Source organism: Vidua chalybeata, chromosome 4 (genome assembly GCF_026979565.1).
Source record: "Vidua chalybeata isolate OUT-0048 chromosome 4, bVidCha1 merged haplotype, whole genome shotgun sequence".
Taxonomy (NCBI): domain Eukaryota; kingdom Metazoa; phylum Chordata; class Aves; order Passeriformes; family Viduidae; genus Vidua; species Vidua chalybeata.
The window spans coordinates 45,110,216-45,182,304 of NC_071533.1; the positions used below are offsets into that span (position 1 = coordinate 45,110,216).

The window sequence follows — 72,089 nt, forward strand, 5'->3', positions numbered from 1 at the left end:
AAGTTGCAGTTATTGAACTTTTTTTTTTATTAATTCAATCTCTCTCACTAGAAATGCAAAATTTTAAAGATGGTATGTAAGATTTGTAAATACCTTCTACAAATTGTAAGTAGTATGAAAACATTTTATAAACCAAGTTAAAATAATTTTGCTTATAGAAAAATTTAATAGTTTTTTCAAAGCTTTTGAAAAACACTTGTTACCAAAACATTAAGAAAAATGTAGTTTAGAGGTTTGAACAAGAAAAGTCATGAAGGAAGAATGTAATTTTGAAGTGGAAAACTCCTTGTCATTGTAGATGAAACTGGGATTTGCTAGACCTGGCATCCTGTCTCCAGCATGCTGGGCATTGTTGGACTACCATAATTTACTGAATTTACACATTAGCATATGAGTATTTGAAAGGACTGTGCATAAATTTTATAGGGATATATATATATATATCTTGTATATATAGGATGTATATATCCTGTACATCTATACAGGATATTACTTTGGGAAAAGAACTTTTGTTATCTTTATAATGACTTGATTTTTTTCTCAGGTGTAGTTATAAACAATGTTATTCTCTTCTCTACATAAACCAGATGTAAAATGTAAACTTCTAGTTTAATGTAAAGGATTCAATTACATGTTTTAGTCTTCCTGATATGTACCACTAGAATGCTTCAAAGGACATATGAAGTTATTTTTATGATCTTATTTATCTAGCACATGGTAAATGTTAGCTCTAGGATGCAAGCTCGGATTTCAAAAATATGCAAAAAAGTTATTGAAAGAAGCCTGTCTCTTTCTGTAAGGAAAATCACAACTTTCCTTTAACTTCTGAACATGATTTTAAAGCTCAGCGACAGAAAGAAACATATTTGAAGTGAAATATCCTATTGTGGTTTCATCTCACCCTTTGAAGATAGTGGTAGGAGGAAGTAAGCATAACTTCATTGGCAGACAATGACAAACTACTTTTTAACCTGTTTAATTTTTTGCATCTGAGATTAGTTTTCTACTGGAAGGCTTCATATTCTTTTTTCTGTAAGTCTTCCAGCTTATATTTTCAAGCAAGCTCTCCTGTCAAATTTAGTTTTTGAGGAATCTCAAATACCACACATCTCCCTGCCTTATGCTATTTCTAGCTTTAGTAAGGGAGGAGAAAAAAAGAAAGAAAAACAAGAAAATAAGATATTGAGGAGATATATCTTCATGCTACTTTTTTCATTAGATAGGAAAGTAAAACCCAGAGATCCAGCTATGCTGATACTTTGCCTCTGACAAAGGCCACTATCATATGCAAAGCCAAAGCAGCATCTAATTTTTCCTGCTTTATTGTCCCTGCTTTCAATATAATCATAAGATGGAGACATCATATCCAGCTACAGCTGTTATTTATTACTGTGCTTTCAACTGAGTAGGGCAATTGCCTATGACAACAAAAGATTCTCTCACAAAACTGGTTTGTCCCACTCTGATCCCCTGCTTATTAGCCATGGCAAAATAGCTTGAGCTTTCTTTCTACAGTTGCCATTTTTAACAACCTGCTGATCCACACTCTTTGTACCAAATTAACTGCTGATCATCTCCTTTGCCACTCCTTGCCTTGCCATCTTCCAGGTAACTCCTATCCAATCTAAAAATGTCCCTGGATTAAGCATCTTGTATCAATTGCTGGATACAACCAGCCAGAGTCCATACTGTTCTTTGTGCTCTTGTCTTTCTAGGGAATAAGTTTACAGGGTAGAGAAGATTGTCTCACATTTTTTCTCTAAGGTGAAAATGCATAGTGAAAATGTGCCTTTTGGTGCTGCAACAGTAATAGGAAAAGCTTTGCAGAAGATACACAAAAATACCTTCAGGATATAATTCAGTCTCAACTGACCCAAAATAAAAAAGAGCTAGCATAGTACAGCTAGTGTGGAAGTAGGTTGGAGCAAATTTGACAAATGAAACCTAAATTATAAATTTGTCCCATAATAGGGGAGGGAAAAAAAAAACAACCCAAACTCCAACCCCCTTTAATCTACACCTCCTGCCCTCCTTTAGCCCCCTTACCCCTGCCAATTTCTTAACTCATGTAAGAGAACACAATGTCTTATTAAATAAATGATACAATGGGTATTGGAGATTCTATTCCCAGCATTTTAGACTGGGCAGTAGTCAATGGAGAAGCAGTGAAGTAGGCAGTGTGAATTCATAGTCATAGAGTAGCTCAGGTTAGAAGGGACCTTAAAGGTCATCTAGTTCACACTCCCCTGTCCCATGGTGTAGGATGCTAATTTCACTAGGACCTTTCACTATACCAGGCTGCTCAGAGCTCCATCCAACTTGGTCTTCAACACTTCCAGGGATCAGGCATGTGCTCTGGGCAACCTGTTTCAGTGCCTCACCACCCTCACAGTAAATAATTTCTTCTTAATAGCTAATCTAAACCTACCCTCTTTCAGTTTGAAGCCATTGCCCCTTGTGAAAAGTCTATGCCTTTGTGAAAAGTCCCACCCCACCAAGCCTTCTTGTAGGTGCCCTTTAGGTATTGGATGGCTGCAGTTAGGTCACCATGAAGCCTTCTCTTCTCCAGGCTGAACAATCGCAGTACTCTCAGCCTTTCCTCATAGAAGAGGTGCTCTATCTCTCTAATCAAATTGGTGGCCTCCTCTGGACTCACTACAACAGGTTGATGTACTTCCTGTGTTGGGGAGACCAGAATTGGCTGCAACACTCCAGGTGGAGTCACATGAGAGCATGGGGGAGCTTCCATCTAGCCAAAGCAAAGGATGGGCATTGGCATTTCCATAATTGCCTCAGTTTGGGGTGTGGGAACTTGTGCTTTCTTGTTCCTATTTGGTTTTCTCTTTGATCAGTTTTGACACTAAAAGCAATAGTGTGAGCATCTTTGTTCAGAAAAATGACCTCTAGGCTTTGTGCTTTACTGGTTTAGTCTTTCTACTTCTCTGAATTTGGCATGTGCATAGAAGATGTTTGGTTCAGTTAAGTTCCTTTAGGAAGAGGTGTGTGTTTCCAGCAGATCCTTGGTGACTGAGCAGTCATTTTTATTCCTCTCCTCCCCACCCTGAAGTTATGTACAAACACATCAGCTAGTATTTATCACTTTGTAAACATGATATTAAAATGGAAATAAGAGGGAAAAGCAATTGGGATGGTAATGGCTTCCAGTGGTTGTTGCCTGTGTTTTAAAAAGCAGCTAATGAGAAGCTAAGGAACAAACTGTGGTAAGACATCAAAAGAGCACCAAGTAAAGCTGATAATGGACAACCTTAGAAGCAAATTATGGAAAGTAAAAAAAGTGTGGAAATGGAACAGGAGAATTGGTCAATTTTTGATGTAAAAGGTATTGACATAGCAGATCTTTGAATGTTTATCTTCCTTCTTGGGATATGCGCAGTATGAGTCACTGAATTGCTTCCTACCTAGTGTGATAAGATTAAAACACTGGGGAAATTTAGAAAGGAAATTACAGACATTATACAGAGAATGACCTTTATCAAGGATGCTTTTATTCATTGCATGAGATGTAGCTCCTTACCAGTAGGGAAAAATTAGCATCCTACCCAGAGAAATAGGAACTAAGTGTGGAAAAGATTTTGATGAGTTTTGGAGCTGACTCTTCTTGTCTGATATGGTAAAGAACCTATGTATACTTCATTTCTTATTATATCAAAGAAAGATCACATAGGTTGGAAATCACTGTTGCCTTGCAAGATATGGAAAAATAAACTCCCAAATCATTCAGCTGCTGTGCAAAGCAACTGCCAAAATGCTTCAAAAAATGGATTGATTTTTAATTTTTTTAACAGGGTAGTTTTATTTTTGTATTGAATTAATGCCTTAAACTGTTTCATTTGCAATCCTGTAATCCTGGATTACAGAGAACACCACCATAATAATATGTCTAGATGTGCTTTTTTTTTTTTTCCTTCTGGTTTGAGAACCTATTATTATTGTAACTTGCCAGAAGAAGCCTAAAGCAGAAAAAATATTTGGCAGTCATGGTTATTTATGGACAGCCCTGATGTACAACAGTATGAGTGGACTGTGTAACTTTTTCTTTTTGTTCCCATCAGCACAAATCCAACTATTCTTCTGGTCTGATCAAATGCTCTTTGTTCAGGTAATTATTTAACATAAAAAGGTTGGAAGCTCTTGATGTCAGTTTATTTCATAAAAATACAGCTTGTTCCCAGTCTGCCTTCCTCTACAACTGGCATTTTATCACCTATTACCTGTGCAAATTACCTGTTATAAAATTTGAAAAGTACTGTGAAAGAAGACTGTGGTAGATACCTGGACCTTTGCAGGCAACACTTCTGGGAGAAATGGGATATACAATCCTTGAGCAGGGTATTATGCTATAGCTGACTTCTGACTGGTTGGTTTTAATTGGCTGGGTTATCTGAGCACTTTCTGGTTACTAAATACGCATTTTACAGTCTCCTTAGTAGCATTGCCCATCTTTTTTACCCTTTTCACAAATGGAGGAGGGAATTCACCCCAGGGAAGAGAAGATGCTGGTGGAGAGGAAGGGCATCCATGTTCAAAGTGTCTGAGACACATCCTCTCACCACCAAAAACCTTTTCCTCTTGCTGTTGAGTGACTCCTAATGTTTGAATGGGCAAAAAGAGAATGGAACAATATCAGAAATTTGGAGCTTGTATGGTGGAGAACCAAACTGAGATTTTTGTAGGTAGCTTTTTCAGCAGATTAGGTAAAACATAAGGATTGCACTAAAAGAAGCGATCACTGAGAAGTGTGTGGTTAGCATTGCCAATATAAAAAGAGCTGAAAGGAAATTTCTAGATATGTCAGACTGGAATTTTTAAAGTGCACATAAAAGAAAACTGGTATTCCAGTAGAAGCTAAAATAATTGCCTCTGTATTTCATTTCTGTCATTCTTCAAAGCTGCAAAGTGGTAAGAAATTACAGTATTAATGTTCCCACTAAAGCTGAATGAAAGCTGACTCCGTTTCTAAGGAGACACATCCACTATAGTAATGTTGCTGTAAAGTAAGCACTTGGAATTACACTTGTAGAATTTATAATCCAAATTCAAGCAGCCCCAATCCTTTCAGTGTTTTCTTTCTATGTTCATATTTTAGTATCTCTGATGCTGATATTATTTTTATTTTATGGGCTTAAGGGAATGCCTGCTCTAGTTGGAAAGTTTTCAGAGAATAAAGTTTTATTTTTAGATAAAGTGAATCTGACCCAGATAAAATCTGGACTTTAACTTGGCAATTACACAGTTTCAAGCAATGAATAGCACATCTGAGGAGAGTGATGAGTTGAGCTACGGTGGTTACCTGCTACGACCTCAAGCCGTCGAAAAGCACTGGCTAGTGCTGCCTTTGTAAGGCCGTAGCCGCCACGTGAGCAGGAGCTCTAGGGTTATGGTGTTTGCCTCCCTGATAGTGCGAAATGCCTCAATGTGGGTAATGCAGCTTTGGTAGCTTCACGCTGAGAGGAAGCGAAGGGACGAGAGAAGGACGCTTTGTTTGCTGGTCCGAAGAACTTTTTATTCCCCCATGCGTGAAGGGATGCTAGTGGACTGCATGCAGTGACAAATGTCGACTGAACAAAGAACTTGTAACAGATTAAATAGGGGGTGGACGGACAGGGGTGGAAACCTGCCTTGTCTTATGAGGACAGACGACAGGGGAGTGACATAGATCACAACAACCAATGGCAACATAACAGAGGTGGGTACAGTGTTCTGGGACAAATAGCAATGCTAAGGTGGGGTGATTGATGCAGAACTTTCATGAAGAAGTAGGGAGTGCCTACAAGACTGACACCCCAACAAGAAGTGACAACCCCTGACAAAACCTTGTAAGGAGAAAACTGTGTAAGGTGAGAAGATTGACATGTCTGAGTGACAAGAGCTCCTGTGGTAAACAACTTGGAGCAAACCACTGTGAGGGAAAATAGGGGTACAGAGAACCAACCTAACTAACATTAATAAAATCCCTGACTAAACCAACCCAACCTACAACACTGAGCTTTTTATTTTGATAGTTATTTGATATGCAAGGATGTATCATTATGCACAGTGTATCTTTCTTGTATTGGCATATTAGTTTGTGGAAAACTGCAATATAGAGAAAGCATAAATAGGCAAAATATTAGTGTTTTTTGCTTAACAAGAGCATAACTAATTGCATGTTGGTTTAAGTAACTCAGCAAGATTTTTTTTAGTGGAGGAAAAGGAAGTGGAGACTTGTGCCCTTTATGGGAGGGAGTGTGGTATTTTAGCCATTCTGGACAGCATTTAGTACTAAGCCTTACTGCACCTGGGAGGCACATCTGTTATGTGGTTCCATTGCACTTTTGCCAGTAATTCTGCTTTTCCACAAACTATCTAAAAGTAATGAGGCAAAAAAAAAAGTCTAATTCTCAGCCTTGTAGTTGAATTATTTCTAAACTTGACACATTAATGGAACTCTTGGGACGTGACACGTGATGTTTACTGGGAGAAAGTGGTGGTGTTCTTCTCCACATAATTTGTTCGCTCATGTTTGAGTGTCAGTGTAGAGGTGAGTGGTTATGAGTTACAATGAGCAAAGTGCACAAATGGTTCCGTGGAATGTTGCTAGCTGATGTATTCTATGGCACTGAGGTCTTCTACCAGAGAAAACTCTAGACTTAAATATTATTGGTTTACTTAAAATTTCTGTTTCTAAAGGGATGCCAATAGAGTTAATAATGTTTCTTCCTGCTGAAATATTATTTAGAAGAAACAGTGACTTGTTCACTAATTTCCTTGGTTTAAAATTTGGATTTTCAGGAATTAATGAAATTAAATTTTTTGTTCTTACAATTATTTGTAAGTATATTTTTTAAGGGTACAACACTTGGTATCAACACTCCAATTTCTTGGCTATTAGGCCTTCTATGCGGTGAGATACATTTCTTTTAGTTAATTAATATGCTTCAAGTAATGCTTTATGCTGTGTACTCATAGAAGAAATTTATATTTTTTAATATTAAGAAATTGAGCAATAAAATTTTTTTCCCATTTCCATAAAGAACTAGTTTAATCTTCACAAGATAGTAAAATTACTGCATGCAATGGGCATTCATTTGTTTAGAACAAAATGGCAGCCAAATCAAACCTGTTTTGAGTCTGTAAGACAAGAAATCATGATCTCATTTTGAAAAGGAGACAATTAAACTTAGAAATTAATCTAGCAAGGTTAAAAAAGCTTTCATGAGATCTGATGAAGCTGGTCAGCACCTGTCTCAGTGTTAGCAGTGTAATAGAGTGATAGGACCTTTTCTTCCAGACATGTTACATTCCTGGTGTAGTATCCTGCTATGCTGAAAAATCTGTCTTATCTCCAATGCAGACACTCAGATTTAGAACAGCATGAATGCCTTTGTTTTTAGCCCCTATAAATTAGAAGAAATTCTTACAGTTGTTGGTAGGGATCTTGAAGCAATTTTGTAGCTGCAGTCCAATCAGATAATGCTACTCTCTAAGGGGTACAATGAACACAGAGAAGAAAATATTAATATCACAGCTCACCCCAGAGGTGACTGCATTTCAATTTGATAAATGGCTTTTTATCAACATCATCTTATCTGTCAAGCTTTGAGTGTATTTTGAAGACTTTGGGAAGAATAAATCTCTATGAACATTGCTCATTGCCATTCACAGCAGTATGCCAAATGACGTATGCTCTATTAGACATAGCCCAAAAAAACCTAATTATTGTGTTGTGGGGGGAAAGAAAAATTTTTTTCTTAATTGTTTTGTCTTCATGTACTTGTTTTATTGTGGTGATTCCAGAACAGCAATATGGTATTCCTGCAACAATGCCTCCTATTTACCAGCCTTAGGTGCCTGCATCAGCCTCCACTGTCATCAGAGCAGATTAGTGAACTTGCATTACCTTAAAATGACTGTAATAGCTCAATCAGCCTCAGAGTTTTGTTGCGAAAATTTGATAAACATTCATATTGAACATTAAATGACTGTTTTGTTTTACTGTCACACAATTTTGAGTTAACTTCAGTGTTAATACATAGAATGCTTCAAATACAACCAGGGCTGTGCAAGTTTTCAAGTCCTTAGCAATTATTTGAAAATTATGCCCAAGAAATCTTTAGCCTTGAAAACTGGTAAACTGACATTTGAATGTAGCATAATGCTTTCCTCTAAACTGATTGGGTTTTTTTTTTTTTTTGTCTTCATGCATGTACACACACAAATATGTAAATCTAAACTTTTTTCCTTTTTTTTTTTTTTTTTTTTTGTCTGTTGCTATGATTTGGCAATTATACTGACCAAAAGGGATTTGTTTCAGGAGGTATAATGCTTAGCAATATACTTTCACCCTTCCAGTGAAGTATGCTGCATGAGTGTCAATAAGAAAGAAGATGCTTTGGCACTTGCTTGACTGAAAGTGTTGGTTGATCTAAGTTAATTTAAAAATGAGGCTTTAAACTACATAAGTAAAACATATTCAGCATTTCAAGGCCAGATGTCTTCTGCAGTTTTTCCAAAATGTACATCCTCTAATATAACTAATTTTTGAAATTTTGCCTAAAATCTAGGCAGAAGCTTAAACCTGTGCTACGTAATAGTGATCCATTAAGTTTGTGATTCAGTTTTGTACTGCTCTAAATATAGTTTGGGTCAGTGTTGGTACCTCTGACTTTGCTTTAGACAGTTTGAGGAAAATGGCTGTGTCTACACTTAAGGACGCGTATAGTTGACACAGTAAAGCCTCATTCTCTGGTAAACCTGGAAAGGGAGGATTGCAGGGAGGTGCACAGAAACTTGCAGCTCTTTCACATGTCTGGGTTTTCTGCTGTAGGAAATTAAAGTGCACCTTCATCTCTTATCCTGGCATGCAGTTGGCCTGTGGTCAGGGTATGTGCTCAAGCACTGGGGCTGAGATGGAACTGGTAAAACGCTGGGCTCTAAAATTTTACAAGATCAGTGAAATTGCTTGATAAGACTTAAAAATAATAGTTGTGGCTTATCTCTGAATATTTCTGTCACCCAAAAAATTAAGTGAAACCTTTGAATATCTACCAGATCCTTTACAAAACACTAGAAAAGGTAATATTCTGTTTTATTTGAACATAAGACCACAATACTTCACAAGGGACTCCAATATTAGCCATTTCCTTACCTTTCCAGGTCAAAAGAAAAAAAAAAAGTCCATATGTCATGTTCTTTCTCTTGAAACTACTTCCACTGCTTGCTTTCCTGGTGCCCTTGTCTAAGCTGTTAAATTGTTTTTTAATGAATTGATTGCAGCTCACTTAGTATAAAAGCTCATATAGAAGTTGGCAGATATGGCAGGAACTTCTACACATCTTCTGTTCCTCAAATTTCTCAGGAATTCAAGTCAGTTTCCTTGTCTTGAATAGGGTTGAAAATAAACTGTTGAAAATTATGACAATTCATTTATCATAATCTTTTCCTATTTTTTTTCTGAGCTTTACAGGGGCTTTTGTTTGATATTTGGCAATGACACAATTTTGCCATGCAACACTACCTCCTCTTAAAAAGTAACAAATAAGTTCCTTACCTATGCAGGATGGTAATGTTAGGACATAATGAAAGGTATCTGGAATTAAGGCCTTTCTCATATATAGTAACAAACTGCTTGGCAGGTAGCAGAGCTGTTGTGAATAACACAGAGGTATAAAGCCTCTTTCTGGAAGAGTTGTTTTGGTTTTTTTAGAATCTGTCTCTCTAGTGTATCATAGGCTGGTTGGGCTTTGCCTCTTTGGTCTGATGTAAGAGAGAAGGAAATGCATACCCACTTGGAATATGTCTCATTCTGATGACATTGGACTACTGTCTTTTACACTAAATTGCTAAAGCTGCTTGCTTGTGCAATTTGTTGTAACCTGGAATCTTGAATTACGTGCATCCTGGTAACCGCTTCATAGTAGATCAGTTTCTGGCAGATAAATATTTTACCTGTCTTGGAAGAAAATTTTAACCTTTTTTTTTGTCCCTGCTCTTTTTATTCTGTTAAATTTGTTGGGAACAGCTTTTTACTTCCTGATGATTTCTCGTCACAGAAGCCATAGCAAGATATTTGGATGAAAATAGCAGAACAAGTAAATAGCTTTTACTACTAGCTTATTTCAATAGCTTTTTGTAGTACTCTAAAAACTGGCCTGCCACCTCTTCCCGATTTGTAGTAAGATTGGTTCAGTATAACTGATTTGAAGAAGTTTGGAAAGTCTCTGAATTTTAAATGTTTCTGATGAATGTATACGTGATGTGTTTCAAGCTGTAATCCAACTCCCATTGAAGTCAATGGCAACGCTGCCATCAATTCCTATGGTGCAGAAGTGGACTTATAATGAGCTATTTAATGTTTCACTTATCCAAATTGTCACAGCTTGAAAGCCATAGCAAAAGACTGGTGGGGTTGTGGAATGACTGGAGGATCTGTAAATGTAATCAAAAAGACCAGATTGTGTGTGAGAAGCTGTTTCATCTCAATCTCTTTCATCTACAGAAACCTGATAGAATTTGTTTAGTACATTCTGGCACACAGAAATGCACAGTCAAGTGCAGTATTTAGAATTGCTCTTCAGAACAAAAGCAGATAGATGAATCATTTTACAGTTAAGCAGCTATAATTCAGCAGTTTTAAGTTCCTCACATTCTGTCACAAAACTCCTGATGCAAAAGTCTTGTTTGTAAACCATATCTAACTGGTTTTCTTATCTCTACAATTTTAGAAGCATATATTTGTTTCTTGGAGGAGACTGAAAATACATGCTCTAATATTTATGGAGTGTTATAAATGAATGAAGATTATATCTTATGATATCTAGTTTAATATAAAAATATTTTTCATATATCTAATCTTAATTTGTTGTTCAGAATTCGCAATAATTATATAATAACTGATCTCAAATGGTGGCTGTTATGAGGGGGTTTTTTTGTTTGTGTTTCTTTTTTGTTTTTGTTTTTCCATGAGTTTCTCTCAGCTGTTAAAATCCATTGGGATTAAAAGCAATGAAAGGTTCACTAAACCAAATGAAGAAATAAATGGATATTCTTTAAAAAATTCTGACAAAATATGAATGAATTGTAATAATATTAGGTATATTTGCTAGTCCAGTAAATTAAGTATGAAGAAAAGTGCATCATCTTCTTTTGAAAGACTTACAGACTTTAATGATGAAAGGGCTAATATGTGTACTGTGCATGTTACCACAAGCTGTCAGCAAATCATCTGCAGCAAGATGGGAAGAGGTGCAGTGTATATGATGTAGAACTGATTTCATGATTGCCTGGTGTTGTAAGCAAAAGACAGCTTTGAGTTCACAGGTAAGCTTATATAATGTTTTCTTTGAATTTTGCCATTCTAAAAAACCAGTGTGGAACCTGTGCAACAGTAATGATCAAATCACAGCATGGGCAGGTCACAGCATGCCTCTTCAACCACAGTGAACTGAATTGTGGCGAACTTAAAAGTTGGTGCTGCTAGAGAATTTTTTAAAATTTAATAATAAATGAGGTATCAATGAATGAATTATCCAGAATATTCTTCAGTATCTTCAGGCTTTGCCATATTTTCCTTTCTGTTACTGAGTCAAATGCATTGCATGTGATTGTGTTGACTTACAGCATTTGCCATATGTTTGTAATAACAGTTTTGTAAAACAATGAATGAATTATCCCTCTCCCCCTTTTTCCTTAGCTCCGAGATATTAACCTAAATTTCCTTCACACTTAGTGTCCTTCACTCAGGCATGATTTTGCACAGTTATTCTAGCAGCAGTTCTCTTCTCAGACTACCTTTCCTTTCACCATCCTGCCCGCTGTTGATTTAAAATGTTAACTGACAAAATTAGGTTTTTGAATTAGGGTTGCCTTGTGTAGAAAAAATTTCCTAGTAAAATTCTGCTATTGAAAAGTTAAAATTTAGGGGTAGTATGTATTTTAGGGGTTTTGTTTTTTAGCATTGATGATTTGGTTGCAAAATGAAAAGAGTACATGGAATGATAACTATTAAATTTGAGTCATATATTTATGCCTGTAGTAGAGGATAATAAACAAAATCTATTTGCTCATCTTACTGTGTAACGTTGGTCCTATGAGCTAAGTTCCTGTATCTAAGCAATAAAGAGGAAGAAAAAATATTTCTCCTGAATTTTTCAACTTTCCACCAGCCCTAATAAATGCTAATCGTAGTTTCTAGGAAAAAAATGTGTGAAAAATCCTGAATGTATTTTTTTTTATTATTCAGGTGTTTTTTCATATGTGAAAGAAAACCCAATGCTTCTGAAGACCATTCTGAGTAAACTATTTGGTAGGATATGGAATGATGTAGGAATAATCTAGAAAAGCAGTAACTTGAGCTTCTAACTGCCCTTGAAGCTACAGAGGGAAGTAACTGGTAAGAATTAGACTTTAAAATAAATTACCAAGAAATTGTGATATCATGGGACAGTATATATCAGAATCAGCTAACATGCTACGAGAAAGGTCATATAATGAAACTGTATTTTATCAGGTTGAAAAGTTTGAATGTTAGAGTGATTTATTTATGACACTGATAAAGGATAAGCAAGAGGAAATATGGGCCTCAAATTTATATCAGCCAGCTGAAGGAAAATTGGCATGGATTCCTTAAAGGATGGAATCTGTAAGGTTGTCCTTAAGGCAATGCTTTACAAATTTCTTGTCACTGGGTGAAAAAAATGCCAGAAAACAATGTCAACAAATCCCCCAAAGGGAAACTGTTGACATCATCAGCATGTTCTTATCTTGTGTTCTTAATGGCAGCATCTGGTGCACCTGAGCATAGAATATGACTTATAAAGTTACTTACAAGTAGCCTTTTTTTGTTTGCTTGTTTACAACTGAGTCATGAAGCAGTTCTAAGCACAGTGAGTGGCATGTAGTCTGAATTTGGATGACTGCAATCCTGTTATGGGACAAAGCCCAGGCAGTAGGATTAACCTAAAGTTTTGGAACAATTAGATGTAGATGGATACTTTATTCTAGATAATAACAAAGGAACAAACTTTAGCAATAGTGCATCTAGATAGCTTTTTCCTTTTTTTTTCTTTGCCGAAGATGTCTCCATATTCTTAATGTTTGACAGCATTGGAAGCTCACTTGTTATGTGTAACTGTAAAATCCAGGAAAGCACAATTCTATGGCAGAATTAAAGAAGAAAATGAATTATAGGGAACATAGGGACCAACTCCTTCAGGATGATTTTACCATTAGTAATGTTGAACTAGGCAAATGCAACAGTAAAACATTAATGAGGTAATTGATACTTTGTAACAATGTTCATGCACACATATGTATGTAAAAATATGTGTAGATATATAGCTCTCAGCTCCTGGACACTTGCATGTCTGTATGTAATAAATTTTCTAGCTCTTTTTGCATGATAGTGCTACTCAAAATATCTTCTAATATATCTGCTAAGTTATGAATGTAGTGTATCAATGACTCTTATGGGCTATTTAATCTGTTTTAACAGACCCAAATCATTTGAATATTTGTCTGAGAGGAAAACCAAGTGTATCTTAAAACTTTCATTTCCAATTGTTAATCAAAACTGTAATCGGTCCCAAAGGCTGTTGAAGTGAATATAAGTTTGGGGTTTTTTCCCCAAATTTAATTTTAAGTCTGACCTGTATGGACTCTACACTTTAGCGTGAGATATCTATTTGTGCAAACAAGGTGAGGGAAGGTAAAAACAGCTTGCCTCTGAGTCATGGGATTTTGACTTTCAGAAGTAAAATGCAATGTTATTAACCTGGTGCAAGAAAACAAGAGGTGAAAACTTGAAATCATTTATTGAGTAGAATAAAAGTGTCCTCATTGTCAGTTCAGAAGTTCACAAATAAGTTGTATTTTGTGCTAACACAATTCTAAAAAAACCCAACAAACCTATCATCACTCTGTCTCCATGAGCAAGTTGATTCCTTACAGCAATTTCCAGTTAAAAGTACACATTCCCTGACTGAGGCTTGCAGTATTTGCAGATAGTGTGACTCTAGCCACTCTACTGTTAAGAATGACATGACTTTTAAATTTTGTTTAACAACTAAATCTTAAATTTACTGTATCCTTTCAATTTTAATTTTATTACTTCTGTTTAACTAAAAATAGTCATTTCAACACACCCAATTATATAAAACAGCAGCAGAGAACCTAGCCTTTCGAAACCTGTTTTGTGTGTACACAAACATTTCTATGTTGTGTGTATAAGTATGTTTTGTATATGATCCATATACATGTATTCATGTGTGTTATATTTTAAATTAACACAGTATTTTCATAGCATTTATTTTTGTATGCAGCAAAGTTTTCCCCTAGTGATCAGCTGCTATGCTAACTAAAACTGGTTATCTAATTAAAGAGATCTCAAATTTGAAGTAGAGTTTTTCTTGAGAATATTTATAAATATCTGGGTCTTAAATATAGAGAAATGTTTTTCCCTGTAGCAAGTGCTCCACATTGATAATCAGTCTAGTGGAAGGAAGAAGATAGTTTTCTGGGGGTGTTTTGGTGCCTTTCTGCAGGGTTTTTTTGATAATTGTTTGCAGTTGAGTGTTTTGGGTTTGGCCAACAACCAATCTCTGAGCAACAGCTATTTTGGAAGAAAAATTCCCCATTTTTACTGTTGAACAGGATGATATATGGCATGAACTCCTTTGGCCAGTTTGAGCCAGCTGCACTGGATGTGTTCCCTTCCAAATGCTTGACCACCCCTAGCCTACTTGCTGGCAGAGACCAACAAAGGAACTGAAAAAATTTTGGGTCATGCAACTACTTCTCAACAGCCAGAACTTCAGTGTTACTCTGTTTAGCCACAAGTCCAAAACATTGTACCACCAGAGCTCCTATGAAGAAAATGAACTCCATCCCAGACAGACCTAGCGCAACCCTCTGCTTTTCTTACCCACCATGGGTATGTGTAATGATAATTTCTTCTTAGCAGCATTTCCATATTAATTATTTTCTCTCAAATAGTTTTTCATATCTAGAAGTATATTTTGAATGTTGTCTTTCTCTCTGAATGATTTTTTTCTTGTAAAATTCATTCTCAAATAGTCTGACCAGAATAATGCTCCACCCAAATGCATGTAAAAACATGTTCTTCTCCAGGCTGAACAGACCAAGTGACCCCAGCTGCTCCTCATTCAGCTTCCACTCAAGGTTCTTCACCATCTTTGTTACCCTCCTTTGGACACTCTCTAATTGCTTTATATTTTTCTTGTATTGTGGTACCCCAAACTGCACACAGCACTCAAGGCCACCCCAGTGCAGAGCAGAGAGGGACAATCCCCTCCCTTGCCCAGCTGGCAGTGTTCCCCAGGACACGTGTGGCCCTCCTGGCTACCAGGGCACCATGACTCATGTTCACTTTGCCATCAACCAGGAACCCCAGCTCCCTTTCCACAGTGCTGCTTTCCAGCATCTCATTCCCCAGTATGTACATACATCCAGGGTGGCTCAGAATGGTGCTAGTGGTGGTGGCCCCGGTGGTGCAGAATCCAGCACTTTTCCCCTGTTAAATTTCATGTGGTTGGTGATTGCCCAGCCCTCTAATTTATCAAGGCTCCTCTGTGGAGCTTCCCTGCCTTTGAGGAGTCAACAACTCCTCCCAGTTTTGCACCATCTCCGAGCTTGCTTAGTATCCTCTCTTTAGCTTTGAAAGCTCCTCCTTCTGAGGACCTAGCTTTGTGCTTTAAGGTGTGCTATGCAGTAGCTTAGAGTTTCTGCTAATTGGTTTTTTCCTGCAATTCTTCATAGGGTAGATAGAAGTCCAAAGGTATTATAGTGCAGGTGTAATACAGATGTATTTATTTGAAAAACTACAACTGATTTTTCTTTAAGTTCTTAATTTCTGGATGGGAAAAAAAATCACTTCAATTTTTACCCCCAAGATTTTTTTTTCTTTTTTCACCTACATCTGCTTACTGTTGATATGTTATACCAACTCCTGACTGAGAAAAAAATTATGTATATACAGACTTAAATTTAAGCAGTTACTGAAAGTCAAAAGATATTAAAGCATGTGTTTGTAACTCTGAACTGAACTGCGTCAGCAAGACCTTAGATAGTAATATTCCTATGTTACTGGTCAGAGGTCACATCACTTCTTATATGTCCTTTGTCATTTTTAGTTATGAGGTTTGCTGATGCAAAAGGACTTAGTATTCATAAACTATATACTCTATACTACATGAACAACTCTGCCTTTGGCACTTTTAATATTCTGGATGTTCTGCTATGGTATATTTGGTGCCCTGTTACAGCAGTGACCTCAAATGAACAGCACACATCTCAAATCACGTTATTTTCTTTTCTCAGTTATTCAGTGTTTCTTCACCTCAAAATCTCACTCTGGCTTTGATCATCTGTAGTGCTTTCTATGGCACACAAAGGTGAAATATACACTTACTAAGCAGCAGTCACTGTTGCAAAACACTCTCACATCCTCCAACAGAGGGCTTCAAGTTACTGTGGTGTAAATTCACAAATGAGATGCTGTAGGCCAGATGTGGCCCATGAAGTATTTTATGTAGCATCACAGGTAAATTTTCTTTCCAGTCTCCCACACGTAGAAGACAGTGGCGTTGCAAATTTAGTTGCGGATGATTTATCAGGCTTGCTCCTCACAAGCATTCATTCTGATGATGTGTGGCCATCACTGCAACGTCTGGAAGAAAAAAATATCACTAACTCCCTCTCATGACACTTCTGAAGATCACAAACAAGAGGATGATTTCTGAAACATTAAAAAGGGTTTGATGCAGAACATTGTGGTCTTTTTCATAGGGCCTATAAACCAAGCTGGAATGCAAGTCTGTTTGACTGATGTGGTTGAAATTCTCTTTTGCCATTAGTCACAGACAGCAGGTTGATAGTGGGATGTGTTTAGACTACATTTTTGCACATGCATAGTATTGTTTCCTTCATATACCAAAAAAATGACGCAGCAATTCTGGCTATTTTTTTGCAAATAAGTTTACGGGAAGATGAATAAAAACCAATTACTAGTATGCTGTTCTTAAGTTGGTTCTTGTTTGAAGGCTTTGCCAGCTCTGTAATTGCTCTCAGACTAATCAATTATACAAATTTTCTTTTTACAAATTAGAGCAAACTGCTTACCTAACTTCCTGATTATTGTGCTTTTATGTTTTCTTAAAGCTTTTAGATTAATTAATTCTTAGAGGAACATAATTTAACAATTAATTTTTCAGTGAATGTTTTCTGGAAAACAGTTATTAATCATAGCAATGTATGACCTCAATCATACCTTGTCTCTATCTTATGCTTTTATATTAATCAGTAATTAGCTTTGCCTTTTATTATGGTCTGCATTTAAGAAGCTAGCTTTGGTACTTGTTTGTAAATAAATAAAATACTTAGGAACTTCTTATGGTACCTTTCTCCAAAGGTGTTAAATGTCAGAAATAAATGAAGGAAACTTGAAGATACCATCTATGATTAATTAATTGTATGGGAAATGGTGTGTTAGGCATAATGTTCCTCCTGTGTCAGCATTGACATAGGTGGAGCATGGTATGCACTGCATCAGCCTGCAAATTTTAGTGTCAGACTGCCTCTGTTGGGTGGTTTGTGAGCTTCTACTGAGTCCTTAAAGCCCAGCATTCAAACCCAGTTTGTTCATCAGCCTTAAAACTGCTTATTTCTTTTTAACATTACAGCTGAAAATATGGAATTGTTCTGGAATTAAAGGAAATATAAGGTATTTTGAAAACATGCACAGATATATGGATATGTATGTAAGCAAGTTTATAAAGTTTGTAAATAGACAAAATATTGTCTATTTTTCAGGGTTGGAAGAATCTACTGGCAGGGTCTTCCTGACTTTGTGTGACCTTGAGAAAGTCTCCTAAGATATCTCCTCTCAGCTTCCTTAATTTTTAATTGAGAGACTGATACACCCCTGCCTTACATTATGTGTAAGTTGCATCTTCTCTTGTCATGTCTTTTAAGGACTTCTGGATTAATAAGTTTAATTGGAGAGGAAAAGCAACTAGCATCTTCTGTCTTCCATTTTGACTAAAATCCTCTCAATGTCAGATAAAAAAATAAAGTAGAATAATACAGATCAGAACTAGGAGCACAGACCTTCTATTTGTTCTACATTTCCAGATTTGTTTTGACTTAAGAGTCAAAAGAGAATCATGCGTGTGTGTTTGTGGCTACAGAGCAATGAAAATTTTTTTGGTAGTCCAATTTTTAAATGCAACCAAAACTATTAAAAAGTATAGTTTTTCAAAAAAGATCATGAAAAAAATCTGTATTTTAACAAATCTAATGCACATGTGGAAAAAATTCTAAGAAATAAATATGAAATATCTCCTAGTGAAATGCTTTTATTTTGATTCAAAATGAATGTGTGGAATTTTGGTCAGTCTCTTCTATGAAGGCCGAGCTACTTAAACAGATGTAACTTGAGTGAAAGTAGCTCGCATTTCAGCCCTTCAGCTGTGATTGGCATGCTAAGGTATTTCCTACCATCAGATGTACTTCTAGCTTAGGTACAGTGGGAGTGATTTGTTTCTGAAATATTTTAATGGAAAGCAGTTGCAGTCTGTAGAAAAAGTCACTTTTTAGCGTTTGTGTTGCATGTGTTGTTCATTCATAGGTTCCCAGATAAACAAAATCTTGCTGGAAGAAATATATTTCATTCTGGTATAAAAACTAGGTGTCTCATAAAAATGGTATTAGGTATGAAAATTGTTATCCCCTCAGTGGATTTTTGTCTTGTATGAAACTCAGCATCCGTGACCTCACAGCACATCACTGCATTACCTTTCAAGAAGCCATTATGATGTTGGACTAAGGGTGTTTCATGAAAGTGACATCAGCAGGCATGAAATATTACTACTGTTATAACAAACCAATTTGGTGTCACTTCTAGAACTGAAATGTTAGGTTTTGAATGAGCTGTTTCAGTAACTAGATACAATTATTTAATCTAGTAAATAAAATTAAACTATTTACTATGGATATGAACCTAGCTCTTCTGGCATCTTTAATATAGTACACTTTTACAAATATATAATTAAACTGAGAAGACCAGTTCAGGAGTTTAAAATAACAAAACCAGCTACCATGGATTTTTGATCAAGTGACAAGCATAGATATCTCAGCCTAGGGATCAAACTTGTTTCCTAAAAACATGAAAACATTTCCCATGATTGTTCATCTAGACTGGGATATAAAATGTTATCTTAAGAGCTCACAATTTTGGAATAGAATAAGCAGACAGTACTATTGGATGGAGGCTGATGTGAGACACAAGACAATCTTCACTTGTTTGAACTTCCTACTGCTGTTATGATATAATTGTATCATATTTCATCTCTGAAACTGGACTTATTTTTCAATGGCTGAAACATCTTCTGTGATATTCATTTAGGAATGTTCTTTTAGAAAACAAACTTGTTAGCACAGAAAACAGCTTACTGAAATGAATCCAGAGGGCTTTTCCTGAACTAGATGTTACACGTGTGCCACAATGGTACATCTTAAGAACCCCTTCCTTATGTTCATTAATACATATTCAGCACTCATCAGTCTTAATTCTAAATTGTATTTTAAACTTTACAGCATTGTAAAAATACCAATGAGATTGATGAATGTGTTTCAAGACACAGGGAATCTGAATCATAAAGTGTAACTACAAAGATGTGTTCTTGTTTCTGGACCCACATTATTGTTCATAATAAATTAATTTCTGTTGTATTACACAGTTTATATTTCCATTACAGTAAAAAAAAATGCATATAGTCACAGAATAGCTCCAGAAAGCTGCAAGTATTTTTAGTTTTAGCATTTTATGTCCTCTTTGCCATTGAGGATACCCGATCATTCTGGAGGAGGGAGTGAAAGATAAATAATTTAGTAATGAAACTATAGATTGAAAAATGACCTGCTGCTTCCCTCTTTTATTACATTTTTCCTGCAACACATACTGTTTATGAAGTTATGTGAGTGGAAACATGAAGTGTGAATCCTCTCTCCTTGTCCATCAGTTTTGGCTCATAATTCTCTTGGCTTAGATAATTCTTTCCTTTTAAAAAATTGCCTTTCTGTTGTCCAATAGCATGGGTGGCCATTTTATCTCAGGCATGGCTGTACTCCCTCATTTCTGTAATGTTCTGTTTGTTCTTTTCTTTAAGGTTTTTGTTTTATCATTAGTTATTGCTCAGATAGTTTCATTATTTTTGTCAAACTATTTTTACAGTTAGGTCTCTGGAGTATGCATCATTTTGTGTTATTTTATGTAATGTAACTTTCAGTGGCCTAATTTTATGGGACTTTCATTGTTTATGCTGTTTCATAGGTTGGGTGGGGCTGAAATGCTATGGAGGTGGTTAAAAACGTGTCCTTCAATCAGCTTAGTAAATGTAAAGAAAATATTTGGTACAATGCTTGTAAATGGAAATTAAATCTTTGAGAAAGCTGAAAAAAAAGAAAAGAGAGGATACACATATGATGTTAGAGGAGATTGCATGTAGGAATATGCTTGAAAGAGTTTTCCCCCTAAAGTTCCATTCTTTCATTCCTTTGGAACTCAGTAAAACAGGATCTTTACTTTTCCAGTCCTACGTGGGAATTTGCTTTCTGAAGTGAAAATACAATTGAGCTGCAACTGCTGGTCACCTTGAAGGCACTCAGGAGGAGACACCTGTATGCTTGGGCTGTGCTTCACTCCTGCTTTCCTCAGCATCTGCAGCTGTGAAAAACAGGTTGCAGGTCAAGACAGGACTTTAGAAATGAAGTTCTTTGGAATTAATTTGAAACTTCTTGATGCTCCACATTTTTAAAATTAGGCTAGCTGTTTGGCTGTCTAAAGAGAGATAACAGTGCTCACATTTGGAATGTTGAAAATCCTCATCAGTTTCTTCTGATTAATGGCTTCTATATATAATTCAAGAAGCCTTAGCAGGAAAATGCAAAAAAAAAAATTCAATAAGAACATAGAAACAAAAGCTTTTTTAATTAATTAGAAATGCTTTCTGAATTTTCAGAAAGCTTTCCCCTGGGGACCTTCCAAATATGCATAAAACTCTAGAATGCACAGACTAAAATCTCGCAACAAATCAATGAGTTTTCTCTGTAGACTCAGTGCAGCACAAAAGAGAGTTCTGAAGGAGTTAGCTTGCTGCCAAAATAATTTGTCAACGCTCTTTCTTCATGTCTTCTCATTTCATTGGTTCACTAGCTTAAAAACAAAATTTTTTGTTTTATGTTTCTGTGTTATGAAAAAGGGCAAAAGGTTGGAAGCATTATGATAAGTTCCCTGAGGGCTCTTGTTTCAAGAATGAAGCCTGTTTTTTTTTTTTTTTCCAGTTGAGGTTAGAATTTTTTTCTTTTTTCTGACTACATGTCTGTCTTCCCTGACTACAGTGATAAAAGATTTACACAGAAGTGTTGTCCACAACATTTATTTGGGGATTCTGCTCTGGGTCTGCATTTCTTGAAATCCCAGCATTGCAGTTTACAGATTAAGCACATGCTCTTGTTGAGGAATGCCTCAAAACTGTTTTTCATGCACTTCAGGGTGAGCTGACCTGTACCTTGAAACAAAAAAAAGCAGATTTATCTCCCACATGTACAGTGGATAGCATATGTAGGATACTGCTTTAAAAAACCCAGAGTGAACATTAGGGCTAAATGAGAAGAGTGTGTCCCTGCTGTCCTCATGGGTATGCTCTGGCAGAGCTGTAGGTGGGGTTTTCTTTATTGCATGCCAGATGTTGCACCTGTGGAAGGTAACATTTTGATAGACCTGTGACCTTCCACAGACTGAAAGCATCAGGGTCTCAGTATTTTTGAGGAAACTGAGAGCAGACAAAAAACACATAAAAGAGCAAATGGGGCTCTACAGCATATTGGCTTCCTACGCATCCCGCACCTGTCTTTCAGAAGAGTGCTGGTGTTAAACAGACATCCAGGATGCTGTTGCTGCTTTATATTGGGCATACATTTCTGCAAGTCTAAAGGCCTAATGGGTACCAATTAGGAATGAGTAATTTGAGCAACAGTAACCACTGTAGCAGTATTTCTCCTGGGCTGAGGAACCCATGTAAAATGCCAAAGTAACAGATCTATGCAGGGCTGAAATTTGGCTCTTTTTGTAGGATTATATTTTGTGTTATGTTGAAATCTCTTTACAGATTAAATTACCATGTGAATGGCTTTACCATATCCACATAAAGGAGTGAAATGACTCCAAAAAAAAAAAAAAAAAAAGGCAGGGGTAATTTTATACTGAAGGAGCATCTAATATGTATTAAATTTATCTAATGTTTTGTAGTGACATTCTGATTGTCCTTTTACAAGAATACCTGTGGTTGTAAACAACCTATTGACACAGTAGCTTATGCAACAATCCATATTGTTTGAACTTTTAGAGATTAAGGCATCATTAAACTTCTATAAACTCTTTACGAATGCTTCCTCAAAACAAAGTATGGGCAAACATGACAAGTTGCTCTGTTTTGTGGTTCTGCCTCTTTCTGTCTGCCATGAGATAAGGAAAAGTACAAGTAGCATCAACCGAGTGTACATTATGAAAGCCACTCAATGGATTATTTAACTATATACCTAATTTCAAGTCTGAGTTGCATCAATGTTGAATATCAATAAGGACAGAGAAATAATACCTGTGAAAAACTGTAAAGGACTTCTTATATGATACATAATCAGGCATTTTCCACTGTTTGTCTTCAGTATTTGTATTGGACTATTAGAGTTTTAAATTAATTTTTTACGTTATGTCAAAGGGGGGAACATGTGTAAGGCCACGTGTGCAAGATTAGAATGTGCTATTTATGATTACATCATAGCTTCTTTTTGCCCATACACTTCTAATTAGGTAACAGAGAAAGAAAATATGCTCAAAAGTACTCTTTCAGAAATAGATAGAAGCTAGCAGGTCTAAAAGTAAATAATTTGCCTTTTGCCTGGAAATATGCTGTGCATGCAATAAATCTCTATAAAAGTTCTATTAAATATTTTTAGAAAGGTGTTCATACTTAAAACCAGTAAGCTCATATGTATCAACAAAGCTCATTTGACCACCAGACTGAGAGATAATGATTGTTATTATGCAAAAATGGCAATAACTTCTCAAAGTGGCAAGGAAAATTGTTTCTCCTCCCCTCTCAATTTCTGAAGAGGCAAATGAAAAATGGGTTAATATTTCCTCTCTACTTTTTTTTATTTAAATTATGATATTCTGTAACTGAAAAAGAAGCAAAATAAAATTAACTGCTTTCTGTGAAATTTAACATTTGCTATTTACCAAATGTATGGATCATTTTGGAAATGCCCATATTTTCTTGACAAGCTCTTTTTCTGCAATGATTTGTGCCAGAGATGCTTCTTAAAACAATGAGCCCTTTCAAAACCTTTTGTTTAAGAAATATTTTGAAGAAAATTATAGTGTTGAGGAATGAACCCCTTGTCATACCATAAACAGCCATGCTGTTTCTGTTGAGAAATTATAATTTTATTTTGTTAGCATTAAATTCCTAAATGGGAAAACTTAGAGATAACCTTTTAAACTGAAAATTCTCCTACTCCACAGTGTTTTCAAATAAATTTTCTATCAATTTATTGAAAGCAGCTATAAACCCAGCAATTTATAACTACCTGCTAAAGTTCTTTTTATGAACCAAACTTCCTGACTGAAGTAATTTATAAGATTAATGTAAAATTTTGCATTTTACCTTCACCTAAAGGGTGTTCTTTATCTGGACATTGTAAATTTGCCTTCCTTCATCAATGGCACACTGCTGCATGTGTCACCATGCCTGTCATACTCTGAATTTGAAACATCTCTCCTGATAATGCACCTTCTCTGAAGCACATCCTTAATGATGAGATACTAATTTTTCTGAAAACTGTCCAAGAAGGTATAGGAAGTTTATAATAGAAAGTTTTGGGCTGGATTGCCCTCATCATCACTTGACTGAAAATGGTGTCTGATACCTCTTCACTCATGAACTCATATGTATGCCCCTCTGTAAAGTCAATATCCTTTTGACTAAATGAGATTTCGCTGTATATGAACTATGCAATTCAAAAAAGTATGAAGCAGAATTCTTTTTGTGTTGCAGATCTTGATTATACCATTAAAATAAATCTATTATTGTTACCCTTGTTATTTTTCAACAATTCAGATACAGTAGATTCAGTCTTGTGAATTCAAACAGTTTATTAAAATGAAGAACAGGCTTTTAAAGTGTACCTTGGTGGAAACAAAGAAGGCTCGAATCAGAAACATAGGTCATTTTGTAATTAACTTTTTTTTCCCCTTTATGTTGTATTGCTGTAATTACACTAATGAAATGTTGTCATTAAAGAAATACACAAGGTATTGGAATGTCAACTCCATTTAGTTCACTGGTACACTTGAAGAGGGAAGCCTTTTATACCAAAGCAATCATCAAATGTGCTTCTATAATTATTGTACTATGAAAGACAAAAATTAGTTTTCAGTATAATCCCTGGAAATGGGTGGCACCATAAAGCATAACAAGTTAATGCTGCTGACCATTATTATAACTTTTTGAAAATTAAAGCTTTTTTTCTTTTTCTGGATGATTGCTTGTGAGAACAATTCTGGTTTAATGCATGAGCTCTGTGTGCTTCAAATTGTTCAGGAATCTCTTTTTTTTACCCTAGTCTTTAAACTTCTTTTGAAAATTAAAATTTCACTGAGGTGCAAAAATCACTTAAGTACCTCTGAAATAAACCTCTTCTACTCTGGTTATCATGGAGATGTTCGCAAAGCATGCCACTGCAATAGGTGAAAGCTTTATAAGCTGACTAAAAGGATGCAGAATAATACCTTAGAAAGTAATGTATTCAAGAAAATCCATAAAGTAAAGACCGTGTTTAAACTGTTTTTTTCAGAGCTATGATAATGAAGAGTTAGTAAATAGTTTTGAACATAGCTAGAAGTTGGGGAGACTTATATCATTCTAGTCTACAATTATTAAATTCGTAATAATGTAATTTGCCACCATGGCAAATTTTCCTCCAATGCAAGTACAAAATAACTGTCATCTGAGAATAGAAAAAGATGTGAACGGTGTTTGAGGTTTTTTTGTTCTCCAGATTAATAGAATTCACAGATATTTACTAGAACAGATCTAATACAGTGGGCTAAGTACTTAGGAGACATGACACTTATTTTTTTAAACTTCTTGTGGGCCTAGAACAAGATTATGATGCAATTTCACAAACTGATTGTCCTGTGATGCTGGTAATATGTCTTTGTTTAGAACTTTCTCTATTTCTTTCAGATATTTTCTGTTTTTTTTCTTTTTTTTTCTGAGACTGTGTAAAATCTAGACAACACTAGTGAAAAGATTTTATTTTGCAAAATCAGGAAATAAACACAGAAAGGCTGTTGGTTATGCTCTTTTTTTCTTCTTTCTGTTTTTTTTTTTTTGTTTCTTTTCCCTTTATGTGGACATAGAAATGAGCACCACATATTCTATTTTTTTTCTTATTCATTTTTTTACCTACTCATTAATTTCCCTCTTTTCCTTACATTCTTGTTTTGATTTAATTTCTCTCTTGTTAATGACCACATAAGACCAATAGGGAAGGTACACTCTTTAGCAGCTGTTATATCACTAGAGGACATCACTTATAAATTCCTTACAGTTTTTCTGCATCTTAAGATACGTAATTTTATATTTTATTTTAGCAAAAAAGTGTATCTTTGTCATTCCTTAAATACTGTATAAATTAATTCAGTATTAGCTGGTTAAGTATTAGAAATGTCATAGCAATTTTTATGGTGTGAACACCAAGAAATTTAGGATGGGAGTCCCACCATGCTAGCACTGTAAAAGCACACGCTGACACAGTTCTTCCTTCACACTAGATGCCATGGTATTTGAGTGTTTTGTACACCTTCTTAAATTTGGGGTTAATCCTATTGAATTTTGAGTCATAGAATCATATAATAGTTTGGGTTGGAAAGGACCTTAAAGATAGTCTAGTTCCTAAACCCCCTTCCGTGGGCAAGGACACCTCCTACTAGACCAGGTTGCTCAGGGGCTCCATCCAACCTCTCCTTGTTACCTATATGCATAAGTTTGCATATAAGACCAGGACCTAGCAAACAGTTGGGTGTTTGCGGAACACATTTGAGATAAAACCTCGCTAGCTTGGCTAGCTTGCTTTGGCTTGGATACCAAAGGAGTCTGAAAGTCCCAAGAAGCCTTGTCCATGTCTCTTCTTGCATAATGTACCACATCCTCTTGTCTTTTTACCCTTCTGTTTCTAAAAAAAAAAAAAAAAAGCGAAAGTGTGGCATATCCCCTACAGTGTAACACTTCACTTCTGGTAAAGGCTGATAAGAGGAAATTTTCTCTACTCTTTTAAGAAACTAGAGTTGCAATAAAATGTGTCAGCAATAACAGAAACCATTGTCTTAATCTGGCTTTCAGCAAAATAGTTTAACTTTGCATACTAAGTATGTAATGAGAAATTCTGTTTATCTCAAGAGATGTGTGTGTGTTCAGATATCCTACCACATTTTTGAGTGCTTGAATATAGAAATAATGATAATTTCTTTTATTTACTTGTTGTTTCTAAATTAACAGAAAGAGGATGTTAAGAATGCATAAATTAGAGAACGTAAGTTGAAGTTTCTGCAGTAACTTCAACTCAAAGTACTTGTTATTGTTAATATTCCACACTTATTTTTGGATTAAAAGGTATGTAATGAAATAACTGAAATACGAGATAAAAAAGCATCTTTAAAACAGGGAAGTGATAATTAAATGGCAGTATTAAAAAGAGGTAAACATCACTCTCTGTTTATCATTGGCCAAAAAAATTAACTGAAAGTCTGTGATCAATCATTTATTATTTTTCCTAGAAAGATGAATAAGATGAGCTTAGCGTAGATGAATATATCAACAAAGAGAGATATCAAATACCAACAAAGTATTAGTACCATTTTTTTTTCCTTCACTGTTAGAGGTTGAAGGATATAAAATGGTTGATGAAAGATAGACATCATTTGCTTTAAAGAAATCAGGATATCACCTAAGATGTTTGGTAGGACAGGTTACACTAAAGGAGCCTTCCTGCTATAGTTCCAGATGGTAAAAGCACGGTATGCTTTGCTCAGTGCTGTGATTTTTTTACACACAAAGAGACTCACAGACAAATGAGACGCAGCAAATGACCTGATGTGCTACTAAAAGAGTATTTATAACAATGTACTGTTTCATACTGAATGGCAATTATAGTTATTGTGGTCTCACCCCTTCAAGAATAATTTCTACGTTTGTGCCCAGTCTTCTATCAGAGCAAAACATTAGCAGATACAATTTCTGTGTAATTTCTTGGGTCTCTGCACAGGAGTACTTTAGAAAGCTTTAGCAGAGGCAAAAGAGTTGGAGAAATGCTTGCTGATAGCTAGAAAAGTGAACTGGAGTTCAAGAAATTCGAATCATATTCCCAGTTCTGCTTCTGTCTTCTTTCAAAATTTTTTAAAATTTGCCTCTCCTGGGACACCTGCAATGTTGTGCAGGGTAAAGAATATGTCTGCAATTTAAAAATCTGGTACTGTCTGACTGTGTTTATCTGCTGGACTGTTTGGTGAGCACCCTCAGCACATGGAAGGATGTTTCTTCCTCTCTTTGGTTTATAGGCTACACATTAGGAGCTGCTGAATCAGGGAGTCAGCCAAAAATCCAAATTGGCTTTTCATCACCAGTTTGTAAAAGAAGTCATCCAAAGCATAGACAGAGGCAAGGGTTGAAATAATATCATTCCGTTTTTGGTGTATTAGAAGATGCTAAATGGGAAGGTGTAACAAGCTCTGGAGGAGAATTCTCTGACAGCAAATGGATACTTGCACTTAACAGGAAATGGAGATTAGCTGTCAGAAAAGCAATAATACCAGAATTTAAAGGAGGAATCAAAACTGAGAACAAAGAGTTCTGTGCAAAGAATTTCTGACAGAAAAACTGATAAGAGGCTGTCAACAGAAACAAAAGAAATTGCAAAAATTCTTAGCTACCAGGTTAATGGATGTACTTTTTGCCAAGCTCAGCACTGCAGGGGAAGGTGTGATTTGCAATCAACTACACTTGGGAAAAACTGGACAAATGAGAGCATGTTGACAAGATGGGGTAAATTTTTAAGTGCAGAGAAATTTGAGGCCCTGGAAAAAATTAGTAGTGTTTTTTTCAAGTAAACAAGCAAATGAAAGTAAAACAGCAATGAGTATTTTACCTTGTATGATTAAATAATTTTCTTTTAGAAATCATTTACCCACCAAGAATGTTTAATATCTGTCTCTTTCTTTAGTTAGCTAAATTTAAACTATGTATTTCTTTAAGAAACTTGAAATGCATTTATAGAGCTTAAAAGCATGCTGCTTTGGGAAAATTACAGTCTTCTATAGTAGAACAGCAATACAATCCCAAATTCTGGTGAGATGCAGCCACATAGACAGTTTATGATACTCCATAATAATTGCTACAAAATGTATTAACTCATAATGCTGAAGCTACAGAGAAATTTGTGAACTAGCCTGAGCAACAAAATGCAATCTCCTGTGCATCTGTTTGGCTGGCAGGGTTGCCTCCCCAATTCCTGTGCAGAGGAGAGGTAGGCAAACAGCAGAACATGGATCTGAACAGATTTCTTAACAAAATGAAAGGAATAATTGGCTCTGTAGTTGTAGTGCTAAGTAACGAAGGCAGAGTGAACAACCTATGGTTTTGAGTATGTGAGGAGCACACTGGAAAACAGATGAAGCTGTGATTTGCATAGGGCAGCCCACAACTTTCACAAGCCATTGCTAAAGGATTGGTTGGAGAACAACTTACAGAGATGCAAAATTGCAAGACTGGTCATGGAAGTATTTACCTTTATTTGCAGTCTACTTGGGTTCTTCTTCCTGAGCTATACTTTTGTTGTTAAAGATGTCTCTCAAAATAATTTTTTTTTAATGGTTGCTGATTTTTCAAGTTTGATTTCTGTATTTTATTATAGTTTGTATGCCACCTTTTCAGGACAAAATGCCCTAGATTGGAAAAAGTTACAATTACTGAATATTTTGACTACCCCTTTGGTGATAGCAGTTGCGTTTTACCCAGAAAAAAATCAGGTATTCTTTCTTTTCCTTCCAAGACTTTGCAAGTTTATGAAGAATACATGTATTCAGCTGGGTTAAATGGAAATATTGCTCAGCACCTCTACAAATAGATCACATTTATCCCAGTGGAAAAGTGAATTTCTGCTGACCTACATTGCTCATCATACATTTAAGATATTTTTTAAACCACTGCTGACTTTATGAGAAAATGATTTAATGAACTTTATTAATGTTTTCCAAATACCTCCATACCAGTGGAAAACTAATGTATGATAAAATTAGAACAGTTTTAATATATGCATATTTCTCTGTAATCTTTTTCCCAAAAGACAGAGCTCTCAGTTTGGCTCTTTATTATCTCTGTAAGTTTCTTTCTTTACTGTATATCTACTTACAGCAGTAGGTAATCTTCATTCTGAGACTTAATGTAGAAGTGAGAACTGTTCCTGGTGGTGGGATTGTTGAACAATATCTAGACATGTTGTTGGAGAAGATATGTGTTTGCAGAAAAGGATCTGGTCTCCATTACCTGGAGTGAATCACAACTCCTGGTAATCCAAGTAGAACCTTGATCTCAGTCTTCAGGATATTTACATCACTTCTTCCTGCCATTGGTAACCCCCCAAAGATCTTCAGACTACTGGTCAGGACTAATGTATGGTTAACATGCTCTTTTAGCACAACGTGTAGCTTGATTACAGAGAAAGTTGTGTTTCTGGTGTAGTATCATTCTTTTGGTTCTGTGAGTTTTTTAAGTAACTGTGTGAATTTTTTGAAGGGCTCTTTTCTTTGGCTACTTTTATGGTGTTCTCTGTGGGTTAAAGTTTGACCATGAACACTGGGCATCTCAATTCTTATAACCGTAACCAAGGAATTTTCATTCTTTATTCACTATGAACCAATAATACATTTCCAAACTGTCTTAGTCAGAAGGAATAAACTGAATAGCAGCTAAGTAGACATTTACACTGACCACATTGTCAACATGGGTAATTGTAAAGACTCAGAAAAGTATTGATTATGAAGCTTTACAGCTTTGTCTGCATGTTTTGAAGCGTAGTAATTGGCTCATTCTTCTATTGTGCAACTCTGGTGTTTGCATGTATTTCAAAGCAGCAATTATTTATCCCAATAACTGTTTGGGATAATGTTTTTTTAAAGTCATGGTAATATTACTGCCAAATTTAGAGTAAAAGAAAACATTCTTTGAATCAAAAATTACCATGTATTTACATGATTAAAACATTCCAAGATGGAGCAGCTTGTTCTAGTAATATGGAGGCAAACGGATAGTACTACTTTATCCTTCTGGCTTACATCTTCAGCAGTATTGCGGAAGGGAGTGGGTTTCTTTAACAATATGCTTTGATATTTAGTGTTTGTAAAATTATTATGGCTACATAATAGCAGGCTCAATGGAACAAATGATCTTTGATGGAATCAATTCTGCTAAGCAGAAATAGCAGATGTTACTTTGCACTACAACAGAAAAACATCACCTCCATTATTTCAGGTCTGCAATGCTACTACTATTACTATTATTACTATCATCATCTTTACTAGAATTCTTCAAGTTGTGTGATCAGTAGTTATGAAGGCCATTAAACTAACTATTGATTCTATTGATTATTTTTAAAAGATTTTAAGCTGAGTGCGGTACATGTTATTGCAGTTTTATTTTATCTTATGTTTCCTGTTCTTTTTTTTTTTTTTTTCCTTTTACTGGAGCACATTTATTTTCCTTGTCACTTTCTTCTTCCCTTATGAGGCTGTGCAGAAAAAGTCGTCTTAAAGAGAAACACTTTCTTTGGGTTGCTGGAATGTTTTGTCACAACCAGCATGCTAGCTGCATTCACCCTCACTCTCCTCTTTAATGCTTGCCTCCCTTCTCTGCCACTGACAACAAATTGCTTATCTGGCTGCCACATTCCTTTGTATTATGACCTCCTTTGTTCTACTCCCAGTTCTTCCCTGTTTCTCTTTTCTTAATTCTGTGACTTCCTGCTTTTTATATTAGAGAGTTTATGAAGCTTTGCTTTTCACAGCAAAACTGTTCTGAATCTCTCTGCTTGTCTGTCTGCATTACCACCTCTACAATCCTCCAGTGTGTACAGGGAGAGAGGCTTGTTCTCTTTTCCATCTTGGTTAGGGCTGTGTTGACTTATGATATAATTTTACACTGTTCTCTCAGTCTAGACTAAAATGTCAGCTTCGCTGGTTGAGGGTCATTACATCACTTGCACCTCCAGGAAGAACTTCTTTAAGAGGCTTTGTTTTACAGCTCTCCTAATGGTGCCACTCAATTCTGAATCAAGAAAAGAAAGCCTAACAAGGGGATGTGCTATAAACTTTCATTTTCAGCCTTTGTTTCATGGAAAATGAGCTTAACTCAGTTTTCAAATATAACAAGCACTATTTCTGAAAGTTACCCTCTCTTAAATTTCATATTTCAGCAATAATTTCTTGTCCTTTTCATTCTTGTCCTATTCATGTTATAATCAAAGCATATTACCTGTTTAATGATAATTGCTTTCCCTGATAATGTTTGAAATGCAGGTATTTCTAAATCTAGGCTATAAAGAAAGTGACTTTTTTCTTTAGCTTTCTAAAGAAATATCTCTTCCTCTTGTACACTGTGTAAAGCAATGCTGTCACTTTTTTATTGTCAGGTCCTTGGTTTACGTGCAAAATTATTTCTAAAACCCATCTCCGGGGCAACCCATTTTCAGATTTATAGCCTGTCCTTATCAACATTCTATTTTAATGAGTGCAATTCATATCCCTCCTCACTAACGATCAAAGGCCCACCACTTTCACATCAGTCTATCCTCCTTTTAATTAAGGCATGTCTTCTTCTTGTACATCTCAATGAAAGATGGGAATTCAGTGTTAAATAAATACTTGTTTAAGTGTTGATATAAGGATAAATGGTATTGTAAAAAGAACAGAAATAACAAAATCTTCCTCTTAGTTACTAAACCAGAACTTCTCTGATTGTGTAATGTGAAATCATCAGCCTTCTCCATCACAAAAATAAATCAGAACCTTTGAAGATTACTGGACATTTTGCAAAATTTCAAGTAGTTGTACAAAGTGAAATCTCTAAAGCAACATCCTAAATCTCCAAAAATGCATTCACAAAATCCACAGAATTCTGTGGTTTTCATGGACTGTATTATTTAGCACATGAGCACTGCAGACACTCAGTCCAGAGTATCATATTGTATTTTAGTTTCTGGTTTTTCTCTGCTTTATTTTATTTTTTTTATCTTTATTATCTTTTTGTTGTGTGGTGGTGTTCAGCTGTGCTCCTTTGGTTTTTTGGGTTTCAGTGCTACTACCAGAATTAAAGGCGGAAGAGCTGTGCCATTAAGTAATCCTCCAGCTAAAAAAGAGAAAAGTCTTATCAAGTGTCTAAGTCACTTTGTGAAATCACAATCATCATCTACTGAAATATGGGGAAACATTCATGAACTTGGTTATCTTCACATTAATGGGAAGTGAAGTCTAAACTTTGGTCTGGTCTTCAAACTAGGTTGTCCTTAATTCTAAGATTGAGAGGAAAAAGATTAATTTTTTTTACATAATTTGTTTTACATAATTTGTCCTCATATCTCTAAATAGGTAGGCTGGAATAAGTGACAACTGTGGGACTGAACCATCATGTGAAGATAGATACAGAGGAAAAAAAAAAGATTGTAATGGCTCTCGGTTAACATGTGAAAATGGCTCTGAACCTATATGGAACTTACCTTTAGCAAGAAAAACAGCATGGTATCTAAATAATGAAAAACAATTCAGTGAACTACTTTCTGCAATTAAAAGCTGCCGTGCAAAAAAGGCAGCGTTTAGGCATGAACTCTTGCATTGAGGGATGAGCGTGCATTATTTTGTTCATGATTGTGACTGTCTTCAGAAAATTAATTTGTGAACAGAGGTTTAAAAGTCTCTATGGCTAATATAATCTGTTGCAAACAGATTTCACAGCATATTTCAGAAAAATATCAGGAAAGCAATTTTTTATCTGAAGCCTTGAAAATATTACTACTGAATACAGAGAGCTGTAGTCAAGAGATCACAAAGGGATAGCAGAAAGAGTTTAGTTTTCTTTAAGAAATCTGAGCTTTAAAATATGCACAGATTACAGGATGTGACAAAAATAGTCTTTTAGAACTGGTTTATTATTTTATGGTGTTACTGTAACTACTTTAGGCATAATGTATAATGTTGCAGCCATATTGTGGCTGAGATCAAATTAGCTGTATGCACAGATGAAGTCCCCAATTATTTTTCATGTATTTATTTCTGAATCTTTGTAGCAAAGAATGTAATTTCACAGAGGTGCTGTGAACCATGGGAGGGCCAAGCCCTGAAAAACACTGCCAAAGAGGCTGTGGACAAAACTTTACCTGGGCAGACTGATTAAGTGCTGAGTTGCTCAGTTTACATTCTCCAGAGATCTGTCCTAAGTTTTTGTGTGGTTCTTTTCTCTGAAGTGGAATAGCTGAGGTGTTCGTGTGCACATTGACTAAGTCTACACACGTGTTTTCTATAGTGCTGCGGTTCAGGGAGAAGCATGTATTTGCGCCGCCCATACCTGATGCTCTTCAAATCCTCAAGGAATATACAGACTCACAGAATCACTTAGGTTGGAAAAGACCCTTAAGATCAACAAGTCCAACCATTAACCCAGCACTGCCAAGTCCACTACTAAACTATGTAGGTAAGTGCCCCATTTACAGGTCTTTTAAATACCTCAAGGGATGGTGACTCAACCTCTTCCCTAAGCAGCCTGTTCCAGCGCTTGACAACCCTTTTGGCAAAGTGAATTTTCCTAATATGCACTTCAAACCTCTGCTTGTGAAACTGGATGCTGTTTCCTCTCATCCTATTACTTGGTACCTGGGAAAAGAGACAGCAACATTTTCATTATGACCATATTCCACGAAGCAATAAGGTCTCCCTTCAGGCTCCTTTTCTTCAAGCTAAACAGCCCCAGCTCCTTCAACTGTTCCTCGTAAGACTTGTACTCTGGGCCCTAAACACCATACACATCATGCTTCTCCTTTGCCTCAATACAAACAGTCTGGGGGGCAGGTGAAGGAGTGGGTGGTAAATGTTGAAGAGTTAGTGATAAGCAAAGATGAGTTAATATTTTTTTCAACCGGTCCTTGTTTGCAGTTTCATGTTATAGACAATGCTAAGCAGATATTCTGCTTTAGTTTGCTCAGGTGTGATTTTGCAGGCATAGAGCAATTCACTGTCGTGAATCTGGCATCATTATGCCTGCGATGCGAAATGGGATAATATCTGTAACGAGTATGATCAGAACTCCAGCAGACTGCCCTTTGTATGGGAATGAGGTGCTTCTTGAAAAGGCAGAGATGCATCTTGAGCTGTGGTAGAGTATTTACATATCAAACATATCTGCCCTGCTGATTCCATATTGTATTCTCAGCATGCACATTGGCATGCCATTGAACAGCTTTTAATATTAACAGCAGTTAAACTATTTCGTCTAGTCTAAGTGGAAGTTAGAGAACCATCATGATGACCACTGAAGGGATGCAAAGGAGAAAGAAGTTAGACAACTCTCAGGGATAATCTGACCAAAAGTCTTTTCTGCAAATGTTTCTCTCATGCCTACCTATAGCATTAAGTCCCTTGGGTTGCAGTTGGGAAGCCAAAACCTAGAGCCCTAGTGACTGCACTGGTCCCTAGTGCCTTGAGATATGTCCTGAAAATGAGGCTAGTGATGAGCCTTTTAGTTCTTACTGGTCTAAATGAATAGACTTTTATTCTTGGAGAGAATATAAAACTTTCATATGCTAGACATCAACCAGCTAATTTGTTTAGTATGGCAAGAAGGGGAAATTAAGTTTCAGACACTACAGTTGAAACCACAGAAACTAGAAGGAGAAGTATTTGTCATTAGTTTGATTCTGACAAAAAAAAAACAACCTCCAAAACAACCAAAAATAAAACCTCAAAGGAAACTTAAAGAAATAAACTAATGGCCTTAATCCATTGACTGCAAAACTTTTGAGGGAAAGACTTTCCTCAGAGACAGGACAGAGGTGTTAAGTCCATCACAAATGATAGAGGGTCTCTTTAGATGGAAAAAGCATTTTCTTCCTTACAGTATGAATCAGGCTGAGGTGATGAATAAAAAGAAATGTAAATAAAAAGAGATAATCCTTTAGAAAGGTTGTTGTTTCAGAAGATGTTTAGTATCATAATGCAGCAAAGCCAGGCAGGTAGATATATCTACCTATTTAAAATGAAAACTTTTTAAAAAAATAACTTTATGGGCTATATTTGGCCACCTTTAGATAATACAATTTTATTCCAGAGGTAGAAACCCTGACACCTTGTTAAGTCAATGATTAAGCAAGGACAGTGTACATTAAAAAAGTCAAGTTTAACCTGTATGGAAATCCAAAATGGCTCCATCATCTGCTGTCAACACCAGATTACCCCTGCTAATAGGCAGCATAAACCAAATCCAAAGTGACTGAAATACCAAAGCTCATGCCTAAGTGCCAGTTAACACTCAAACATGATTGAGACCAGGTTTGGACTGGATCAGACTTGTACTGAACAAGCATATATAATTTTATTCAAAAATCTGATACTTAGGTATTCACTTAAGAAGCAAAAGTTGTGTGATTCCACTGGCTTTATCTTATAAAATTAAAACCTCAAATCCAGATTTTACACACCTAGTACTATTTCCAAGCAACAGGTTATTGATGTTTGCAATATATTCTGTATGTGTAGAGGCTAAATTGCATGATATTTAGCAGTCTGAACAAAATTATTCCACAGAGAGGTTTTCCATGAAGCGTCAGGCATTTCATTCTATTAGGAGATGACATTTAGTGTGGAAAAAATAAGCATTTCTTGCAAACACTTTTTAAGGAATTTTCCATCCTCAGTAGTGTCTACACAGTTTGACTAACAGTTCTTAACATTGCTTTCCCTACCAACACTTTCTACATTCTAGATCTGTTCACTCACATCACTCAGTGACTATTGCAAGGTTTCCCAATTTTTTTAAAAGCTAGGTCTTCTAGAAGACTACTTCAGTTTCAGCAACCTGGTCTTTATCAGACCTTGTAGCCTCACACACAGCTCTCTTGTATGCGTTTTTTAGTAGTCCTTTATCTGCAACAGTGAAATATGTGAAAAAACATTGTGCTGACCTTCATAATATGGTAATCTCTCTCTTTTATTGCATCCATGACTATGCAGTGAGATTTTAGGGTGTGCTGGTGTTTGAGTTATCACTAAAATGAATGTATTTTTTCCTCAGAACTACTGAGACTCATTGCTGCCCTCCTCCTGTTAGGTAGAAGAGAGGGAATGAACTCTGTCCTTTCTTAGAGATCCATTAAGTATTCTTTTATTAGCCCTCCTTTAAGCTGGCCTAGAAGATAGTGATTTGAAGAAGAATGATCCTCTGTAGTAACAATTCCAGCTAGATGGGCCAGAGTTGGCCAACTTGGCTCTTTAAATAGCATCAGGATAAAAACCATACTCTTTTGTGGCTATCACTGCTCGCCTGAAGTGGAGGGGTAAGGAGGTGAGGTCCAGTGTCAGCAGAAGTAAAATAAAAGACGTCAAGCCTTTCATCAGTGCACCAGGACTTGCCTCTCAGGACGTTTCTGCATGGGTTAGCTTTGTATAAAGGATAGACCTTTGATCCTAGGGGAAAAAACTCCTATCTCTTGGCACAACACTTAAGCTGAGTGGACAAAAAGATTTTGGTTTCACCCCTTCTCCTTAGCTGTGTTATCCTGTAAACCTAACTTGGATTCAGTTTAGGCCTGGTAGGATTACAGTACTGAGCCTCTGTGCTAAAGACTGTGGCAGTTTGCCATTTTAATCTATGCTGTGTGTCTAAGTAATTCTTGCCTGCTCATCTGAGCAACTTTTCACTATATTTGAGCTGGGGAATAAGAAGGAAACAACAGATATGGAAAACGCAGCTGAACAGAAATTTCTGCTTTTTAATAATCGGTTCCCTTTCCCTAATTTTCCTATCTCAGCTTTGTAACATTACTTACTCAAGTGTAGCAAAACTTATATTTAATTTCGTTCATATGAACTCCAGCAAAACACTGGAGATTCAGCCCTCAGGAGAGAAAAATCCAGGGCTAAATTTTCATGTTTTCTCTCAACATCTGAACACAAACCTCTTCTGTCTCTTCAAGGACTGCTTTGTTTATGTATGACATTTTCTATTGTTTTAGATAAGTACTTGGCTTCTGAAATGGGCTCTTTTAGTGTTTGTGGCCTCCAAACAGACAAAGGCAGCACAACTTTTTATCCTTTTGACTACTCAGTCTTTGTATTCTCATACATTTGTGAGATGGAACTTCCAAGAAAGGACCAAAAATAGTTACGTTGCCTTCAAGCATGAATTGCCTGCACCTGGGGATGTACTCATAGGGTACTTCTATTCTGCTTCCCAAGGCTTGTGTATTAACACTTTTCCTCTCTTCTTTCACATAACTTAAAAAATATAAAGTTAAGGGTCAAAAAGAATGCCAGCAACAAGCACATTGTTTTTTACTCTGAAGTTTAGGCATGACAGAAAGGAGTCTTAAGGATCTTCTGAAACTTTGCCAGGAAAGTTACATGCAGCATTCAAGCATAAAACTTACAGTAAATGATTGATTGACCTTTCTGAAAATATGTTTACTCTTCTCTTTACTTCTAGGACTATTATAATACCTTGACATCTTCATACTTTTTATAAAAGCTTAAACCAAAGCTGAGATGGCTGTACAAATATCTAGAGGATGGTGCTCTGTTGCAGAAAGTCATAACTCTCCTTATTTCCATGTAGGGTAAAAAGTAATAACGACTAACACCACACCTGCATAAATGGTGAGACCTTTTGCCCTTGTTGTTGATGGGGCTCCAATACTTCCTAAATTGCATATTTGCAACCCTCTCCCAAAAGTTTTGTTGTTTTTTTTTTCATTTAAGATGCAGTAAACCCAAGTTTTTATTACTACTTCCTTCTTACCTGGACCCTGATGCCACAGTCAATGACACAGACAGAAGCTTGTGCTAAATAACCAAATTATGGAAGCATGACATCATTCCACTTTCAGAGCCATGGAACCCAAAGAAAGAGATCACAGAACAAATTAAATGATAGTCATCTTGAGATAATTCAAAGATCATGTTTTAACTCAGGAAGCGGTTTCTTTGCACACATTCACTCTCAGTTTGTTCTTCATACATTTTTCCTTCAAGTGCTTCAAATAACTGTTTATTGTACACAGCTTCCAGTTTTATTTAAAATTACAAGCTGTTTGATCTTTTTTGTGTTAGCCATAAAGCAGGTGATTTGCAGCAATCGGGCTTGGTGTGCATTCCTGGGTGTACTGTGCCCAAGGAAAAAGGGTGGAGAACCCAGGAATTCCCACTCCTTCCTTGACAAGAGGTGCTAGCGTAACTCCATGTGAATGTGGGAAAGTTTCTGGTTCAGTCATCTAAATTCCTGAATTAAAATCCTCTGTCTGTGGTAATCTTCCAGAGCAAGGTGCTGAAGCAATTAATGATCACAGACCACTCATACCCTGTTGTACCAGAAGATTTTTTTACTTCAGAGGATTCCATTATGTTGGACCAATAAGCTAAAAAAAAAAAGATATATACATCTTTTTGCATTTTATATTCAGGCAAAATATAACGTGATTTTTTTCTGAGAGCCTTTTTTGGTGAAATGATGGATTATAGATCCTGCTTGAAAACCCATACCTGCAACTTCGGCTTTTTAGCTTAGAGAGTGTACATCTGTTTAATGGGATTGTAATGTGATGCATTAAGAAAAACAGCTTCACAGGTGATTGAGAAGTAATTAACATATGGTTATTCCATAAGCTCAAGTAAATAGAAGTTTGCTTAGCAGCATATCGAAAAGTAAGCAGGACAACTATCGATGCTAAGTGAGCTTCTCTGGCATGTCATAGCACATTAAGAGGCAATAAATACAGTTTGTAATGTCTTACTTGTTTTAATATTGATGCAATTAACTTACAGAGTACTATTTTACAATACTTAGTATCAAATCTCATATCAATATGAAGCAGCAAAGTCTGAAAATTACAAAATACAAGCAGCTGTGAGACACATAATAAAGATGACACAAAAGGATGTGAAACAAATAAAATTTTAGAGTAGAACTACCCAGTTTGCTACAGCTACTACTAGAAAAACTTCCTCTGCATTGATTATTCTCAACCCAGATATTTCATAGTATAAATCATGTTACATAACATAACGTGTTTTCCAAACCAAAGACCTTCTTGTACTTCTAGACTGTTTCTTGGAAGATATTCCTTTAAGCATTGATTTTAAACAAGGAGATAAACCTGTTATTAACCACTTGAAAGAATTGCAATGGGGAATACTCAATGTCCTTTCAGGGTTCTTCTTTTTTTTTCCTATTCAGATGGGTGAAAGTTTACGAAGATTTTTCCATTATCGCAAATAAAACCTCCACAAATTTTCCCTGCCCTTCCTGTCAAGAAAATTCAAACAAAAACTGAAATAAATATTATTTATAACAGAAATAGGAAAGAAGGATTTTAAGCAGAACAGAAATTCAAGAATTTGACAATTTTATGTGTGAAAGAGGGTTGAATGAGAGTTATAAAGACTTAACTAGAATATAGTTATCTGTATGAGTAGTGGTATTTTAATTTACCAGCAGTCTTGAAATGATTGTCAGTCCTGACAGTCTGACAGTATTTATGAATATAGTTCATTCAATTCCATTTTTCTATGGTTATGCCTCCATAAAACCTTCGTAATCAGTGGAAATTTAATTTCTGCAGTGTTGCATTAAGTTGTTGAAATTATCTGTTCTATAAAGGCATTCCCCATAAGCCTTTTTTTTTTTTTTTTTTGAAAGAAAGAAAACACACTTTTTGGCATAATGTATCTAGTATTTATTTGTATTTATTTATTTGTATTTACCATGCTATGTGACTGGGACTAAATTTATAGCATGTTACACTCCACAGGTGTCATTCAGACTCATGTTGGTTCTTTTATGGTTCTAGATCTTGCTGGATCACTTTTGTGGTGGCTGTTTCTACCTGAAGATATCTGTAGTTCTTCAGCTTGTTCTACTTTTTTGGCTTGTTCCACTTGTTTCAGCTTTTGCATACTAAATAGTTCCAGAAGCTAGGGCAAAGGAACAAATTACACCTCATCAGGATGAAGTGCGGTTGAGTTTTCTTCATAATGTAGATGCTTTTTGTTAAAAGCTAGGATTCTTCCTACAATGTTCCCCTTCTTCAACCATGGAAACAAGACAGTGCATATAAAAAGTACAGAAAGTGCTTAGGCAGCTGAAAATCTAGTTACTCTGGTTATACTTCTAATTTGGCTTTTGATTTTCTTCACAAGCAGATTTATATCTCAGATGAGGAAAATACAATGGGGATATTAGAAAGCAACCTAAATCTGAGAAAATCAAAAAACATGATAAGCTTGTTTTCCTAAAATCTACATGCATGCATTTCTGATGTTAACATGGTTCTTTTTAGCCTGCAGGAGTTGAGTCTCATGAAATAAAATTGTTCTGTGACATAGAAATATTTTCAAAATGTTACATTCTTATGCAGCAGTAGATAAAGTGCTTTTGGTAGCATTATTTTATAAAGATACCTTACTAGCATTTCATACTCAGTTTCTCAGAGTGGTAAAATGTTACTTTATTCAGCTGATAACTCTTGATTTTTTTTTTACATTTTTTTTAAGCAAAGCTTATAGAAAAATAACAGAAAAAAATTCTGATACAACATGAATTGCTGAATATAAGATAACCAAATTCTTCTACTCCAGCAGCAGCTGCCAGACCTGAGAGCTGTCTCGTCCCCTCAGTTAGATTGAGGCTGTATTGATGCCTTATTATTGCTGTTTAAGCATTTTGAAAGTTTCACAGGGGTTGGAACTTCTGACTACAAATGAATGAAAATGTGCATGGTTCACTGTGCCCTAACAATACTGTGGACAGATATTACTAACTCTTTACATTATCAATTCATATTAGGCAATCTCCTGAAGAGCTGCTGGTATTTTTTTATATATGCCTCATTAATATCATTGCAAATTAAATCACAGGCAATGATAGTAAGTGCTGAGTAAATAAATAAAAGAGCAACATTACTATTTAGCTATCTTTTTTGGTTACATTCCTATCTGAATGTGTCTTGCTCAGCTAGTAGATGAAAAACCCATATAATATTCCTTATTATTTACAATTTTAAATATGTAAAAAAAAATAGTTTATTTGCAAGTGAAGTAGCCTCCAAACATTCAACAGTAAATTATTAATTCAGCATTCTCTCTATTAAAAAAAAACCCAAAAAACCAACAAAAATAAAAATTCATGTGAGATTTTCTGTAACACAACTTCTGGGAAAGAAGCCCTCTCTGTATTGCATTGAAGCTGTTATTTGATTGCACAGTGTGTCAGTTCATGGTGCTCTCTTGCAGTCTCATGTATGTGTTTAACAAGAAATATTAAAATAAGCTCAGTGGGATACTGTGTGTCTCAAAGATGATCAAACACCGAAAGCAAACCTCTACTGTCTTTGCCAAGACAAAGAGAAGGAGCTAGCTTAGAATGACTCCTCTCATCCCTTCTAGAAGTTATACCAGAGATATAAGGGCCTTATAATCAACAATGGAAGAACGAGAGGGTGTTAGATGTTTGCTGAGTAGCCTGATCTCTTATCCACAGTGCTGAGCATGACCATTTCTTCTACAGGCACTGGCACAGCCATCTTCATTGTGTTCAGTGTGTCCACCTGGGACAGTGTGAGCAGCGAGCAGTGGTAAGTCTCTACAGCTCGTGTCCTTAAGTGTAGGGCCCTTAAGTGAGGGCCCTCTGGCCATTGCAGTGGGTCCCTGTCCTAGCCTGCATTGTTGTTCATCAGTTTGAACATAAAGCTGCAATGGGAAACCATGGGAAGATTTAGATCACAGCTTGGAGTCAGTCATAGTTTGGTGAAACCAACTATTGTGAATTCAATTATCTTTAAACACTTTGCTGTGTGATGTTACAAGTATTCTGAATAAGAGTGCATGCTGTCAACTGCTTTAATGCCTGTTAGGTATAAGTCAAATCTTGGTATATAATTAACCAGACTGTCTTTGGAGCAGGCAGAAATCAGATCAGTGTCTTTGATTGTACTCCTACCACCGCAAATTAGCAGCCTCTAGTTTGCGAATGTACTGAAGCAGCTCTTTTAATTGATTAGCATAATATGCTTGATTTAATAATATTTGCAAACAGTATAGTTTTCTATCAGCCTCTAACGTAGAGGCCAGTGTGCCTAGTATCTTTTGCCTAAAAATCTGATCCTCTTGTTTATTAATGTCATATTTCATGTTTCTGCATTGTCATACTCTGCTGCTCAACAGCAATGAGTAATCAGAGAGTTTTACTCTTAGATTTCTCCTGGCCATGAAGAAGCAGTACATGGGGAATGGTAAATGTCTTTAAATACATCCCACCTGAATGCAAGTGGCAGCTGTTTTGTAATCTGATTGAATTTGACAGTGGTGGAGCCACTGGGGCTGCTGTTAGCAGTGACTAGAGATATATTCTGTGCATACTCCCTGTGCTTTTCTGCTCCCCTGGATACCTAGCTGAGATAATAAGAAGTAATCTCTGGGCAATTGCCAGATAGGATATAGTTTGTTTCCTGGAGATCAATATCCTAGGATGGAGGGACTGTGCTAGTGGTTCAGCACTTCTGCATGAACACAATTAATTATATAGGTGAGCCCTGTGTTTAGACATTTTCATCTTTGATCTGCCTAACAGCCTCTCTGCTAGGGATTATCCTCCATCCTTACTGACTAATTTGACAATAGACTTTATCTGTGTCCTTTGAGATAAAGATGAGAGGCAGAGCTGTCTATCAGTGCTGTGAATTTTGTAGTGTTCAAAAAAAAAAAGAAAGTCTTTACAACGTAAACTCCATTATGAAGGATACAAAGGAAGTCCCCACCGCAAGTATTCTAATGAAAGAGAAGTCCCCTGGTGCTACTGAGGACAGAAATTGTGATGAGTTCTGTTCTGCTCTAAATTACTAATTGACTTTTTTCTAAAGAACACCTACTAGGAATCTTGAAGTTTTATGGCAAATGCTAAACAGCAGCTGTTTTCTAATTGTGCTTCCCATTCTACAGTCCTCACAAATATCTCTTTAGAATAATAAGCTGGAGACACTTTCAATTAAAAGCAAAACTGATCAGAAGGCAACTGTGTTAATGTAAGAGGATAGATCACAAGCTCAGAATAGCCATGAAAATTATGGATGAGTTTTAATAAATCTCTCTTTAAGGTTCTTTATTACATTGGTATTTTCATAGCTTGTTTTATGGCATGAGAAGCTGACATGATGCTGTGAGCATTCCTGATGAATATCTGCTTATCAGCACACAGTGAAAGAAGTAATTACAGCATTAATACTGAGTTTTATGTCATTAAATCACCATTTGGATCTAGGCAAAATTTACATTTAAAAGTATGATCATCATTGATGATCATCTTGATAAGTTAAGAAAATTACTGGTAACAAGATGTTCTTCTGGGCAGAGTCTGGACCTTTGTGCCAAGCTTTCAGGTTGACAATGGCTGCTGTGTATGCATACACACTTCTTTGCCTAGATTTTTATTTTCTTTCATTTTACTTAGCCAATTCACTGACTTGTGTGGACCAATGTAGAAATGAATATATATTTCTTACTCTAGAGCACACATTTTATATATAATTGATACCAACATTTTTTTATTATTCTAGGGTAAATGCATGGTGCAATTATTTGCTATTAATACTGGATGTTTGAAAAACATAAAGACAGAAAAGAAGCCAAAATGGTAGTGGGAGGAATACTTAAAAAGAGAAGATAGGAAAGAAGAAATAGGTTATAATTTTTCAGATGTTCTCTCTGAATAATATATTTTACACTTCAAATAGGTGGCCTGATTTTCAGCTCTGTCAAGCAGATTTAGGTACATGATATAGGTTTAGAAATGTAATTAAAAGTTTCATTAATATTTTTGTATAGCTCAAAAGAATATTTTTTTGGTAGACAAAAGTGATGGCAGGGGCAAGTACTCCTAAATCCTACGTTTGAATCAAGGTAGGATTTTTAGTCAAGAATCAGACTATTAACTAATATTAACTAAATTATAAATAATCTATTAGTTTTTAAATTAGTTTAGACTCAGACATGACATTCTATATCAAGTTTGCTCCACAAATGTGCTATATCAAAAACCTGGGTCTGGGTTTTGAACTGCAAAAATGGAACATTTAACCCAAGAAAATCTTGATGTCATTAGTTATGCATGGGCAAAACCTCCACTTGCCTGAGATGGCTGGCTCCAGCAGTGATGGGCAGATGGGAGCACTAGGGAGACTGAGCTGCACTCTTTATGGACAGCCTGAATCCACTGTGCCTGCGAGCCTGTTCTGCATTTGCCTTGGACAGCAACAGGAGCCTTTGTTAAGGAGACTGTTCTGTGATGTTACCTCAGTGGTCTGTCCTGTGCTTTGCCAGATGGGATCGAGTGGTTGACGTGTGGAGTGGATGGATAGCTCTGTCAGGGCATTCCCTGTGGTGCATCAGCTACTGCATCACCCTGCACTTAAACAGTGAGGAATGCTTCAGGAAGTAAGCTGCACAGACAGCTGGCCAGTTAGCTTTGGGACTGCTCTGGCATTGTCTGATTATATTGTATTGGATTATAATTGTATTTGATTAGAACTGCAAACCGTCTCCGTTGAACCATGTCTGATGGGAGGCTCAGTGAACCCAGTGTGATAAATTGCTGCTGGGTTAAAGGTCTGGCATCTTTGACATTTATCCACCTTGGTGCAAATGACTATGAAAATCTCAAGGCAACAAGAGGTCTGGGTTCAAAGGGGACTGCCTGCATGAACAAGGCATGCAGAGCCTGTCTCTGTGTGAACTTCTGAGCAAGGAAGCATTTTATATTATTGTCTTTTCCATCATCTAATTTTTTGCCTTGGGAACTTAGTTGTGAACTGGCCCCAGTCCATCGTGCTATCCATAAATTACTAACAGAACTTTGAAGTTCTTCACACATTTAAAGAGGATGTTCAGAGGAATATCCTGAAGGGATTCTAGAGAGAGATGTTTTGAAAATTAAAGGGAAAAAGCAGGTAAGAGATTCAATATCCAAGCGAGTCTTGTATCAAGGAGAACAATATTAACATTGATTCAGAATATCAGTCATGTCAAAATGTGCTAATAGGCAAATCAACCTCCTTGCACATATAAAGAGATATTTTTATTTATAGTCACATATGTGCACTTTTGCAAGCATGCAGACAAGTATATAAACAAAACGTGTTCTTTTTTGTTATGGTAACATTAATATTTGCATTTTTTCTTGCTTGTAAGTATATGAACTTTGCAAAGCAGCTGATTTTCCTGTGTGGGTAATGGCTTTCATTTATGCTATCCTAACAATGATCCCCCATCAGGTTTTGCATAAACAAGTCATCACACATTTTGTAACAATTTTTAAAATGTAAATTATTTACACAGAGAGTGCTTATTGCTTGGGTAGGTGACTCCCATGGCTTATAAATAAGTTAATAACAAATAAATAATTCAGATACATTTATTTTTGAATCTGTTGCTATGAAATCCTTTAATATTCAGAGCAAATCTATTTGAAAGATTGTTGGCATCTTGAGCATATGTAGGATTAATTATTGCAGTGTCTATTTCCATAGTTTGCAAACTACTTGCAAGCAGAGGACCCCCAAACTAAACAAAACCATTTTACAACAATCGAGGCCTTGTTTCAGTGATGTGCTTCAACCAAATTTTAGCACATTCTGAATACCACCCAGTTCAATAAAGGCTCAGCACAACTTAAGAACTGCTGAATTCAGTAAGAGTTAGCATGAACTCAAGTGCTTTCCTGCACAAAAGCCTAAATTCTTGCTAGGCTTCTACAGACTCTAAAAATCGTTCCTGAAAGCAAATGTTATGCTGCTAGATAGAACATACTGCAAGTGTTATTGCAGACTCTCATCTTTGCTGGAAGCTGCTTGCAATTGCTGTGAAATCTTCCTGCTTTCAGGGAGTTTCAAGGAGGAGGGGGTTATGTGGAATCACTATCAGGTTTCCCTCTTCCCAGCTTTTTTCTGTATAAAGCCCTGTGCTCTCATAGGGACAGAAATCATCAGATGTTAGCAGATGTGACAGAGAACTCGCTCTACATCTAAGCAGACCTGAATGAACTAGCTCTCTCTCCTTCTTGCACAGTTCCAGGTGTTCTAAATCAATAAGAAAGACATTCAGGCCGTGTTGTGTTTCAATGATAGTTACTATCCTTTTGCTCTGTTCTTCAAGCAGAGGAATCCAAGCTGGATTTTCACTACTAAGTGGGAATTTACCTTGATTTGATGATTGAAAACTTGGCTGTTGACCTTTTGTCAGTGAATGCTAGTTTTTCAGCCTGGATCTTTCCTACCTTAACATCCATATTCTATGTGAGGTTTTCATCTTTCCTTTTTTATTTTGTGCTTATCTCAGCTTTTGCATAATTTTCTCTTTTTGTACTTTACATCTCTTCTAAATACTTCTTTATACTCTTCGCTTTCCAACACTGTAAGAAACTGCAAAATTTAACATAGAATACATCAAATGTATTTAAAAGGTAATAAAAAGCAACATCTCTCCACCCCTCCAAAAAAACTTCACGCCACCTTCTCCAGAGAAACACCAAACCCAGCAACACAAAGCCACTTTCCTATGTTGTGCCCCCCTCCACTCTGATTTTTTTTCTCCAGTGATTTGTTTTCTGACTCCACTATATTTAACACAGTATTTGGCTGAATTTGATTCTTATTCTGAAACAAAAGAAAATACAGATTTATCTTTCTTTAGAGTGATTGGACTCATTTTCATCAAAACCCAATGCTGGAAATAGAAAGTCAAAGAAATACAGTAACAGCTGGTTTGTATTCACCTCCTCAGCCTTATGAACAGTCAAAATAAGCAAATTACCTATCCACTGATGCCTTGGCACATGTTGGCACCCAGATATTTAGAAAGTTATTTTACAAGAGAAGGTCACTGTGTTTAAATAGGCTGAATATGCCAGATGTTGGGACTGCCAGTGATTTAGCTAAAGACAGAGACAGTGATCTGGTGGATGAGAGGATTAATCATTATTATGAATTTGACAGTAAATCTGATGAGCTGTTAGGACAATTAGGGTGATGATCTGCTGTTTCATGAATGTGCAGAGGAATCATTATCGAGAAGGGAAATTGATGAAATCATCAAAGTGAATGTAAACTTGAACTGGATTTGTAAATCAGAGAGGAATTTCCCATGCAGCACTCTCTATTACGTAACACATCACTCATAAATGCTTAGTACTTTTTTATTATGAGTACATCAACCCAACTAATTTTACACATTGTTTAGGTTTATTTGTTATTTATTTTACTTGACTTTTCCCCTGAAATTGCTTAACATGCATCAGAAAAAAAATCATGAAAGTTTGAAGGCACAGTAAGTTTTCATGGTAGTTTCCTACCTGACTGTAGGAAGACTGTTTCTTTTACAGACTATATTATAAAAAAGAATGAAAGACACACAAATAAAAGTTAGTAGAAATATATGTAATATACTAAGTAAATAAATAAATGTCTCAAATATAAATTGAAATCTTTCATATAGATATAATTTTGTTGCAGAATGTGTAAAACATGTTACAGTTAATTCCTGTCTTGTTTCAGAGTATTATTAAAATAGTCTAGATTTTATTTCCATCTAAAGAAAGATTCACTTGTAATATGAATGCAAAATATAACAGCATCTCCAAAAAAAAGAAGAAAAGAATGTTGACTAAAACTAGAAGAATAAATTTACTTCTTAGTTACAGAGTGAAGCAAAAAAAAAGGAGTATTTAGCAATAGGTCATCTGATTTGATATACTCTTGGAAAAGTCCTTTGTTAACTGAATTGCTCATGGACATTCATTTTGAGTATGTTAGCTGAATTTTAAGATTCTGTTTGAATAAAGTAAGGGACTCTAGGGGCTATACTGATCTTCTGGATAGTTCAAGGGACAGTGATGATCTATGCATGGTTTATGTGTGTTGCTGATTTATTTGCTGGCTTGTTTTTATCTTTGTTTATGCTTAGCTTAGCTGAGTCTTGGCTTATGGAGGGTAAGTTCCATAATATGTGAGTAATATTAATTTACAGTTAAAAATTTCACCCATATTGTTGTCAAATAACTCTTGAGGTGTTGTTGTGGTTTTCTGTCTGCTATGAGAAACAATGTGTCACTGAAATTATCTGTTTAAAAGTGCTCCTGTTTTTTTAGAGAAGTTTGGTAAGAAAGTTTCCTACTCAAGGGACAAATGAAATAACTAAGTGTCCTGTATCCATGGTCAGGAAACAATAGCCCTTCTGTAATTAGCTCAGACATTTCAAGAAGTATCTTCTAACTGTCATGTTTAAACACAGACAGTTTTTTTCTTTGATTTGTAGAGTAAAAAATACTTTCCTAGCCTATGACACTGAACACTGCACTAAAGTATGGGAGATAACCATTAGGAATTGCTTAAGAAATAAAAATATAGCCTGTGCATTTCAAAGCTTATGTCAAAAACATTCCCCTTGGTCCAGCCACAATTAATCTGTCTTTCAAATACTACATAGAGTATTGCCATTGAATTCATGAATGAAAACTGCTATTGTGACAGATATGGGATTGGTAACTTTTCCTAAACCTTATGCTTTTTTAATGGTATTTATATTTTTGTTCATCACAGCTGCCTAGTTTTCACCTCAAAATACATGGTGGTACATCTGTTGGTTAATGGGCCATCTCAAAAATGAAAACATTTAGAGATACTATGAAGAAAGTTAAGAAACTTCACTTCATTTTCTATAGTCTTCCTCAGATAAGCTATGAAAAGAAATCTTTTCTTCCAGTATTACAGTTTGCATTGATGATGATTTTATCTAGTTATGACCTTGCAAAGAAAAGTATATTTCCTATTGATTATGGTGACAGTTCCCTGTAGATCCATCTTTTTTGTTCATTATAGCAGATGCAAACTTCAGTTTCTGACTCAGAACAGTTGTGGCCATGATATTGTTTGTCCTGTAATAGTTCTTTATAAAGTAATTGAATATATGATGGAGAACTGATGGATTTTTTGGAAGTCCTTGATAAAGAGGAGAGATTATATTTTAAACTCTCTTTATGGAAGTTCTGCTTCATACTTGTGCTTTTACTTGCCTTTCAGAAAAGCATTCAGTGAGTCAGTCAAAACTCTAGAAATAAGCAGCAGAGGTTGATGAAAGTGGAGATGGATATTAGCAGAGTTATAGCAAAACTCTGTGAATTTTTTTTTCTTTAACTGTGCTTGCCGGTAAGATTTGCTTGAGGAAGGATATCTGGGAGATCACCCAACGTGAACAGTAAGTCACAGGTATGGTTAGAGTGATGGCTGAGACAAAGCTACTGGCACAAGAATATTGATAAAATAAACTTCTTCTTGTGGGTCATACAGGGACACTTTCTGCCCCCATCGCTGGGCAGTAGCCATAGCATGTAGAGGATTATCTCAGGTGGGGAAATCCTCTAGGACAGGAGCCAGAAAAGCCCAGATTCCTTCTCCTCAGACAGGGAAGCAGGGCAGCCTGAGCAGAGATCTGTCAGACTCTGCACGTCTCCTCCCCTGGACTCTTTTCCTTCTTTGGACAGTGAGCTCACTGCATTCAGGGCAGTGTTTGATACAGAGGTGTCTGTCATTGCTTGCAGTAACACGGGACTGAGTGTGTATGCCTTTGTTCCTAGATTGTGCTGGAGTTTTGCTAAGCTGTAAGGAGACCGTTGTGATGGAGTCAGGGATAAAATGAGAAGGTATAAAGCATGCTAGGTTTATAACAAAGAAATGTGCAACTTACTGACACAACAGGGAATGATTAGGGTTAAGGATTAAATTACTCTGCTCCTTGGAAGGAGAGTAGCAAGGTGTGCTGTCATTGTCAACACAATGACAAGACTAACTAGGGAGGGAAGTGGGGGAGGGAAGGATGCCAGGATAATTTGTAAACCTGATCTAAAGACTTGGTTTAAATCCACCAATAATGATTTTTAGGGATGTATAAGATTAGCATTTAACACCTCTGTTCATTTTAAGAATTTTACATTTTTTTCCTCCTTTTTCTGAAAGGTTAGCTTTATTAGTGCATTCATTAGTATGTTAAATTGATCCAAGTTGTCCAGTCCCACAGTACTATATTAGTACATTGAGAGTATTATTTTTGATATTTTATTTTACTTATATCAAGCCAGCGTAGACCTCAGGATGCTGTTATAATTCTGTGATATTTCAAAATATTGTGCTTGGATTTTAGTCTATGTATACGTGATCAATTATTTCCCTTTGACAGTTGTTATTACATACATATTCCACTAGTCATGTGTGCTAAATTTGTTATTGATCTTTAGAGTAGCGTAAACATTGTGCATTTATTTACATGTATATACATGCATGAGGAAGTAGTTCATTTACTTGCTATTGATTTGTTTTCTTTTTGATTCTGGCAGGCTGTTCAGCATTACACTTTGTAATTTATGCAATAATGTTCTGATAGAAGTTGTAAAGCAGAACATTAGTAAGCTTATTTTTGCTGTCTTAGTAAATCTGTTCAGAAGGTAGATTATATAAATGGTAGTCTTTGCACCTGTCTTTTTACAGAGGATTATAAAGTAAAAAGTTTTTCTGAAGATAAAAGCATAAAAGTACTAAGCTTACCTCAGCATTCTTGACATCATAAAAGCCTGAGTGATAGATCAAGATTCAAAGTGAGGAGGTATCAATCTGCTAAGTTTAATCAATGAGGAGTCCCAATGGTACTATTTAAATTTTCAAAAATGCAAATTTGCTGTTATACTGATGTGTATGACTCTTCTTTTCTACCTGGATTATCCAGCCAAACCAAGATAAATTCTCTCAAGTTCAAAGCCAAACTCCTCAAATTAGCAATTAGTATATGCTAACCTCTGAGTGGTTTGAGTCACAGAGGCTGCTAAACTATGAGGAGTATCAAAATTAATTATGTGTTTATGCTGCCTCATAGCCCATATGTATGCCTGTATTTAGTGTTGGACATGCATTTAGATGTATTTTTCACTGATGAGCAAAGTTCTGCATGAGTGAAATAGAACTTCTCTGCCCTATTCCTCCTGATAGCTCGTCAGGTGGCAGGAGGGACAAACCTGTGCTGTGCACAAGGGTTTTGTTTATAGCTTGTCATTTCATATTACAGCACCACACAAAGCAGACAGAAGGTTAATTTTTAATAATTTTCTTGTATAATATATACAAGATAAAATAATTATTTATAATTAATTATAAATAACTTTTCTTTTAAAAGTTGACCTTTTAAAATTCTCTTTTCTGTTATTATTTTTACTCATATATTCCACTGAATGAAACTCAAAAATGTGTAATATCTCTGGCATAGTTTTGAGAGGGTATTGACAGAAATAACAGTCTGATTCATAACACAGAAGAAACACAGATTAGTTTTCACAGAGAGCTAGAAATGATGTACAAAAATGAATCACCATGTACAACTATCAAAATGCAATAAATTACTTGTAAAGTAAGAGTGTGTATGTTCAGAAATTCATTTAGGACATGGGTGATTGTGCCATGATTTATAGAGCAGCATGTGTAATGGCTGTGATGCCTCTTGCAGTGATTGTCTACATTGCTTTTAAGTTGCAACGTCTATTTTGTGCTTACCTGAATATCTACTGCCAGTAAAATTTGCATTTTCTTAAGTGCAGTAGTACTCTTCCACTCTTCCCAATATTGGTTTCAAGCATCAAAAAAGGGAATACTGTTCCTCTTATTTTTATATCAATTTTACAACAATATTTCAATTAGGAATAGAAGCACCTCTCTGAAGTTCTGGATTTAAACTCTGAAAATAGCACTTTTGTTTCTGAAATCATTATTCCAATGTCCAATATTTGTTTTTACTTGAATTAATAATTTCAAAGCAGAAGGTAAATAAAAGTGAATAGTTAGGTAAATATATGCACTTCGGTGTTAGTATAAGAGGATATACACTCAAGGAATGTGGTATAAATTTGGTAGATGAGAAATGTAAGTAATCATATGACATTTAGGTGTGATTATTTAATTTTAAAGCATTTACAGTGCAATTTGCAACAATTGCATTAAATTGCATTTGAAATTCATTTTTTAATTATAAAGTATTGTGAAGGAAAGCACATGAAACTAGCATTTTTCTTTCATTTTCATTCCTGTTGCAAAAAAGGAAAAAAAAGACTCTGTAGAAAGTGACATGTTATAATGAATTTTTATGTATTCAGAATAATAATTTTGCTGCCTTTTGATAAAGAAGTATTATATAATTTAATAGCTATTCTTCTGTAACTGAGTGCTACGTGAGAACAGTGCTTGGCAGCTCTGTTGAGCTGCTTACCAGTCATGCATAAGGATCCAGCTTTGCCCTCCCCTGCATGCAGAACATCAGTATTGGTGAGAGACACAATTCCTCTCCCTGCTGCTGATAGTTTTGGGAGCTCGACCTGGATGCAAAGGCTGAAAGATGCATCCCTTCAAAACCCCAGAGTCTTAGGAGCTAAGGACAAATCGGTGGCTCACACTGGGCAAGACACTGGGATTGCAATGCACCATTCCTGTGAAGCAGGCAGAAGGGATGCTTGAAGCACAGCTACTCCCTGACTTCTCTCAGGACTCGGTCTTCTGTGCTCTCTCTGCTCTTACTGTGTGCTCTTCTGCAGGAATTAGCACGTTGCTTCCAGGTGGATCCTCTGGTGGGCCCTGTCAGCTTGTTCTTCATCACTCAGGCTCCCCCTTTCCTCCTGCAAGGCAACTCTACCTTAATGACGGACAGTGGGGCCTGTCCCTAAAGCAAGGCAGAACTGCCTCTTACCTCCCAGGAAACAAATTCTGTGTACCTTTAATACCTAGATTCTCTCTGCTTATATACCTTCATTGGTGCCTCAGAAAACTATTCTTCCTTGGGAAGTTCAAGTTTCAACTTCCTTTGGCTCTCCATTATCCCTAGGCCCGGGCAGAGGACAGTGTGAATTGTCACAGCTTTTGTGAATATGCATGTTCTAAGCAGGGCTGTAGAAAAGCGTGGGACAATCACTCCCCTGGGGGGCAGCGGTCCCAGGCAGTGTTGGGCCGAGCCTCCCTTCCCACCTGTGTCAGCCCCCGCTGCGGGATCCGCTTCGGCACAGCTCACTGCCACGGCAGTCAGCCGTGTCTCAATCCCTGCGTGAGTTTCCTTGGGACAGAGCTGACAGCTGAGTGGATTGCATCTGACAGCTCCTGTGCTTCAGGCTGCCCTGGATCCCTGCCCACCTCAGCCTGAGCTTTAGGGAGCCTGAGAAAACAAAAGCAGGCCCTCAGGCCAAACACGAAGCGCTCAATAGCAGATGTTTGCTCGGAACAGCAGCATCAGTGACATTTACCTTCTTCAGCAAGTTCTTCTCTGAGCTTAGATGCTGTATTCATCTATCCTCTGACAATTACCCCTCTGTTATGCAGGTTTCACCTCAGTTTACTTGAAAAATAAACCCAAATAACATAGTCATTCCTACTAATGAGTAATGACTTGTAATATGCCTTCGCTATTCATGCTTTATGACTTAACTCCCACATTTGCTAAGCTGTAGCTGGGGTTGGTTTTTTTTTTGTCTGTTTTTTTTTGGTTTTTTTTTGGTTTTTTTCCTCCTTTCTTCCTGCCTTCTTTCACTGTGAGAAGGTTGAGGCTAACAAGCAAGTCATTACCCGTGCTCAGGTATGTGCCACGATTCAGAATGACAAATGAAGAATCTTAAAAGCCCCATAGATGGGCAAAGTAGCTTGTGCTTCCAGGATGAAAAACCAAGGGCTGACTGACCCACTTGACAACACCCTGCAAACAGCTCATGACTGCTGCTGTGGGAAGCAGAAAACTTACTTTCTTTACATCCTGACCATAGTAATCCAGGTAATTCTCTTTCTTCCTCTTTTCCTGCAGCCCTCTCTCCGTCCTTCCATTTAAGATGAAGAGCACCTCCCCTGCTGATTTTCTTTCTCCTTTGTGATCTGGACCAAAATGAGGGCAGATCAAGAGCCCATGACCACTTTTGACCGTATTTTGTCCTTACATCAAATGTGATGCTGGAATCATTTTGCTGATGAGGAAGGGGTAACTTCAGCCTTTTTTTCTTGGATATCACTAAGTTACCCACTAGTTCAGAATGTGTGTATTTGTATGACTTAAGTGATTTATCTTTGATTGATAATATTGTCTGCGACAATGAGTTATTTTTCCCAGCCCTGGTCAGCTCCAGAGTGCCCAGCGTGAGCGCCTCTGCTTCTCAGTGGGACCGGTGCTTGTCATGATTCCCGGGCGCTTCTGCTGCCGCGCACTGGGGCGGGCTGGCCGCGTTCTGCCGTCGGCGCTAGGGAGGAAATAAAGAGGTGAAGGAATTGTCCAATTCATCCATGTGTACGGTTAGAAAGCTTTAATGGCCACGGGAGCTGTGGTGGAGAAGCTGCAAACCGCCCCCAACTCTGCGTGGACGAAAATGGTGCTGGGACCAGGGAGGCACGGGATTTTATAGGGGGCGGGGCAAGGAGGGCAGAAGCCGTCCCGCCCAATGGGGACAGGCACCGTGGTGGTGACATGGACCACGGCGACCAACGGGAATGTAACAGGGGCGGACACGGGGCTCTGGGTCGGGAACGGGGTGACAGGCACAGCAGAGTGGACAGGAGAGTGATTACAGGACTTGCAGGGTGGGCTCCAATGGTAAGAGCCCGGAGTGGACCACTGCGGGGGGGGAAACGCAGGGGGTGCATGGGGGTACACAGGACCAGCTAGCTAACATAGATCAGAACCCCTAATCTGAACCCAAACCCGGGATGCAACAATTGTCTTCCTGTTTTTCTTCTACATTGTTCTCAACTACCTTTTTTTTCCCCTTTTACATCTGAAATTATTTCTATTTGAAGATTAGATTCCAAACCTAAATTGTTTTGCTCTCTTCACAAGTAAAAATATATAATGAAGATTATATGCTTAAAAGTCTTCTGATCTCTACACATTATATTGCCATGTTGATCACCGTGTAAGATTTCTGTAAGATCCAGTATTGATCTGTATTCTCATACTTTCTGTAGATGATTACTGTAATGCTACAGCGCAAGCATTAGAATCTCAGCCTGCTGGGTCAGCCAGGGATGCTCTCTGGAAGGTGTGTGTAATGGGATCCTGTAGGCATCTTGTGGAAGATAATAGGGATTAGCAAACTAAAGCAAACTGTTGGACTGTTAAATAGCATAGCTAGTGAGCTCTTAGCATGGACAACCATAGGAGAAACCTGTTTGAATAACATGAAGGATGTGTGTAAAATTTGTGCTGTTCTGACTTCCTGTATTAGTACCAGACTCTTCTCTTGTAGGAAAAAAAAAAAAAAAAAAAAAAAAAAAAGAGTAGGGATAGAGAAAAATGGTGAGGCCTGTGAACACATGCAGCAGTTGGACTGTTCTGACACTGCTCTGTGACTGTGTTATTGTGAAATAGTGTTGGCAATTCCAAGTATAGGTGTCTGAACAACTTTTATAAATTCTCTGAAACAAAATAGGAATACTTAGTTCCATTTGCTCTGATGATGTGTTTTCTTTTACTAGCAATTCACTTTGTTTTTTTCAGTGTATAACGTTTTGAGAGGGAGAGGTGCATATGAAGTGTATATACAAAAAGACATGGAATATAGCCAAATTTCTGTAAATTATACAGAATATGTGGGGAGAAATTCCGGCAATTTTGAACTTAATAGAAGAGGCATTTTTGCTAGAAGGGCAGTAACATTTAATCACAGAATGCAAACTAAAAATTGGAAAAGGACATGCAGCTAACCAGATTGCTCAAATTTTATATAAATTGAGGCATATTTTATTTACATACCTTAGAGGATGAGGTCAAGTGATAAACATGGCTAAATTGTTGCCACACTTATGAACAGTTTCATTTAAGACTGTACATGTGTGGCTTTTTAAAACGTTTACAGTTTGTCCTTCGTTTGCAGTTGGTCCTTCACCTTTCTATTGAGCACTCACAAATGATTTAAAGACCAAGTTTGAAAGACCAAGTTAAGTGAAGACTGTAGTGAACTATAGATTTATAATTCATAAGGTATACTTTGTGTCCATCCTTCTTCCCCTGAACATATATTTCCTGGTGGTGATGAGTTCTGAGCAGGGGCTGTGAGGACAGTGGGTATATATTTCTCTGAATCTATCTCCAGTTGCTTCCATGAAAGCTTGGTGATGACACAGCATGAGAAGATTCCTTCACTGCAGGGACATAGATACAAGTGTAATCATAACTGACAAAAGCTGCTTTCTTTGGAAGTTGAGAGTTGCCTGATTTAAATGAAACTCTGTTGTAAAGCAAAGTTCATAATCTCTCTGGCCATCCTCTGAAAGGGAAGGTGTGACCTAGAGGTCACTTGCTACTCCTATAGCTAAAAAATTTTAAACACAATTACTGATCTTTTTACATTCTGAAGATTTAGGAGATTAATGATGCTTGGTGGTGATTATGGTGAAGTTTTTGACATTGTAATAATTCCTTCATGTTGTGGGTGTTATGTGTAGTAGGTATAATTCGCACCTATAAAGTGATATATGGGTAGAAGTTATATATGATTAAAATATAGACATAAAGCAAGCGAGCCAGGGCAAGGGGGTTGCCTCACATATGTTGAAACCATTGCTGATAAGGCCTCATTTGCAAGTTAATACATGTGGCTCGCTTGGAGATGGGCCGTTTTCTCGAGATAATCTAGGAACTCCCAAGCGATGATCGTCCCAACAACTACCTGAGATTGGGATCACTGGAACCTCCAGAAGATGCATCTCAATGCCAGGTTCCCGTAACTCAATCACCGATGTACATCGCTTGCCAGACCTTGAATTGTTCAACCCTGTGCAGAGAAAAGAGACTTCATGAATATGTGGGACTTTGAATGGAAAGAAAAGGCTGATTACTGAAATCCTGGCCTCAAGCAAAATAAACTGTATAAAAACTGCTTATGCAGAATGGATGGTGTGAAGCATAGGAGACCCTCTGCTAGAGTGGTCAGACCTGTGTCTCACCCAGCATCGATCCTGGGCTCGGCACTGTCCTTTTCTTTGTGGCTCGCTCAGATAGAATTTGATTGCTATAATAAAAATTGGGGGTTTTTTTTATTTTAATTTGGCTGGGTCAATTTTTACCTATAACATGGGGCTGTGCATTGTTAACTGATAAAAATTCAAAACCAAGTTATTAATTTCCAAGTAAAAAGAAATCATTGGCTTTCTAGTGCTAAGTGGTTGCAGCTTATTGATGATGAGTGTTTTTTATCATTTAAAGGACTGTCCTGGGAAGCATAATCATTTTTAAGAGGGGTTAAATAATTTGCAGACCCAGAATTTTCCATGGTGGATCAGCTGTTCAGAATATTCCTGCTTATCCCATGAAATGAACAGGGCTAATGCCTTTATTAATGTTCAGCTCTTTATTGAAAAGATCAGCTGGGCAGGGGGCCCAACACAGAGCTCACCCCCACTGTTGTAGCTTTCCTAGGTAGCTGAAAGGGAAGGAGGCATACAGAGTCTGTTGCTGAAGTCCAGAGCAACAGCTATCCCCTCTTCTTTCCTGTGGCACACCTGTAGTCAAAGGGTGAGGAGGCGTGCAGAGTCTGTTGCTGAAGTTCAGAACAACAGCTGTCCCCTCTCCTTCCCTTGTGGCAGCACCAGAAAGTTCTGTCTCGCCATCTCTGCTTCCCCCAGCCTACTCTAGTCTAGTCTTTTGTAGGTGATGGTGACGGGCGAAAGTCGATCAGGGGATGTGTTTCCCTCTTCCTCAGCTAGGGCATTTGTCTAGCCCCCTCTACTGTGTTTAGGTCTTTATTTAGGGGTGTCTTTATTCCCTAAAAACACTCCCATGATCCCAAGGGTTTTTTTTTTAATTTGCATTTTAGTCCCAGAATGGCAGCATGGGGGATGGGAGGCCGTTTATCTCTAGGTAGTTTAGAGAAAACAAACAGAGCAAGAGTTAGTAGTTGTTTCAGTGTTGCCATGGGAACTAGGAGGGCCATGCCCGGGAGTATCGGGAACTTTGTTCATTACATCCCATATACTACTTTATATCTTTGATTTGGTTGAGATGTGCACACACACACGCAAAAAAAAGGACAAATAGACTATTTTAGCAGGCAAAACACAGTGCAGTTCCCTCAAGCTGACTGCTCAAGCTGGCTGTTCCTCACAACACATTCCATCATGGAATCTGTCAGTACTCAGACACAGTCTCTCACTAAAAGACTCTCATACCTTGCCATCTGTCATGTTCTGCCTGTTCCCATGGTAAAAATGTCTCCCCCAGTTTTTTCAGATTTGACAATCATTTCCATTGAGATTGGTGATGGAGCAAGCTTTAGAAATGTGTTCCTTTTCCCACTTTTTCCCACTTTTTCCCTTGGATTGATCACATCTCACTTTAGGACTCACTAAGTGACTTTGGTGGGTCTTCTAAAGGATGAAGATTGATGCACAGAAAAGGTTGTGCCTGCACATTTGTTGCATCCTGGGTTGGTTCAGTTAGGGGTTTTAATAATGTTAGTTAGCTGGTTCTATGTACCCCCATTTCCCCCCCACAATGGTTCGCTCCAGGTTGTCTGCCATTGGAGCTTTCCCATGTCAGTATTGCAGTCACCCCCTGTTTGTTCCTGAAACTTCTATGTCAGTTACCCTATCCCTGCAATCCTATTTGTCCCAGAACCCTGTATCCACCCCTGGTATGTTCCCGTTGGCTGCCATGGTCCATGTCACTCCCCTGTTGCCTGTCCCCATTGGGCGAGGGGGGCTTCCGCCCCTGTCTGCCTGCCCCCTATATAACCCCACGCTTCCTTTGTTTTGTCGCCGTCTCGACCACATGCACGCTAGGAGCGGATGTTCCTCTCCACCGTGGCAGCCACACAGGAATAAACTCTCTCCCGCCACGCAGGACAAGGTGTGCCTCCTTTGTCCCTTTACCTCCTCCCAGTGTTGGCCACAGAACACAGCAAACCCACGTGGAGGCTCGGCGCTACAGCCTCCGAACCAGCGGCAGCCCTGGTCCAGCTGGAGGGGCAGAGCCTAGCCGGGCTCCCCAACCGTCTGAGACCGGGGAGAAGAGCACAGCGCTGCACACTTGGTCAGTAGGTAACAGGGTAGAAAGGCTGTGCTTTAAATTTTCTACATTCTTTCAAACTTTCAGTAGAGTTACTCACCTTCAGTAGAAAACCATACATATTAATTAGACACTGTTTGTATGGCTTTTCAAAAATATGTAGCAGTGGTGGTGGAGATGGAGGCAGTGAGAGGGCAAGAAATAAAGAGCCGTCTGCAAATACAATAAATAGCAGGGATGTACTGTATATGGACAAAATGGACTTTCATGAGGAACAAAGAAATGACAACACTGTCATAAACATATTTCACCTTTAGCTATCCACCACAATGTATAAATACTAATCTGACAGCTCATACTTCTCTTTTCCCAATCAAATATGAATTTACAAATAGTGATCCTGTATTTGTTCCAGTAGAATAGCAAAAGGAGGTATGTTACCACAAATTAGCAACTTCAGTGACTTCTGAAATATTCTTAACGTGTTCCTTTGTAGCTATGATGATAATTTTATGTTCAGTCTTCATCTCATTTCCCAGATCATCAGTGTCTCAATTTGTGAGGTAAAATAGCTAAGTCTCTCAGCAAGCATCAGTGACACAAGATCTCCAGTTCCCTGTGCACCAGCTGCAACACATCTTCAGTGAACACCATGGACAGAAGAGAGTTAAATGTGCCAAAGATTATGCCAGAGTATCTGTGCATAATGGGCGTGCTCATGACCCCAATCCATCCCACTAGTAATATCTACTGATATCTCCATCATTCCTATCAGGCAGACCTTTCAGGTGCCTTGGCCTATTTTTTTTGCATGAGGATTCTTCACTGTAAAAATGTCTAGAATTAATAGCCAAATCCAAAGGGTGTGTGTTTAGATATAAATTCAGTGACTCCATGAATAGTGATGTAAAGAGCATCCTCACACAACAGAGGACTGTTTAGCTGCCACAGTCCCTGTAGAATATCCAATTAAAAACATTATAGTGCATTCAAAGACCGGATAAAGCAGGGAAGCGTGCTTTGTACCTGTGGTAGTTATAGCATACACACAGTACAGCAGGTACACTGCACATATCCAGATTGTCATGCATGTATGACTTTAAATGCACTGTAATAATTTATGCTAGCTGAGGAGATGGCTTGATGTGATATCAAAAATAAATTTCTGGTGATTTGAAAATATGGGCCCAAGCCTTGATGACTGGATGCACTGTAAATGATCTGAGAAATATCTTAAAATCTAAAGTGAATATATGGAGACTGCAAGCTTTCCACAGTAGCTTTTGGGTTATATGTTTCCAGAAGTCTTGCTAAATGCACTTAGAGACTGTGCCTGTGTGCCTGTACTTTTCATACAGGTAGGATGGTAAATATCGTGTGTGACCTTACTGTACTGTTGCTTTTAGTAAATGCTTGTCAAAGCCATCATGGAATCAATTTTCTAAGATGAAGCCTTCTGTCAGAAAATTATTTTATATAAATTTACTTTATTTCTTATGACACCACAGTTCTCACAACTGAGAGAAGTGCATTGGATGTTCAGGAGCAGGAAAGGACTTTATGGTTTCATAAAAAAACTAGTAGCCATTAGAAATAATAATAGTTTTCCACCTAGGGAAAATGTTCTAGGCTTTCTCATGAGCATCTAGGAATTTAAATGTAACTTGAGAAGAAACTCCTCTGTTCTGCTGGCTCCCTGTCTGGCATAGGAGCACAGCAAGCATTCTGTGAAATACTGCTTCCAAGTGTGGATGTTCTAGAAAATTGAGAGAATGCTACGATGTATGTCTAGCATGTGTTAAGCCAGCAGATGTTCAGATCTTCTCATTAAATGCTTCATACTTGTTTCCATTGGCTTATACAGCCCAATTAGCTTACACAAACCTCAAATTTTTTTATCAGGATTTGCTATCATAAATGTAACAGAAGGAAAACTGTAGCTAGTAGACCTGGTATTCAGCAGTTGCATTTTGATGTAACCTTGTAAAAAATCTGTGAAATCTTTGTTTCACACTAAATGATGATTTTATGATGGTAGTCACTGCAATATGTAGTTACATGTTTATGTCATTTTACAGTCTTGTAAGAATGCATTTCCACTAGCATCACAAATTGTTCAGAGAAACCTGTCAGGCTCTTCATGCATCTAAAAGAATATTTAGAAATATTTGTATTCATCACTTTGTATAAATTCAATGCTCAACTTGTTTGGATGATTAAATTTTTTTAAGACTTTGTGCTATCACAGAGTCAAGTGCTAAGTATACTTTTTTGACTGAAAAAGATATTTGCTCCTATTAGAAGGCAAGGAGAATAAATAGGAAACACCAGATTAATATATCAATCTGAATTTATTAACAAATGTAAAAAAACTGAGAAAATTGGAGCATGAGGATTTTTTTACAGCAGAGACAAGTACAATTTTCTCAATACCATTTGTGATGCTATATAGGATGCTGTTCTTCTGTGGAAATCCTGTTGTTAAAGCTTATTTTTGTCTGTGTCACACTGCTATTACTGTGAAATGAGCTCTTTGCTATCTGGAACAACAGTCCAGTCTTGTCCCATGATAGGGACTCCTTAAGTAAAGAGAGACTACTCTTTCCAACAGACTTTGGTATCCACAGGCAATTACTCTAGAAAACCTGTGTCATGGGAGACTATACAGTGTTGAGAAAAAATGTATAGCTGGACCACTTAATTCCAGACATTATGGACTAATGGCAACTTTCTGGCAGTTGTAGGCAGCCCTGTCTCATATCAATACATTTGCTAATGTAAATTCAGAAATGTAAGGGACAAAACTGATGTGCAATAATATTTTTCAGTGCTTTTCAATGACTGTACCATTTGATGAGCATCTTTCTGACTTGTGTTCTGTTACTTCTGGAAAAAAATCTTTTATTAAATTAGTATTTCATCTGCTTACTAGGTTACCTCAACAGCTGACTTCATCATACGTCCCACTAGAGCTCATTATGAGTCTTTAGTTAGTTTTTAAGTCAGAGTCTACTGAGGGTTCTGTTTGGCTAATTCAGTTTGCCTTTGAGAAATTAATGAAATTTACACTAAATTCTATTCACTGTTTTTACTGTAGAAGCCACTGAAAATCAAAGCTCTTTTTCTTACTTATTTTTATTTCAGAGCTTTATCTTTGAGTTATCCAAGTTACTGACTATATAGTAGTTTTTGACTACTGCAGACTACTAAAAATAATTTTATAGTTTAGAAGAGTATTTATTGGATTCTTCTTTTTCATGGTATAATTCTTTCTATGTCCTGGAAACGCATCTAAAGAAGTGCTATGAGGTATTTTAGTGATGTAAGTGACAGTTTTGGCTTTATGTCTCATTATCTGAAAGACAGCATCTCCAGCAGCACAGGCATATCTCATCCTGCCAAGGCCCAATGTGGAACATAATGTGTGAAAGAGACTCCAAATGAGGGGAATGGATCTCTTACTTGCTTAAAATGCTATGAATTTATTCCTTCAGGGTGAATGACTGTATTTTATAACTCCAGTTTTCGAGATAATAAATAATTTTAGGCCACTGAAGTGACAGGGCAGTACATCTGTGTGAAAAGTGAATCATCTGGGGAATAAAAATGAGCAAGATCACTCTGAATTAAGTGCATGAGCCCACAGCCTGAATTATTGGTTTGATATTCAGAAGTTAAAGTGCAAGAGCTTGCTTTATGCTAGTGCTATGGTCAGAGCTGCTAGAAAATGTGATCTCACAGGTTGAAGCTGCTTGGATCTGGCCCTGAAGCAGAAATGATAAAAACTCTGATATCCTGTTTTCACTTTCTGGGCTGTCAGCAGTGTCTTCCAGAGCCAGAGACCTGGAAGTTGAAGGACCTAAGTGACATGAGCATCCTGGTGACAAGGACATGAGGACCTCTGCAGTCTGCACACACAGAGATCCTCGTGGCTGTGGGATCACCTGCCCCAGCTTGAATGCGCAAGGAAGGCCTGCACGTACCTGGCAATTGTATCAGTGTCTGAAAGCTGGTCAGTAAAACTGATATTCTGTTGTTAGGGCTAATGGTGATAGGTAGACAGACAGACAGACAGATAGATATTTGATTGAATAAAGGGTATTTGATTGAATAGACACTAGAAATTCACAGAGGTGGTTGTTTTGTGTTGACAGAGGTGGTGAGGGGTAGGGCTTTTAAATATATAAATTAATTACAATTGATTCAAATTCAAAGTAAAGTTTAAATTTAAACTCTTCAATTTGAACAGCTTATTGGAGTGTCACTTTTTACAATGACCCAAGTAATCATTCAAGAGAGTCCCACTATGTCTTACAAAGTCTGGAGAGGTTGCAAAAGGAGAGGAACTTCAGATTTTGGGTCCTAAAAACTTTCAGTAACTATTATTTGTAGTTAACAGGTCCACAAGACTCATGCTGATTAATTTCCTTATCTGAAAGTCGTGCTTTTCATACTGTAAATGATATCTAATACTCCCTGAAGGCTGTAGAGTTTATAGATTTTATAACAGAATGTGGAAAATGAATGCATTATTTTCTTGACTTTTTGTGATGCTGTGATTCTGTTATTCATGGAATGCCCTATTTTAATACACTTTATGCTTTTACTAGCATTTTAACATTTCAATGTAAAAGAAAAAAAAAATGAGTCTTTTATCACTCATATTGAAAAGAGTGCTTAAGCTTTAATCCACTCAGAGTCAGTAACTGCTATTTGGTCTTAAAGGGTGGTGCTCATAAACTATAGAAAAGCAAGGGCTAAGACATTCTTTATGGTGTAAATATTATAGTGTATCTCATTTTTATAGAGGGGACCATAATTATGCAGAGCCATTACAGTGGATATTCATGGCACTGTATCAAGCAGTATCTCTGAATTTTTTATCAACTCCAAGAGCCTGAATGAAGTACCTGTATCTATTAATTGCATTCCATCTTTCCTCTTATTTAAATCAACTTCCTGTGAAAGACTGTGTTGTTGCATAAATATACATGGCTGCAGCAAAGGAATTAAGGAAAACTGTAAGCGTGGAGACTGTATAAGGGCTGGTTGAGTTATTGTTAAAGTGAACCTGTTGCTTTTTTAGAATTAATTTTGTAGCATTTTCTGTACCATCTTAAGTTTGACTCATATCTGAGCAAGGTTCTAGTGCTGTGGGCACTTTTTAGCTCCTTATTAGGAAAGTACAAATTAATGATCATTGCTTATTGAAAATGCATTTCCAGTGGTGCTTTTCCTACTGATTGTTAGCATGAAGGGGTTACAAAGCTGACCACACAGAACAAGTACAGATTCCTCATAGGTTTAGGAATCACCAGGTTTTGTGATGCTGTTTATCATTCAGAAATACTGAATTAATAACTATAAATTACACTGTGATAACGACACTGATATTGGAGAAGAACTATTTACAAGGCCATGCAGTGGTAGGACAAGGGGTAATTGCTGGAAAGCTGAAAGGGGGTAGATATTTAGATCAGATATTAGCAGGAAATTCTTTACTATGAAGGTAATGAGGCATTGAAATTGAGAAATTACGGTTACCCTGTCCCTGGAAATGTTTAAGGCTAGGTTGGATGGGGCTTTGATCAACCTGGTCTAATAGAAGGTATCTCAGCCCACAGGAGTGGGGCAGGAACTAGAAGATCTTTAAGATCTCTCCCAACCAAAGCCTTTCTACCATTCCATGACATTTTTCTAGAAACCTTATTCTCAGGTAAGGGCCTGGGGAACTGTGTCAAAGGAAGGCAAATGAAGAAGCCAATGCATGTTTTTTCAGGTAGTTTCTTTACTGAAATAGCTGTTCAATACCCTAAACCCTGCAGAAACCTGGTCCAGCAAGGAAAGGTCACAAGTAAGTGCTCTGCCTCCTCCACCTGGCCTTGCGCCAGCAACTTTGCTCTGGTGAGGGAAGGGAAGGGAAGGGAAGGGAAGGGAAGGGAAGGGAAGGGAAGGGAAGGGGGAAGGGAAGGGAAGGGAAGGGAAGGGAAGGGAAGGGAAGGGAAGGAAGGGAAGGGAAGGGAAGGGAAGGGAAGGGAAGGGAAGGGAAGGGAAGGGAAGGGAAGGGAAGGGAAGGGACCTTAAACCTTTATTCCCCCACTGCTGGGAAAAAAGCATCCAAAGAATTTTAAAGAATGTTAAATTTACTCTTCAAAATGCACTGTAATATTTTGTAGTTTGCAATGAAAAGGATTCCAAACAAGCATGCTGTAAAGTTACATATAACCACTGAATTTATTCCTAATTACTGACATTATGTTTGGGAAGAGAGGGTGACTCAGAAATCACTACCTCACTGCTCCTGTCCACTATTTGACAAATGTCCAGCTGATTTGAATCAACTAACTTCTCTTAGTTCAAAAGATTAAGGCACACAACACTGGGAAAACTGACTATTTACACAGTACTGTGTAGAATCAGGCTTATTTTATGCAAGGAGTTAGATGAAATGTTTGTGAATGTTCATCTAGGAATGGCTGTTCTCCGAAGAGACATCATCTCTCATCTCAGAGTACTGGTTACGTTTTGGAAAAGCTAATCCAACTACTGAATGTTAAACTGGGGAAAAAAAAGTCGTTATATCACCGTGTATCTAAACGATCAGGTTTTCTATTACCTGTTTGATCATACTATTCAATTTTTCTGTCGTTATATAAATTATAGATGTAAAGAGAGCAAACTCCTTTGCTTTAGCTGCAGGTGGTGTTTTGCTCCCGCTGGCCTGCTGTCAAAACCCTGGCGGGAATTGCAGGCTGGGTGTATTACGACCATTCGCTTGCCTCAGAGGCGTTGTCGATGGCACAGCGAGAAGCAAAGGATTTCTCTCCAGAGCCCCAGAGCGGCTGGAAAGAGCGGCCGGGCGCGGTCCCTGTGCTCGGCGCTGCGGGTGCGTCCTTGCCCCGCACACGGGCGCAGCGCCCTGCGCGCCGCACGGAGCCGAGCGCCGGATTTGCCGCCGCAGGAGGAGGCGGCAGCCGAAGCTCTCTCCAGAGCAAGGGAATGAGCCTGGCTCCCGGCAGCACAGTGCTGCGGAGAGCGCCGCTTCATGAAGCGTGACAGGGACGGGAGGAACGAAATCACAGCACTCGGCAGGCAGGCCATTTAAAATGGTAATACAGGCAGCCCTCATCTCATCCCAGCGCTGACACTCCTCAGCATCTGCCTGTGCCACTCACTCTGCGCACATTGTCGGGTGGGTAGCAAAACAAGCACAGCAGGCAAATAAATGCGCGAATCTGAGCAAATATTCTCTCTCCTGCAGGAGCTGTAGACAAGAATGACTGACAGGAGCTCACTGCTACTGATGATCTTGTTTTTTTCTGACTACACTCTGTAGGTTATTTCTTGTCATGCCCTGCATTTCAGATTACTTATATAGGTCTCTGGTAACTTCCCCAAGTCATATTGGTTTGTAAAAATATAATCTGAACTTGCTGTTCAGGTTATATTCTTACAGAGAAGCATGTTCAGAGATCTGTCTGAAGGAAATTCAGGGATAAACTTTTTGTGGTTTAATGATGGAAGTGTATTGGCTAAGATTTCATAGAACATCTATTAATAAATCAGAGATCTTGAATTGCTGCTTTAATAATTTTTCTGCTTAAACTGACTGTATAGGGATTAAATGGAAAACCAATAAGTTAGTAGTTGTTGTTTGGTTTTTTTTTTTTTTTTTTTTTTTTTTTTTTTTTTTTTTTTTTTTTTTAATTTCAAACTTGTATGTTCAAAATAGGCAAAGTCTATTAGGTCGTCATGGATCTGTTATTAAGAGAAGTGATGGCCTCACCACAGTCTGTTGCACAGACACTATTTTATCTGAAATAAGGCCTAATAAATTCCTCCTTTGTAAGTATATACATTACACCTATAATATTTAGAGAGACAACTTTTTCTCAATCTGAAGACCCAGTTGAGAGTGGCAGCATCCTACAAATCACATAGATTACCTCCATCTTGACAGAGAGCTTTACTTACTTCAGTAAGATTTGGATCAGGGTCATTACTATCCTAGTTCTTATTTAAAAATTGAAAATACTAATAGTCTACAAAATAAGGTATATGAGGAAAAAAATTTGTTAATAATGCACATTGAGATTATTGCCCTAAGCAATTCAGTGTTGCACATTAAAAAGTACTTTTTGTCTCTGATTTTTTCTGCTTCTATGCACAAATGCTTCTATGACTCCTCTTTTTCATGAGGACCTGTCCTTGATTACCTTAGGTTTCTTTATATTATCATTAACTTATCTTTATTTATAATTTATTCTTCCTCATTCCCCATTTACTTCTCTTCTCCTGTCCCTCAGACTATGCATTGAAGCAAATGAAAGTGGTATATGGTACATAGCACCCAGGCCACAAGCCGTGTGAGGAGTGGCTGGGGTAACTGGGGTTGTTTAACCTGGAGAAAAGGAGTCTCAGAAGGGACCTTACCACTCTCTACAACTGCCTAAAATGTGGTTGTAGTGAGGTGGTTGTTGATTTCCAAGGTAACAAGTGATAGGATAAGGGGAAATAGCCTTAATTTGGGCCAGAGGAGATTTACATTGGATATTAGAAACAATTTCTTCACTGAGACATTTTCAAAGCAGTGGAACAGGCTGCCCAGAGAAGTGGTAGAGTCACCATCTCTTGAGGTATTTAAATGGCACTTAGCAACATGGTTAGGTGTTGGACTTGGTGGTCCTGGGTTAATGGCTGGACTTGTTGATCTTAAGGATTTTTTCCAACTGAAATGATTCTGTGATTCTATGACATACATACTTGGACTTTTGAGGCAAGATCCTACCTATAATTGTTGACGTACAGATATTAATTGTGTTGCTGTTGTTTTACATATATTCTGTTTTAGTGTCTGGATATATGTGCTCTTGGTATCCTCTTGCAGCGAATAGAAGACCAGTATCTCAATAAATTTGGACAGTCTTTGGACAGTTATGCAAATGTATTTCTGTATTAAGCTAAGCTCATGAGCCTTAGTGCTAGGCTTATCCAACTTGCAGAATCTATGATTCTGTCATACATCCTACTGCATTGCATGCAGTATTTTAGTCAGTGTGTAGAAATAACACTTGAGAATTAGATGGTAGTACTAATAATATGTGCAGCACTTTTTTTCATCTTTGAATAGATCTCAGATAAGAAAACTCGTTTTATTTTATTCTAATTAATAGAAAAATATTCAAAAACTCTTCTCCCACTCCCAAGTCTTTCATTCCTCCCATAGAGCTTTTATGTGGGAGAAAAGAATGACTTTACTTTTTCTTTGTTTGAAGAAAGCAGTAACATAATCATCCTATTTCAGGCTGATATGACTGGGTATGAGCTAGCCTTTTTAACTATTTTATATTTACACATTTAGTTTATGCAACAGTTTTTCAGATTCTTTTTTGGAGGAAGAAAATGTGTAAATTACATTAAAGTAATTTCCATTTTTGAAGAAATGTCTCTTCATTCAAAAAGCAAATATCTCTATCTTTGTGTGTACAAGTTGCATTCTTGTGAATTAAATTAAACATATTTCAAAAATCATACTATAAGGCATTTTCGACACAGCATGCATTAACCCTGACTTCAGCACTTAATTGCAAAGAGGAAAGAACATTATAGTAGGTTTGTTAATTGTGATATTGATAAGGATTATAAGCTTTACTTTCTTATTCTTCACAAGCTGTTCAAATTTCTAGTCTGAGGACTGTTTAATTTAGACTGGTTCTTTGGTATGTTTTGAATCACTCTCAGAGCATTTCTAAAAACATCTTGTACATGATTTCATTATCTCTGAATAATTTCATTATGACCTTGCCTCTCCTGTGGTTTGATGTACAAAGGAAAGGCAGACTTCTACAATAATGGTGATAAATACGGACCTTGCAGACTGATGAAACATTTGGCTGTTGTATCACTTAGCTAAGAAGTTAAGGGAATTTGGGAGCTTGCAGCTTTTGCATATTTAAAGTACTTGAAGTTCAGTTATGATTTCTTGTTCTTTCCAGATCTTTTGAGTTATTTTATCAATTTGTCTGTTGTTATAAATAGTTTAGCAATAGCCTGCATGTTGTACGCACTGTGTAATTTTTTTCTGAAATGAAAATCACCAAATACTTGTCACAGATAATTCGCCTTTTAATATTTTTACAGCAACCCTATTCAAAGTCACACTGCATTCATCTAAAGAAACCCTTACTGATACTGCATAACTCCTCAGCTGTAGAGTTCTACAATAGCTTTTTGATGCACTATTTATGCACTGTTAATATTTTTTCATTAGATGCTCTTATGCTTATTAGTCACTTACCATAAAGGAAACACTTCAGGATTCATCAATGCAATGGGGTGATATTTTTAAAGTGAACTCATGGACATCTTTCACTACCTGAAGCAAAGTCTCAGGGTGTCACATAAGGGAAGGCAGTGTAATTGGGCAATGCTTATCTTGGGCTTATGAGGGCAGATCTAATTAACCAAACAAATAATTTTTCATTCCTTTTGCCCATCTCTGTCACCACTTATCCCACTCTTTTTTAGCTCTGTGGATCTTCCCTCCCACCCTTCACACCTACTCATTCCATGCCTCCCAAAGAAGGCCCAGCACTTTTGTGTCTATTTCCCATTGTCTTCTGTACCTTGACTGCTTATTCTGCTCTTCCCTCCACTTGCAAACTTCTACCTTTCAAGAAAGTAAGTGTAATGAATGAGGAATCTAATGCTTTCTACTAATTCCACATTCTCTGCTGTCTTTACCCAGATAATATCATAGTTTGGACAGCCTCGTTTTTAGAGTAAGGATTTGTTTTGACAGGGGCCTAGTTTTTTAATGAATGCATTTCTGAAAGCACATGTTCCCAGAGGCAAGGTTTTAGCAGAATATCTTTATTTTGGAAGATGGCTGGTAGTAGGATTAGAGCCATTTCTTGGTGCTTGTAGAAGTTTGCTCCTTAGCCTCAGGCTCACTCCAAATAAGTAATGCACAGGTAGGCTTTATTCCTGCAGTCAAGACATTCTATTGTGCTTCAAGAATGAAGCTATCAGCAATAGTCCTTACACTTTAGGCAAAACATGTCAGAAGATACCTTTTACCTGCTCACTTCTTTCAAAGGAGAGGAAAATGAAATCAGTGTTAAGTCTAGACCCTTGAAGCACATCATCAGTTGTGATCGTGCCAAGGGTTAAAATGTTATTAAGATCCCAAGCTAGTTCCTATTGCCAGTCTGACTTTTGACTTCAACATGGGTTGAAAGAGTTCCTTAAAAAATAAAGCAGCTTTTCAGCTGATGAATAAGCTCTATGGCAAGCAGAAAATATTACAGTAATATTTTAAAAGAAGTGTTTGCTATCTGGCCTCAGAAGCTGTAATTAACCTGTGTGAGGCCAGAGCTATGTATTACGACAAAGTGAAAAGTATCTCTGCTGTCTGCAGAAAAGGCAACTCATGTATTTTACAGGCAGTGTAGCATTTTAAGGTATAGACTTTTAATACTTTCATTTTAAATGACAGTGGCATGATCTGTAACTGTAATATACTGCTGTAAACAATCTTTACCATACTCTGTATTACCTCTGTGGCTCTGTGTTCCTCAGTGGAACCTGAAAGAATAATACAGACAAATTTCATTTCTTGTTGTTTCACACTTCTGCACCACAACAATATGTGTAGCTAACAGGTTAACAAGTGTGCCCTGCTCACTTTCTTTTTATTGAAAAGATTGAACAGGTCATAGAAACCTTCTAAACTTCACAGTACTCTTCAGATCTTGCAGTAATAATAATGTTCATTTTCCCTTTTCAGTCTTTTTTTCTCTACTGCTCTCCTATTTTACTGTCACACTTAACCTTTTTTATAACTTCTGATAGGATGCTGCCTTCAATTCAGTCCTACCAACAATTACATTATGTGGGTTTGATTTTACATTATGGATTTAACGATGCATTTAAAAAGAATCTTGGTAGGAATTAATCATTCTAACTTCACTGGGGCTGACTATCAAAAAAAATATATGAAATTACAGGACTACTAGTTTATATGGTATCAAAAGAAGATATAAAGGGCAGGTAGGTATAAGTGTAATGGAGAAGACTCAATAGGTTTTTTCCCTCTGGTTTTATTAAAAATAGTCCTTTGAAAATGTATTTTGTATATAATTTTAAACATGAGAACGTTAGAAGGTATCCTCCACACTTCTGTAAAATTCCAAAGAATAGTGACATGTTTGAGGTCCTCTGGCAGGGTGAAGTTCTCCTGTCATTTAGATGCTCAGTCTTAACAGAAATCAGGATACAATTCAAAGTGCAAGAAGCACGCATTGTACTTTTTAAATCTTGATTGTTCATCCTTCTGCTTTTGAAATTAGCTTTCTCGAATCCCAAATTATGTTTATAAATTCTACATATGTGGTATACCAAAATATACATCTCTTGCATGTCTCAGGAATGCAAGAGTGCTATTAGTACTTGGCAGGTAGCTCTTTATGAAAAATAGGGTGGGGTTTTATTAAAACTAATAAGGATTTCAGAAAACAAGGTTTACTCTGGCTTTTAGTTATTCATGTTAATGCAGATCAGCTGTGTTTTATTTTTGTATCACAGCGATGGCAAAAAATCT

General features: G+C 37.0%; 1 long non-coding RNA gene across 1 annotated transcript; it reads left to right on the forward strand.

Moving 5' to 3' along the window:
- The first annotated feature begins 11,219 nt into the window (after nucleotides 1-11,219).
- Nucleotides 11,220-42,016, forward strand: LOC128787030 (uncharacterized). The gene is made up of 4 exons (XR_008430540.1): nucleotides 11,220-11,319; nucleotides 12,242-12,391; nucleotides 17,827-17,954; nucleotides 41,949-42,016. It is a non-coding gene; the product is annotated as an uncharacterized LOC128787030 (long non-coding RNA).
- The last annotated feature ends 30,073 nt before the right edge of the window (nucleotides 42,017-72,089 follow it).